This window comes from Cynara cardunculus, assembly GCF_001531365.2.
Source record: "Cynara cardunculus var. scolymus isolate 2C chromosome LG 1, CcrdV1, whole genome shotgun sequence".
NCBI lineage: Eukaryota > Viridiplantae > Streptophyta > Magnoliopsida > Asterales > Asteraceae > Cynara > Cynara cardunculus.
Genome location: NC_037528.1, coordinates 16,200,496 through 16,261,955, shown reverse-complemented (window position 1 = coordinate 16,261,955; position 61,460 = coordinate 16,200,496). Strand labels below are relative to the sequence as shown.

Genomic DNA, 61,460 nt, shown 5'->3' with positions numbered 1-61,460 from the left:
TAATAGTTAATATTTATTTATAATTAATATTAGTCAGGGTTAAAATTGGAAAAAGTGTCAAAAAGATTATCATAAGCTACTCCAAATAGCTTATCAATAAACTAGATTATAAGGTACCTTATTTGCATTCAAATGATTACTTAAAAAAATAAGTTAACTTATGTTTACCAATTTATGAACACTTCTCTTGTGTTCAGAAAAATTCATTTTGCCAATTTATCAACTCAACTACATATTAGAGGGGGCGGATAGATGGAGTATTATTTGATAAAGTTAAGGTTAGTCAATTACAAGTTTGGTTCCTATGGTATGTTAGAAGGTGATTTTGTAGAAGTGAATAAACATTATCAGCTGGTTTGTATTTGTATTTGTATTTGTATTTGTATTTGTAATCGTAATTATAATTGTAGTCATAATATTTTGAGTGATGTGTTTATGCATTAAGGGATGGGCAAAACAAACATAAACCATCCTAAACGGAAAGACGCATGTAAATTCAAAAAGTTGTTTCTAGAAAACCCACAAAAGTTGGTCCCTATGGTACGTTCCCACTCAGTTATTTTGCTCAACTTCAATTATTATACCGATGGTCACTGTCGCTTGTAATTTGTTTTGATTTTGGTACTTGTGATTCACGGTCGTTAGAAAAATGATACAAGTGAGGGCCTTTTTGGTGTTTTCCAATTTTATTTCATTGTTTTTGTTAAAAATAAAAGTACTATAAATATATATACATAGAGTTGAGTTCCAATAAAAAAAAATAAAGTTATGTCTGAGAAACATAAGAAGAGATCTTCATCCTTGAATCAATCCTAATCGAATGTCAACACTAATGTGGTGCACCGGATCAATTTGCTTCTAAGCAGAGTTCATAAGTGAACATGAGATTAAAAGTACTCAAGGGTTCAGATCTTTTACAACGCTTCTCATACGATCATTGGCCTATACACATATACATATGTACATACATACACACAATGGCGATAAGATCACCGGCCCTGTCTTTATGGAAGCACCACCAGTGCACAACGGTTCCCAAGTCCAACTCGCCACCATCCCCTTTGTCACCCTTTTCCGCTTGATTCGAATACACACACCAAAGATCTCTCAGTATCTTTTAGTAGAAACTTTGCTCCTTCTAAGATCTGTCTCGTAACTGAAACTATAGATTGATGCAGCGTTGGAGGTGAATGGCAGTGGTGTTGTGGTATTAGCAGAGCTACAGCCTACAAAGGAGTGAAGGGTTTTGAATGGTGCACGATGGAGGTCAAGGTGGAGTAGGCAGTGGTGGTGTTCCATGATTAGCGGTGGTGATGGTGGTTGCCACATTGGTTTTAGGTGGCGACCAAGATCCAAGATAGAGGAGGTTAGCAAACATGGAGGTGGTCCGTGAAAATAAGAGTGGTTGGAATGGGTTGGGGGCAATAATTAATGACAATTGCAACCAAAAAAAAAGTAAAAAAACAAACATACCCATAACTGAGTTGTTTAACGGAGTTAATTAAAGGGATCGGATCCAAAATGAGTTGCAACCACAATGTCTACCACTAAATTCATCAAATCCAATTTAGAGCTTGATGAAACCTGAAATGAATGAAGAAAAGAAGGTGAAGTATATAGTGGAGTTGATGGTAGATATGGTTTTCGGGTGGCCAGACAGCGGTAGGTTTTACGAGGACGATGAGAGTAAAAATACAACCAACATATCGGGATCTCTATGTAGACTTGAGATCATGTGAAACCAAGGGTTTTTCGTGAGACCCGTAAGACTAATTCTCAACCCTTGGATTAGATCTACAATCTGAACATTCATAATCATAAAATTGCCACGAGACTTCTCAATAATCACAAAATTACTACCGTGCAACTTTAGATCATTAGTTTATAAAGTTGATCAATTAACATAAATTGGTCTTATGGGTCTTACGAAAAACTTTTGTTCTCACGTAAATCCAACCCTTGTTATTTCTTTTGATTCTACGTTATGCAATAAAAAATTAAACCACATGGACAAAACATGTAATTCACTCTAGAAAAAGCCTCTATGAATAAAATACAAGGTATGAGTCTCATTTGAAGGCACGTAAGGATTCACATGAGCTGTGCAAGTCATGGTGGCAACTATTTAATTAAGTTTGAAAAGTCTTTAACTATTTCAGGAATCTATATATTCCCCTTGACGACGACCTTCACCTTCAGTTGAGAGATAGAAACAAATGGATGATCTGATGAGCAGGAGCTTCAGGAGATCAATCTCTTTCAACAGCAACAGATTCACCAGATCCAAGACCTCAGGCTTTGCATCGCCTTCCACTTCGACTTCCAGATTCATGGCTTACCAGAAGCTCTCTGATGATTCTCATGAATCTAGCAATAGTCATAGAAGAAATGGAGCCTGGGCCTTTGTAGCTCAAATCTTCTCCTTGAAGGAAGCTCGCAGTGATTCCTCCAACAGATCATCGGCAGAGAGGATGGCGGTACGGTCTTCATCATGGCGACCAGATCCAAATTGTCGATGGCCTGTTCAAGGATGGTGAATAAATATTTCGTAGGTGAAGACCGACTGAATCTGTGTAAGTTGTAGCTTCTACATTATTTTCATGATGTTTACTCAAGTGGATCATCTTATAAAAGTCTGAATCACGTAATTCTTTCCTTCGTTACTCTTTGCATATTTGTCATTTTAAAACCTGAATTATACAAACAATTATTATCTTCAAAATGTCCAAAACGAAGTCCTTTACACAAACCGAGCATGATTAAAAAACGCTCATATCCACCAAGTGCTCGTTGGATATTACTTACCTTACGAGTAATATTTCCAATCTATCAAAATAGATTGTTGGTAAACACTTATTGGACTCTTCTCACTCATGGGATAAAATTATCACCTTATCGGTACTTGTTATGCCTCTTACCAGATAAAAATTTTAATCATTGTCACGTTCATCCAATAAACACTTACCGTGTAAGCGTTTGATGAACGGCTCCTTGGTTTACCTTGAGAGTCCTTATTGTTACCCAATCAACAAAAGATAGTCTAAACCCAAAAAAGCCGTAACATCCAAAAACGCAACGTTCAAAAGTAACAAGGCTAATATTTACAAAAGAGCCTTTCACGAACCAATGCTTCTCTCAACCAATTAGAGCTTCACCGATAAAGGAACCTAGAAAGTAATTATAACAAGAAAGAGAGAGGGTTAGGCTTACGCCTAATGAGTCCAAATAAAAGAGTTTACGTAAACATAAAGAAACATACATAAAAATATACATGTAAATAGTTGACGTAACTTTAAACAGGAATAGAGACAGTAAGACCTGAATAACTCGAAATGGAATAATAAAACATCCGAAGATGACGGGGGAGACCCGATTTACCGTTGATTATGACAAACACAAAGTAAGTCATAGATCAACGTTATAGAGCATCACTCACAGGTTTAATATCATCGACATCAACCTAAACCAGTCATGTAGTCGGCCGTGATCTTAAGCTCTTTACCTCGGTAATTACACAATAATCACAATGYCTATTACCGAGTGAAAGTGAGAGGATGATTTRGTGATTACATAATAATCACAATGCCTATCACCAACTTACACTATCATTCCCACGAATAAAAATAAAACGATATACATGCACTATATAAATATAAATAATGACGTAGTATCGTACGATATTTATATATATAGAAAAATGAGTCATAAATAATATGAGGGAAAGTCAAGACATCCGAAGATGACGGAGCACGAAGTGAGTCATAATTCGACGTTAGAGAGCATCGCTTGTAAGTTCAATACCATTGGCCTCAACCTAGCCAGTCATATAGTCGGTCGTGATCTTAAGCTCTTTACCTCGAAAATTACATACTAATCACAATGTCTATTTTCAAGTGACAGCGTGAAGGTGGTTTGGAATTTACACAATAATCGCAATGCCTAACTTCACTTCACACCATCCTTCACGCAAGAAAACAAAGGAATGATCCTCCATGCCACTAGGCCTATTACATTCGAGTGGCACACTTGGAAAGGTACCATAAGCATAACATGGATGAGCGTGGAAACAAGTCGCAAATAGATAACACATGTCTAGCAAATAGCAAGTTAAGTAGCCCCAAAACTCACAGTGCTTTATGATACTCAAAAATCGAGCCAACCTAGGCTCTACGTCCATATACGTCTAAACATCGTCCAACGGTCACTCTGGAAGGACCAAGTGAGCTTATTTAACACTTGTAATATGTACCCAAAGTTTCATAAAGGTCCGACAACAAAAACTTAACCAAACTTAATTTAAACTCATTTTAGGCACTATAATTCACAGCTCAAAATTAGCTTTTTATCAGTTTTGAGACGCAAATATAACCAACCTAGAAGTCTTATTTCTAAAAAATGTCTAAAGGACAGGTTTAGATCTACATATGAGCTTTCTAAAATGTCCAGAATCGTAGCAATCCGAGCTACGACTAGGAAGTTATCGCACATTCAAAACAGCATCTCGGGTAGATTTGGTGCTGTCAAATTCACCAACTAAATAGGCTAAAATCCATATTTTGGATTCAATCTTTATTCCAACAATCAAAATATCATCTAACCATGTTTATATTATTGATTACAAGGTCAACACTCAAGAATTTCACCAAAATAGCCATTAATGAAGAAAATCAACGGAATGATCATTTCCCATGCAAAAGGAATCCTCAAGCCACTTAGTGAAAGATTTTTATAATTCAACGTCTAATAATGCTTAGAAAAATGGTTATTCTACCTAAAGTGATCAAAACCATCTACCCAATCCAATTTTCCTCATTAATGGGCTCATCCGAGTTCATCTCCTTCAACCAAAATATGATTCATCTAACATAGTTATTTTTATCTAAGCATTAAGACTTTAGGCATAAAACACAATATTAATATAAGTATAATGATTTTAACGGTAAAAGTGGACTCACAAAGAAGGGTTAGGGGCTGTCCAAAACTCGAACTAGGAGATGGGTCAAGACGGGACTAAACAATGCAGTGGCTCCTACTCCGAGCGGCAACAACCGGGGTGCACTTGAAAGAAAAGGGAAGGCGTGGACTCCCGGCTTGGTCACGGCAGTGCAGAACGAGACACGGTAACAGCCGTGTGCAGTCGGTGATGAAACAACCCCTGTGCAGTGCTCGGGAACAGCCTGTGCGCAGACTGTGAGGAAACAGCCCCTGTGCAGTGCTCGGGAACAGCCTGTGCGCGGTCTTGCCTGAAGACAGCAGCCGTGAAGACGCGAGAACAGTTGCGTGAAGGGTGCAGAAAACACGCAGCTCCAGCTGCTGATTTGGCGTGGCAGCGAAGTGTAAAAGTAAGACAGCAGCAACTGCTGTTTGCTGCTGCTGTTGGGAGTTTGAATGGGCACAGAAACCTGCTGGTTGAGCAATGGAGATAAAGGAACGAGGGATACGGTGGACACCTACTGCTTTGCTGCTACAGTGCGCTGCTTAGGCAGTCGAGAACGAAGGGAAACCGGCAGCGGCGCTGCTGTGTGCTGCTGGTTAACGGATGAAAGCACGCAGGTGGTACCTGCTGCTGCTGCTGTTTTGCGATGAATCGGAGGGCACCACAGTCCTTTCTTGCTGCTGCTGCTGTTGCTGGTCGAGGAAGACGCAGGCGCTTCCTTTCTTGCTGCTGCTGCTGTTGCTGGTCGAGGAAGATGCAGGCGCTTCCTTTCTTGCTGCTGCTGCTGCCGAACCGAGGCGTGACGAGAAGACGCAGCAGCTTGCTGCTTCTTCGTGGACCAGAATGAGTTTAACTTCCCCTCCTCCTTTCTTCTTTCTTTCCTTTTCTTTTTCCTAAGGTTGCTCCCCCCCTCCCCCACGGTGAAGCCCCCTCTTAACACTCTTCCCCATGGTTTTCACTCTTTACATGGAGGTTAAGGACCTAAATGGAAGACGAAAACTCACTAGGTAAGGGTTGAGATGGAAAAGGTGGGTCAAAAAGGAGAAAAAAATCCGGGTGTTACAGTCCTCCATTGACTTTCTAAAAGGAACTGCAACATTGAGAGAATAGTGCTCCTGTGGAATGTTCAATCAAATTTAGGATTGAAGATTTACATGGAGAATAGCCTTTTAGCTAAAAACAAAACAGCATGACTATCAAACAAGGTTATTTTCTTGAACGAACACCAAACAAGATTAATTCAACACACGGAATTGTAAAGTAGCACCACTTGAGAAAACGGAAGACTAAGCCCAACCACCATTCATCGTTACAGAACTTCATTGACTTTGAGAAGAACTTCATTTGACCCATATTAAAAGCTGCCACGATAAAGGTTTCAGGACATGTAGTAGGTCTGGGTGGGTTCGAACCACCAACCTCAGGAAGGAATATGATTTAACACAGCCTTCCTAAGCACTCTTACCATTTCTCGAGCTTACAGACCTTCTCATCGAGAATCAAATCTTACTTTTACCCATTTTTTATGGTAAAGACGTTGTTTTACAGTCTATCACTCGAGATTCAAAATGTGTACCTGTTAGTTGTTTAAAGAAAACATCTTACCCATCAATTGAAATTCTCACCAGAAAATAAACAATTTTTCAGTGGGTTACAATCTTTGCCTGCAAGAAAATGTTGGCAATTTAAACCTACTCAAAAAACAATAAAAGACCGTCTTAATGATGAGCACCCAAAATCCACTTCATGTAAATCATAGTATTTGTCAAAGAAAAAGAGATGTAACCAAAATAAAATCCAGCTAACATAATGAAAAACCAATAATCCAACACGCTATTTTTCATGAACAATAAAATAAGTCGTTCATATCTAATTAGCTACTCAAATTCGAGTCAATCTTAACCACACCAAAACTCTTTTAAATTAATGAGCCGAGCCTCCATAACACCAATATTAGACCCGTTTAAAAGATAGGTTAAAATTTTCAAGGCAAGCAATTAGAACATATTTTTTGAGTCAAACATGTCCAAATGTTCATAAATCACATAATCAAAACATAGAAACCATTAAAATCAAACCAACAAACAAGCTAATTGATCTCAAGTTCAAACCCAAGCTCAAACATTGAGAAAATATTCAAGCTCAAGCTCAATCTCTACTGTTAAAAATTCATTTGAGCTCGAGCCCTACCATGAAAAATTCATTTGAGCTTGAACTTGAAAACAAGAGTATATTGTTAAAAAAAGCACCAATAGAACTTTTTAAACCAAATAAGCAGCTAAGGGGACAAGAGGTCAGCCCAATGCAAAGGAAAAGCGAACAGAATCCCCTGCCCGCTCAGATACAATCATTGACATTAGTATTGCAAGCTAAACTGTTGAATACCAATACCATTGCAAGAACTTGGAGTAAGAGGTGATAGAATAACTCACTTCATACACAAAAAGGATGAGCCGTTGCAGAGTGCAAAATAAGATGTCAACCAGTAGAATGAATATTTCTAACCAGTCTTCAACAGCATGTTTGCATAATCCAACTGCAAAATGTTTTGATTCTTGCAGTCTTTATTTATCCAATAATACAATCAGTACAAAACTGCAATACATTTCGCATTTACCAAACTGCTATACATTTCCAAGTCTTAAAAAATATGAAACAAACGAAACAAGAATCATGAACAGAGTGCATGTTAGAAGACATGTAGGCTACAATGTCAAAGCATGTGGGCAAAAAACTAACAAATCCGGAGCAAACATAAAGAGGCAAGTCCTGCATACTATAACCCACAAGCTCACCTGTCATGGCAGTCAAGGAAGTTTTTAACAAATACAAAATTAGTAAGCAAATCAGCAAAATAACTAAGTCACAAACCAGACACGGCTAAGACCCAATTCCAGATCATGACAGGTCACAAAGGGAACACCATGCCAGAAAACCTTGAAAGAGATGAACTGCAGTCTCAGACCAAAGTGAAATCAAGTCTACAGCCAGAGCCTAGATGGGAAAATGACACCATCACTACCCGTCAGATATTCTCTCATTCTTTTGCTCTTGATGATATGCAATCCACTCTCTATAAAAGTCCTCCGTATCTTGAGCTTCAACCCAAAATGAATGGTAGCAGAAACCCAGTAGAAACCACAAGAAAATTCTGATTAAACAAACTACACAGTAACCTTGTTCCAAGAACCTAAAGACTTGACAGAAGTATACATGAACAATGGAGTTTAAGCTCTACCTGCTATGAAATAAACAATGATCTACAAGCTTCAAATCAATATATGACTCATTATAGAATAATAATGGAGATATGAGACGTTGACCAAAATTGAGACTTAGCATGCACAATATCTGATATAGCAGCAACACACCACACGTGTCTAACTATTAAGATTTCGATGTAATTCAAGCAAATTGCAATTTCACATGCTTTGTATATGCTATGAAATTAGGTTTCCTATTACAAATAACTTGCAGATTCTACCTCGAAAATAGTTTGCGTTACGTTTTTCAAACACAAATTTGGAACCCTTCTCAAATTGTTGCACCAGGTAGGATATCGGTGGGCATGCCTGATCTTCAGGCGAATTAGCAAAAGATACCATGATTGTAGCCTTTACATTGCATACTTTAAATCTGCTTGGAAAATAATGGGACATAAAAAAATAATGAAGCCAAATCATATCGATAAGCTATTTGGTTAATCAATTGAATTCTTCAATGGTTCGTAATGGAACTGAATTCTTCAATGATGATGTAATGGAACTGAATTCTTCAATGATGATGTAATGGAACTGAACTCTTCAATGTCTACACAGATGGGAGAATCAGCGTGATCTATTATAGTATAGTTTGATAGCGATATATTTTTACTATTCTCTCAATATTGATAACGATATGGAGAAATTTGGCTAAATATACCTTTTGCCGTCAGGTTACTTATTCCTTGCATATGCGGTCTGGATGTTGAAGCAGTTCCCACGATTTGTAAGCAACTTTGAACAACGATAAAAATAAACCGACCAACACACGATATGACAACCACACACACACACACACGAGCACGCAACACCAGGGGGAGAACCCGGCAAACCACCGTGCGAACTCCCCCCAAAAACAAAAATATTTCTTTTTTATTAGGATCTGGTGACCTGCCATGCGAGCGTACCCATCATGGCAAAGGCCAATTAACACATATATACGAGACCCGTCAGGGTAGCCTTACATCCAAGTACAAACCTGGTAGCAAACTTCAAACTTCAAATTTTCATCCTAGATCATATCACCAAGCTTCCACAACAAATCGATTTCATCTCTGACATCAACATCCATCAACAACACACGAACCTCATCAAAGGAAACAGACCCCCGAGCCCTACAAAGATAGGTCCTGTTGAGTAGCATAGCATGACAACAACCTTCAGCAGTCGAACGTTATGCCAAATAAAATTCTGCTAATAATGGTGTTACGAATCCTGCCATTCCTGCCAACATGGCTAGTACTGGAAAAGAAAATCATTACCTAAGATGACCAATAATATTAATATAGCAGATGCTTAAACAGGTTAATAATTAACCGACTCACCAACGGATCTGATAAGAAAAACTTATATACCATAACAATCCTAATGGATCGACGAATTATAACAGCAAAAATTGCATCAACAGAACAAATCAGAAAGACAACTTTACCATTTGTCTCGCTCAAGAAGCCAAGAATCGTAGATCTGATGCGTGAATCGGTAAATCCGCCTCTGACTGAATACGATCCATCCATGATTGGTAAATCAAGGAGAAAAATCAAATGCGTGCATCGATTATCTCGCCTTCGTTTATGTAATCCCTATCCTTCGAGAATCATAGCAAAAAGTGCATCGAAAATCTAGATCGCCAACCGATCTAACCCAATAACAAGTTGCAATGATCGAAGAAGATTGGCACAGAGAAGGATGGAGCGTGTGAATTCTCATTAGGGTTTCTTGGAGTGGTCGGAGGATAGGGATGAAAATCATTGGCGATTTCGGTATTTAAGAGGGAGGTAGAGACAAAATGGATGGCTGAGATTGCAGGATGCATTGATCGCAAGGTAGTTGAAATAGAGGCGGTTAGGTTGTGGGCCTTGACGATTTCCTATGAGCTGGCATCTATAGACATCAGCAAATAATAGTCATCCACGTGTTTCGACAGTTAATTGCTATTTGAATTTTGTGTAAATTACGTCGTAGTTCCCTATGAAACTATTCATAGCGTCATGTTTCCCTCTCTATGATGAACATTTATCAATTTATGATCAACATGATCAATAAGATATTCATATTCCTGATAAATATGTCTTGTTATGGATAGTCCTTAGATTCTTAATCAATTTTTTATTCCAAACAGCATTGACCCATATATGTAGGTAGGTAGGTAGGTATGTTTATATTGTACGGACTGTATGTATGTATGTAGGGAGATTTAGGAAAATCTCAAAAATAAAAAAAAATTAAGGAATATTCTGGTAACTGTTCATCTGGACGGCATACACATATGCATATTGCATTGAAGTTGTTTCTTGGATCTTGGTTTTTATGCATGTGAGCGTGTTATGCACATGTGTATACTAGTCAAATTGCTTAAAATTACCAGTTTGTGTACATACCTTCTAGGTAAATGGTTGTCAGGTTGTTCCTCAGTTTTTTATTTTTTTGCGGTTTTTCCCTGAACCTGACCTTGTGTGTGTATGTGTGTGAGTGTGTGTGTATATATATATATATATATATATATATGGGATCACATGAGACCAACTTGTTTTCATGAGACCCGTGAAACCATTTTTTTATACTTGAAACTTCACAGCAAAACGTTGTGAAGGTAATTTTCATAGTGTTTTTGCTCTGAAGATTTGTTTTTTTTTTTGCCTTCATAGTGTGAAGTATCAAGTACAAATAAAATGGTCATACCGGTCTTGCGAAAACAGTCTAGTCTCACATGAACCCAATCTTTTTATATATATATACACACAACTACATCTCCTTATCCCCTTAAAAACACAAATCACACACACCATATACATATACACACAGATCACTCATATACACACAACAGACGCAAAAACACTCACCTGCAACTCCTTATCCCCCCCCCCCCAAATCACCTGCATAGTGTGTGATTACTTTAACAAAGATGGTCGATCAAAAATGTTGTGTATTATACAATCAAAGAGATGTGTGTGTTGCTGCAACACATACACACTTTCGGGATATGATCAATGGGTAACCGGAAGGGTGTTCAAGATTGAGAGAGGAGATAAGAGAGAGGGGGTGGTCGAGATCGAGATAAGAGAGAACGAGAAGGATATCTTTTATGTGTGTGTTATATTGTATGTGTGTCTATGTATTTATGTTGTGCAGTGAAGCCAAAAATGGTGGCCGGTAGGGATGCTTGGGTATCATCGACGTTGGGGGGCCATCGATCATGGAGAGACGTTTTATGTATGTGTGTATGCATGTATATATAGGGAGAGGGGAGAGATAGAGGAGTTGCTTCCAAACCATGATTATCCATCATATTAGGAAACAATCCGAATATTTATGGATCAGATATCCATTAGGTTAGATAAACGGTTAAGATTGATTTGTATGATTTTAAGAATTCAGTGGTTTGTATTTGAAACCCCCTATATTAACATATTTATAATATTTTTAGTTTTTTAATTACAAAATCGAGATAACGACAAATTGATTAAGATTCCCCTTATTTAACGGATTGAAGTTTAACTTCGTTAAGGATAGGGACCATTAATAAAACAAAATGCAACCAAGGGGATGCTCAAGTCAATATACTTGTTTTAAAAAAGAGACCATAAACAAACTACCGGAAGTCTGGAACCTAGAGATGGCCAAAAACCGGTCTCGGGTCGGTCCCAATCGGTCCTCACCTTTCTCATAACCGGCCATAACCGGTCCCGGCGTAACCGGTCCCGATCTCGGTCCCGGTCGAAAATGATAGGACCGGTATAGGTACTTCATAACCGGTTATGGGCCGCCGGTCCCGGTCTCAACCGGTCCCAACCGGTCCTCGCATTAAAAAAATAAGATTTATTTTTTTAATGATATATATTTTTAATACATTATAAAATTTACAATTGGGTCACTCAAATACACTTTAAAAGTGCGTTTTAATATAATTAAAATTACGTTTTCTTATAAAAATACATTATAAAATTATTTAAAAATACATTTATTTATAAAATTATTTGAATTTTCGGGCCGGGCCGGGCCGGTCCATAGTCGGTCCCATAACCGGTTCCGGTCCCACAAAACTACCAAAAACCTCAACCGGTCCCGGTTTTCGGTCCCATAACCGGTCCCGGTTTTCGATCCCATAACCGGTCCTTACCGGTCCCGGTCCCGGGCCGGTCCTTTGTCGGTCCCGGTCCCGGTCCCGGTCCTCCGGCGGTCCCGGACCGGGCCGGGCCGATTTGGCCATCTCTACTGGAACCTAAGGTGTGATTTACTCTTTTAAATTTTTTTTTTAATCAAAAAGAGAATTATATAAATGAATACATGTTGATGAACCTGTCAAAAGACTCAAAACAAAGATAGAAATACATATAACACATGAATTTATACAAAACAAAACAAAATTTAAAATACAAACTTGATCCATTTTTATAAAACTATATAATGATCCGAACAATATTATATATCAAAGTTCAAACATAGTTGATATACAAAATGACTAAAAGAAGAAATATGATCGAAAACAATGATCAATCTCTTGACTAGCTTCTATAAAGGGAAGTCCAATTATGCAAACCTTGCACTTTACCTTTTTTTTAGCCTCTAAGCAATTATGTCCTGAAATGCATATTTTCTAAAACAAATGAGGGTTAGACACCATGGAGTCTAGTGAGGATTCCTGATAGTGAAATAATCCAGTAATATACAACCATTAATCAAGTATTCACAATGTAGGCTCGCAATACTACATACCTAAATACGACTATCTACAACGGTCGTTTTTATAAAAATACACACGCTGATAGGATCGCTATCAGTATCGGCAGTGGAACCACAATTGAACATATTCGTGGATTATAGTTTTCCCTCTTGCGCGTAAATCCCTTTATTCCAGTAATAGTCACCAAGTCACAGGTGTTAAGATCAAACAACATGTACCGAATGCTATAACCCAACAAGGTAACAACAATAAACTCAACACATACCAATAAGGTACAACATTAAAGTACAAATCAATTTGATAGATTATGCATTTCAGTTTAAAATGGGTATAAGAAAACTCACTTTGGTAAGAAATACGATGAATTAAATCTTAACTGATACGAGAGTTCAAAACTGAACAGGAATCTAAATAAAATAGGTAAAGGTTACAATCTAAGCAATTAAACCCACTCATTATCTTTAAATAAACTTATTAGACCCTAAATGATACTCCAAAAGACCCCGAAGGTCGAAATATATTAGGAGGTGACTTTTATATAGCCATATTTTCAAACTGGACCCTTAACTAAAGATAGATAACACATTAAACCCCTAGAAGTATACACTTAATAAAACTACTAGAAGGGTACTCACGGAATGCAGCGAGATACTTCTTGATTTTAATATTTTATTTTATTTTTTATCTCAATCGATGTTATAATATGTCTTGTGTGATTTTGAAAAAATGATCATGTTTTTATTTTTGAATAAAATATAAATTTGAAGATATCATAAAAATTTGACAAAATTATATCGATATTAGTATCAAATTAACTATTTAAAATTTCTCATTTTTTGTGTAATTTTTTAATTATAACTTAATTTAAGTTCAATAAAGAAGTAATTTATATTTGGTTTAGTAATATAATTTTCTTATAAGATAATACTTAATTATTTTGTTAGAATTCGATAATTATACTAATTATATTTTAGATTTTTTATATTTTAAAGTGAAATGTTTATCCTCTATTTGATTATGTTTATCCGCAGTTAGTTACACGAATTCAAACATGGAGCTTTAATAAGTTGTACTTATGCGTAATTTACTTGTAATCTTGAATTTTAAGTAATATACATCAATATAAAGTACTTCATTCATAAAAAATGGTTTTTAAAAGTTTTTGTCAAATGCTTTATAATATAGTATAGATATAACTATGATTATAACAAATATCATTGATGGATATATAAATTCAAACAAGCCCAAATAAAAAGATGTTCCAAAAATGAGTGAAACTTCAAATGAGCATCAATGTCTTTACATGCTCAAAAATGAGAAACGTTTCCAAACAAGTGACAACTTCCTCAAAACATTTTAAAAGATGAACGATGTCTCTAAATTATTGTCAGTGTATGTAAAACATTACATACACTCCAAACAAGTGTTGATTTCTTTGAAAATAACTCAAAATGAGAAACAACTAATGTATCCAAACAAGTGTTGATATAGTAAAAACAATAAGATATCTCCAGACGAATGTCAATGTTGTGGAAACGATCCAAAATATGAGGGAAAAAATCATATGAAGAGGCATGTTATGCCTCCAATTGTTCGAAAAAACCAATTCCAGTAGAATGTATTTAGCAAAAACTCATAACAGATCTACCGAAAACGAAAACGCCGCAAGAGTTTTACAATGTTGAAATGTCATACATACTCAACAGATGTTGATGGATCCACGAACGGTGACCCGAACAAGCTTTGTTTGTATTTGGTTGATCGAACTCGAATAAACAAATATTCATACCATCTTCAACCAAATACATTTGTTCAGTGCATACCGATCATAATAAAATTCAATCTCCTAGAAAAACAAGTGCCACACACCAATACCATTCTAGATCTCCATCCAAATGCTGTTTCTCAACAATTTAAACACATATAACAACAATCAGATTGACAGTCAAAGCACCCTAACCAATCATCTTTTGGTGATCCATAATCGGAGAATCAAGTGCTTCCTTCTGAGTTAGTAATCTTTAATCAAACTTTGTGTGTGTAACCAAATGGTAGCTGTAAGCAAGTATAAATTTAAATGATGTTTCAAATACATACAAAAAACAAATCAAAGCTCTAATACAACGTTTTTTTATACTACTCAAAATCATAGCTTTAATGGTATTTGTTAGAATCAGGTCACACGTTTCTAAACAAATAATTAAGCTTGAACAAACTTACTTTTAACAAATCCTTATAAGTGTTTATCTGTCAAGTTCGTAATATATTAAGCCTAAAACCCCTGTGTGTTTATATAATAAAACACAATGAATCACAACACAAATGGAATCACAAAACCAAAGATAATAGTCTTTTAAGGAAGATGTTATGTTTGTGTGAAGTCGAATTATTTTGTTTTTACTTTTTCAGCAATGTACTTTGGAGTTATTTTTTATTTGAGTATTATATTTTTCTAGTATAACGATGATAACTTATTATATATTAAACCAGTTAACCCTTATATTTTATCTGCTTTCATGGCTTAAATACTGTGATATGGATGTCAAATCATTCTGTTTATGTGACATAAATATATAAAACCTACTTCGAACAAAAATAATGGTCTTTTCACTTTCCCTCCCAACGATTTATATCCAAACCAGGGTATAGTTTTCATCATTCTCTTTAAAATAAAAAATAATAATTTTAATTCTTTTTCCATTTTTTTATTAAATTATATGTAAATTAAATATTTTAGAGTAACATGTAAACAAATATAATATATTATTTTGAAGATAAATATTGGGGTATTCTAACACCACCTCCTGCTACTTCTTTCCCCTACTCTTTCTATACCCCCACCTATATGAAACAATAAAATAATTAAAATTTATTTATTTTATTTTTCAATTTTAACCCTTTAATATTTTTAGTTTTAACCCTTCAACTGTTTAAATACTTTCCTATTATATCCTCTAGGTTTTTTTATCTATATTATAATTACATATATTAATTAACTGTTATTATTAATTAATTAAGTATTTTACATATTTTTTTAATAATTATATAAATTAATTAACTTTATATTATTATTAATTAATAAAGTATTAAAAATATGTAATTTTTAAATTATATATTTGTATATGAATTTTTTTCAATATTTATACTTTATATCTTTATAAAAATTTATTATATTTATTTACTTCTTTATTTTTATTTTATACCCTTGTGATATTTATATAATTACAGTTCCATAATTAAATAAAACGATGTTCAATATTGGGTTCATTTTGAAGTTATTGACGAGACGATTACGATGATGTAACTTATTAAAATAAAAACATATTTTTAACGGATTTTAGTTAAAATACGATTATAATAATATAATTAAATCAAATAATATTCATTATTGGGTTTATTTCGAAGAGATTGACGAGACGATTATAATGGTGTAATTTGTTAAAATAAAAAATGAGTATATAAGATGAACAAGATGAATAAAGGGTATGAAAATGCTTCATGAAAGATTAATTTAGTTGTTAGATCTAATTTTAGTTAATAAAAAATTATGTATTTTAATGTGATAATGGTGTAAAAATAAATGATAGATCATAAATTAAATAAATAGCTATAAAAATATAAATCGTAAATATTAAAAATATTTTTCCACGGTGTATATAATATATAATAATATAATTAACTCAAAAACTATTCAATATTGGACTCATTTCGAATGTATTAACGAGACGATTATAATGGTGTAACTTGTTAAAATAAAAATATATTTTTTAAACATGTTTTAGTTGATGTACGATTATGTATGTTAATTTAATAAAGGTGTAAAATGAAAAATTTAAAAGTAAAAGGTGTTAAATAAATTAATTAAATAATTATAAGGGTATGAAGTGTAATTTAAAATTATAATATTAAACAAATTGATTGAATGTGAGAGGGAGGGGTGTATAAGTGTAAGGGGGTGGGGATATCAACCTCCTAAATATTTTGGTTTGCAAAAAATTGTAACACTTCTTATTTTCTTGTACAAGAAATACATATTTTTAAACGCTTTTTAAATGTTAACGAGATATGTTGTACTCTCTTCACTAATAAATATTAATAAACAATTTAAAACTATTCTACTTAATTTTTATATATTAATTATAGGAATATGTCAAATCAAAAAAATTGGGTTAAATGTATGAAGTAACAACCTACTTTTATAAAAAAAAAATATTATAACACCATATTTTCATTTTTCATTATTACAACAATGCACATATAAATTATTTTATATTAGAATATTGTAATTTGAAATTTTTTACATATTATATCAATGGATAACTTGTTAGCTTTTAAACCGGTTAACCTATTTACTTTTTTTTTTGCTTGTTTGATTTCAATGAAGTAATGTGGATGACAATTATTTTGATGACATGACTAAGATAAGAAAATAAAAGAACTTACTTCAAATTATTTTTAATAATTTTCATTTTTGATTGTTTTAAAAAATATTTACTTCATTTTCTGAATTTTTCTTATTACATTACATACAAATTAGATATTCTAGAATAAAATATTTTTTAAATAAATGTAATATATCATTTTCAAGATAACTATTTTATTTGTAAAAAAATGTAACACTTCTTATTTTATTTTGTTCAAAAAAAATACATATTTTTTTAAGTTTTTTTCTGAAGATGTTAGCGAGATAAATTGTGATCTACATTTTTTGTAATATTGTTATATTAATGAATAATTAAAAAATCTAATTAATTTAATATGTTTATATATCAAGTAAATTTTTTTAACAAGTATGATATTTATTTATAAGATAATTTTTTTGTGGTAAAAAAGTAGCAATTCTTATTTTCTTTTTCCAAAAAATACATATTTCTTATAACTATTAACGAGATAAATTGTGTTTTACTAGTGTATTAATATTGGTATGTTTACGAATAATTTAGAAATTTTCTAATTCATTTAATATATTTATTAAATAGTATGTAAAATGTCTAAATTATAAAATATTAAAATAAAAATTACAATGTTATGATAAAAACTCTAGATGTTATAATAAAATATTATGAAAGTACAATGCTAATAAGAAATTGCACATCAACTATAGTACTAGTAGACAGTGGGATGACATGAAAATCTGGTATAATAGCGAAATTTAAATCAAAAGGTTACACAATGTTATAGGTAATTTTTTTAAAGTACAATATCATAATAAAAAATAATTTGAAAGAAAATTTGATGTAATAAAAAACTGAAAATATATTACTATAATAAAAAAATTAAGAAACTAGGTTGTTATTTTATATATTTTGTCAGAAAAATATAAATAAAAATAATATATTGTTTTCATAATTATTATGTTTGAAAAAATCAAAAGTGATATTTTACTACTTAGGAACTTTATTTCGACTCTTTGGAAGAAAAAAAATTTGAAAAATTTATTGTGAAATGTGATAAATTTTTGTGATGTTATATTAATTTAAAAATAAAAAGATAATTATTGTTATATAATAAATATTTTAAAGTACTACTACTAATAGTTTAGGGACTATTTGTGCAACTTACCCAAACACATACGAAACAATGCATTAACGTGAGTTCGTTATTACTTGCAGAGTCGATCGCAGCTCTTCGCAGGAAGAAACGGAGAGAAAAATGGGTACAAGAGAGAAAGATAGAGATCTTGAGCGTCTTATACCAGTTACCAGATCAGGGATCTCGGAGATAGATGGTGATTCCAACTCGTCGTCGCCGGCGGAATCCCCTCCGGGGGCTTCTTCCTCGTCCTCTCATCAATCTGGCAAGGAGGTCTCCAATTTTGTGCGTCTCTCTTTCTGTGGTTTGTTTTCCAATGTTTCTCTGTCATTCTTGTATATTCTCGTTCGAATTTACATTCATAATATGCAAATAGTTTGTTGTTTTCATGCATGATCCGATGAATACCAGCTAGGTTTTGTTATTCCTAATGTGGTTCATACAATTGTTACTGATTGTTAGTCGAACGTCTCTTTTTGACTCAATTGCATCGTTTTTCTTTGCAACAACATAATTCTAATTTTATGTTCAGATTGTAGTTTTATTCCTGTTTAATCATCCTCCGTAAAGGAACTGGTACCAACCAATTCGGTTTCCACGTGTGTATTCTAACTCTATTCTGTAAGTGTATTGATAGAACTTCATTTTTTATTATTTTCAACATAGAATCTTTGTGTCAAATGCCACTTTTCATTCCAAAACTAGAGGTACACTTAGTCTATGGAGGTTCAGCTTTCAGATTGATGTGGATTCTGCTTAATTTTGTGAAAGGTATGATTCATAAAATGCTGTACAAGTACAACAAAGGGAAAAAATTTAAGTGGTAATCAGCAGAATTGGTGGAAATTTGTTTCGAAATTACTAGGTTTGATACCAAATATCAATGTGTAGCGCTTTTAATGAGGTGTCATAATATACAGGAGGCCTTCTAAAAAATTGAGGTGCAAGGCAGGGGTTAGGATGGGTATCATATGTTACAGAAGGTAAATGTGCATCCTTGAGGAGTTCCCTGTTCATAGATAACATCTTCATATGAAAATTTTGAGTAGAGTATGGTGGTGTAGCATGAGACTAATCAAGTGGACTCTCTAAAGAAAATATATCCACTCATTAGAGTTATAGTCCTAGAGAAAGAGGATCAAACTTTGATGTCAATGTACTGCCTGTTTTTAGAAATCTGCAAAAGTGTCACATCTTAAGTAAATTTCGTAAATGAGCATTTCTCTTAATTAAAGACTTGGGAAGATGATATGTCTGCATATGATTGTATCTCATTCAGGTTCTTGATTAATTTTTTCGGTTGTCTCTGTTTAGTTGCTTCAACACATATTAATCTGGAAAAATACTGTAGTAATTTACTTGAATTCAATGGTGAAAACCAATAGAACGCACATATACTGGACTGGAACCCTGAAGAATGAAAATGTCCGTGTTCATCCCAAAATCTTCTTTTCTTCGTATATGAAACAACTGTATAGTAGAAAAACTTACCTTGCGCAGCACTAATACTATTTTTCTCTCCACTGGATCTTCCTACATACACAAGAGGGTGGTCTCTTTAAACTTGGAATACTTGTATAAGGTTGTCTGTCCTTACCATATTAGAATGAAATTCTTAATTGGACCATCCATACATGATCTACTAGACACTTGTCTAGCTCCACCGAAAATCGGGAACACAGTAATGTAATTATATGTGACTCATGATCTATGTTCTCCAAATAAGACATTTGTCACATGCATCATTTATACATTGTTTAGCTCTGCCCTGTCAAATTATCTTATGGGATTGCCATCGCATAGAAATATGATTATAGTTGATGATGAAATGGATGTAAAAGAATTGGAAGCTCAAAAAAGATCTAGCTACTAGTTTAAACGAAAGTAGTCTTTCTGTCCCTTCCGACACGTGCAAAAGTTAAGTTTGTTTAACTAGTATTAATTCTTGCTAAAAAAACAAATTAGTGGTGATAACTGCCATTGTGAGGCTCCCAACATTTATGTTTGCAAACAACCAGCTTTGGAACTATAAATTGAGTTGTATTGCAGTGGTGTAAGTTTAGTTATCTTTGACGTTAACATACTAGAGCTTATTAAGGTTTCATAACAAGAAAGGTTGAATAATTCGTCTTTCCATTGTGCAGGCAGTGGTCAAAGTTGTTCGCAGTTGGGCTTCAAAAAAGTTCATGACCGGATGGTTTGTTCTGATTTCCTTACCAATTTCGTAGTCCCTTAGTATTCTTCTTTTGCCAGTTTTCAGCCATCCATTGAAGATTTTAATAGAAAATTGAGAATTTTTGTGATATTCTTTCTGTGTAAGATCCCCATCCCCTCCTTTCTAAAAAAATATTCACATCAAATGGAAAAAGATGGACCACATGGTTTCAAAACTTCTAACTGGTCAACTGTCTGTGGCTGTCCTTTCTGATTCCTCTTCACCTCCTTGCTCTTTGTAGTGCTGTTTAGAATATATATAAAATGTTTTAGAATAAAGTTAACCACGCATAGAAGCAGTTTTTTTGCAATACTATCACATATATTCACTACCCAATTTTCCACTGAAAAGTTTATGGATTATGTCGACTGTGAATGCTTAGATTGCATTATATACATACATATGTAGATCATGGATCCTTTTATCTGTTAGATAAAGAAGCTAGAGTAAGCTGGGAGCATACCAACCTTATTTTACTTTTTCTTCGATTCAAATTAAAAAATGGAACATCCAAGGGTTCATAGGGAGTTACTTATAGAAGAATTTATGCCAACTTATAATTTAATACAGGAAGGAAGCGAAGTTCTTGTAAGAGAAATCCTTGGCTTTGAACTTGAAAACTCTGAGGTTCCTCTCCTTCCATGTTTTCCAACAAATGGCCACCAAAATGGCTCAAATAATTCTTTTTGCTCCTTTTTATTAGCATATGTGGTCTGTCTCTAAAAGTTGTTTATTTTGCAGTGTCATTTTATTTCCCATAGCCATCACATTTTATGTGACTTGGTGGTTCATTCATTTCGTGGATGGAATATTCTCCCCAATCTATTCTCTTATGGGAATTAATACATTTGGTTAGTGCATCGGCTTTAGATTAATTTGTATTGTGATGTTTAAATGCATTAGCATGTTTATTAACATTATAATAATTCATTGTTTAGTTTTGTGGAGAAACACGTTATTAATTCCAGTGTTGTTTAAACAATCTATTCACCTGTTAAACAGTGTTCAAATAGATTGAAACCCCTGCAAGACAGAAATTAGTGCTGCTATAAGGAGTGTAATAAGTAGAACATTCTTTGGTATTGTAGATCTGTGTTGGAAATCTTGAAAAAGCATCACAAAGTTATGGTGTATTATTCATGTTTTAACATTTTAAAAGTCTGGTATTCTTCATTTAGTCGCATGTATTATCATTATGTGGGTCCCAGCTATATGGTGTGTGAAGAAATGAACAAGGAGGTATGATCAAAAATGAAAATAGCAGCCCAAGTAGAGAAATGATAATGAAGAAGATTAGTATAAGTAAATGTTTTTACAAATGTTGGGATTTTGCAACAAGTCGAAATTTTTTGATCATTTGAACTCTCCTATCATAAGAATTAATGAGCATGTGGATTGTGAGTTAGACTAGTAGAAAATGCATGATTTTGTTTTTGGACTGGATCCATGGCAGGTCTTGGATTTGTGACCTCCATTGCTTTCATCTTTTTGGTGGGTGTGTTCATGTCCTCATGGCTGGGAACCTCTCTACTCAGCTTAGGGGAATTCATAATAAAGAAGATGCCTCTCATGAGCTACATTTACTCTGCCTCCAAACAAATCAGTGCAGCAATCTCACCAGGTATCAAAATTGAAATTCAATCCTCCATATATACATTATGCGTATACATACACACACACACACACATATATATATATAAGTAGAGTTGTTTGTTAAATTTGGCTGGTTGCTTCAGGTCAAGGTTCACATGCATTTAAAGAAGTGGCAATCATAAGGCACCCAAGTGTTGGAGAATACGCACTTGGATTCATAACATCAACTGTTATCCTGCGTAAGAATACAGGTGCTGAGGAGTTATGTTGCATTTATGTGCCAACCAACCACCTTTATCTAGGAGATATAGTCCTTGTCAATTCAAAAGATGTTATGAAGCCTAACATCTCAGTCCGAGAAGGCATAGGTAACAACTCTAAATCAAACCATATAAAATTGCATCTTTTCCATAGCACTGCAGTTTGCAACATGATCTTACTTAAAATCCAAATACCTCAACCAATGAGGAATTAGGAGACTTGCAAGAATGTTTCTTAGGTAAGGGGTTGTTTACTGGTCTGGGCAGCTTATTCGTTCAGCCATACAGGAGTGTTTCTTTACTGCTTAATCGTTAAGCTATTAAGCCAAAAATTCCTGTATGGAATAAGTCAGGACCCTAACGTAGGATATGTTAAGCCACTTTAAACAAATTAATACCAGAAATGCCCCATGAATAATACCTTCTCTCTTTGCCTCTCTCAAAACCTATGGATCTTCCAGCTTTGAGACAAACAAATTTATTTAGACAAAAAACTTAACATATACAGGACTTAATGGGAAAAAAAGAAACAGCCCCTTAGTCTTCAATTGTTGATAAAGGGAAGTGGTGTATACATTTTATAGCTAGCATTGATGTAAACGAAAATCCAATTGAACTCCGATTGACATTGATTTTTATGACAGAGATTGTGATATCAGGAGGCATGTCGATACCTAACATCTTAACTACAATGGATTCCCAATCGATTTTAGCTCCAAGATCTGGGAAGTATGTTGTCCCACAAGTATAATACAACATGTATACTTTTTCAATCTTATTCACGCTCTTGAAAATACAAAGAACAATGGATGGAGCTACTTAGTTTAGCTTAGCTTTGACACAAGCTTGTGCATGTATTATGGTTGGTTGTAACTTGTAATTGATGACAACATTGTATTATTTGTATGTAATTCACCAAAGAAAAAGCAATAAGTTAAATAAATAAGAATGCTTTTTATAAATAATATGTTAAAAACAATATAATAGTAAAAATAAATCTCTTATATACAAGGAATTAGCATTAGTGTAACATTCATACTAGCCATAACAAATATTGTCCATGTTATTCATATCCGGACTGAGTGATGACCAAAAACCAGTCCAGGGTCAAACCTGACTCATATTGGTCCTGGTCTAAGATTTTCATTTTGTAATCAGTACTAGTCCTGACGAAAAAAAATACCCGGCCTATTCACCATGTACAAACCCGGTCTCTAGAACCAGTTACAAGCCAGGTCCAATTTGTCACAATTCTTTTTCCAAATATCAATTTTAAACGTATAAAAAATCTTGTTTGAAGATTTTCTTTTTAGACAATATCTTATTGAAATACACTTTAAAATCTCTAAGTAGTCATTCAAATATACTTCTAAAATCTTTTCTAAATCTTTTTTTATACAAAATTATTATAGATGTTTTTAAAATTACAACTTTTGAGATTTAGTACCAGAACACTTTGATAAAATTTCAAAGAACACTTGAAAAACTTGTATAATATATAAAAACTTAATTTTTTAAAAATAATCAGACCTATGTATAACAGGTCTTAATCACGTAAGTGGTCTTAGGCCAGGGAAGGCCCGGCCTTGAAGTTCGTAATAACATAACCAATCCCACACCATCGGTCCAAACTGGTCCTCACCAATCACCGTCCCAATCAGTTCCAATTCCGGTACTAATCCACTCCTGGGCCAGGCTCATTTTGACCATCTCTACAAGTCGGGCACGGTTATAAAACAGGTCTGACAAAGAAAATATCCAATTAGATGACTTTTGTTTCTCTCCAATCGACAAGAAATCTCACATTTAGAATTAAAAAATGATGTCAAGAGTAAAGGAGAGAGAAAGCTCCATAACGCTCCCTTCTGCCCATTCTCTGTTGCCAAATGGTCAGTTACATGAAGGAACCTACTTACAAGTTACAAAACTATTCAGAAGGTCAATATCCTATTTCTAGATCCAAAATCCCATCTCTCACCACAAAAAGACAAGACATACTTCATATATGGCAGGCAAATAAAAGAGAAACAAAAAGGGCAGAATGGGAAAGAAGGTTTTTAATTGTTGACAGTTGAAAGCATCCCTCCAGTAGCTGTAGGTAACACAACCTCCCAGCCAGGGCCTTTAAGTGGAATTGTACTGATCACAAAGTCTGGCTTCCCATCTGCTTCTTTTGCAGGGCCAGCAGCAATTAGATCGCTTCGATCCAACACTCTCTCAAGATCATCGTCACTGATATCCGTCTGTATCATTTTGTCTTCAGGATTCTCCGAGTCTCGTAAAAGAGCCAACATGTCCTCTTCCTAGAATTATATCAAATCAAGCCACCGAAAAGCTTTTATAATTTAAGAAAATTAATGCCAGAAAAGATATAAAAAGCCTACTTCCAGGACTTCCGTGCCGGTTGTCTTTTCCTGTTGAAATTGACCTTTACCGATCACTACATGCTCGAGCTTCAACTTGCTGAAAGCTCTTTTCAGAATTCGACCCTAACAAGTTATTCAACGTCAATTGCATTAAAGCAAGATCCAAGAAGGTAGATAAAGAAACCTATGAAATACCTACCTCGACAGACTGGGCAGTTGCAAGCCTGTACACATGAACAGGCTTTGTCTGCCCGATTCTATGACATCTGTCCATTGCCTGTAAATCCATTTGAGGATTCTGGAAAGGAAATGCAATAAAATTGTTAAAATGTTAAATGCCATCAGGATGAAAACATTTATAAGAACCAAGGAAACCTTAAATCTGAATGTTTTACCCAGTCGCTGTCGTATAATATGCAGGTATCAGCTGCAGTAAGATTGATTCCTAGCCCACCAGCCCTTGTGCTCAGAAGGAATATTCTATAATTGCTGTTCATATCATTGAACTCCTGGATCTGTTGTTATTGCACAAGATTATCATATACTGGTACGCCAAATCAGCTGGCACTAACCACCAAAATATATTAATATGACAGCAGTTATCTGGAACAAACTGAAGCAAGAAATGAAAACAATTCTGAAAAGCATGTCAGCACCGGGTTCTGAACTCTATGCTAGATTTTGGCTTCTAAGTTGACATGGATTTTTTTTGAATAAGATGGTCTAATTTGAATATACAAATCATTGCAACACTCAATTGAGAAAATTTTATTTATGTATTATTATTGTTACGTCATGTACTCCTTTTCTCTAACTCTTTGGTTTAGGTTCCAAACTTCGATGGCATTCAACCATTGGTGGCTGCACCTTGCAGATAGCTTGCAATTAGTTCAGGGATTATGGGAAAAAGTTCTACCTCCGTTCCAAAATATAAGAGCACTTTCATTCTTAATTCTTATAGCTTGAAACCGGACATTGCAAACACGAGTACAGTGGGAACCACACAGAATTGGAGACCCTATATTCTTAAATGAATGTGGCAACAATCAACATAAATGTGCACCCCTGCATTCCAAAAAAATATAGGTACCACTCACTTTTCGGTGGTCAAATAAACCATCTTCCAAATTTCAATATGTTTGCCAGGGAAAGACACTTTGCCAAAGGATTACTATGAAGCTATTGCATACACTGCTTACATATATCTATATTGTTTATAAAACTATTTTTGTTTCAAAAGATTTAAGCAGATGGTACATGTTAGAATACTAGTATGCTACCACAACCACAAGCACGCTTGAGGGAAAGAAAAGGTTCAAGTTCAACACTTTATGTTGTGTAGTCAAGAACATGATACACAATGCAATTAGCTGTTTTAGAATTTATCATAGTTTCCCTATGTCTTGCTTCGTTAAATGTAGAACATGATTTCTTCATAAAGTATATAACCCTAAAAGTTTGGGGGTGCTTGGAGTGAGAACGGGTATGGTAATTTTGATAAAGAGAAAATGAGAATGTTGGGGAATGCAAAAGAGTCCCCTCCCCCAACTTACTAGGGTTACTCTGCCAATATGCCACATATGTAGAGCATGTGCACCTTAAAAAGATGCCTAGGAAACAATGCTACAGTATATTACTGTGTGTTGAATACGGAATGTATGGTATTTTAAAAGTTGCACTAAACATAATTCTACAGTGGTTTTAATTAAATTTAATGAAGTCAGACTAAAAATGGAAACAGTATGGAAATTTACTAGGTAATAATCTTGTACTTCAAAATAGTTACTACATATGCAAGAACAACCAATGTGGAAACCTATATATGATTGTCAAAGTAAATCGCTAAATCTCCATCGCATGTATAAGAACAGCTATATTTTCGTTTACGGACGATTGGACACATCCAAAATTTTCAATATAAATCAGTTTGTTATATGATGAATCCATTGAAATCTGATTAACAAGAATCAGACTACAGGGTTCAAGAACTAGTATATGAAAACTGGATGAACCACATAAAGAAAGGTCTATGAGCTTATAGCTATACTTACTTGTCTTCTTCTCTCCTCCAATTTCACATTGCCATCAATTCTACATACTTCCATACCCTTCTCACTGAAGTAGTAATGCATGATATCCAAAATTTTAGTCCACTGAGAGAAAATTAGAACCTGCACCAAAATTAAGCATGAGTAGGAAGATTGAAAAGAACAACAAAGATGGTAAACCAAAATCGCAAATACTTTTGTGTCTTTTAGAAGATGGAATATTTCAAGTCTGATAATTACTATTCAACATCAGTAAGACACTTGTCTGAGACATTAAAGATACAAACATACATAATAGATTTTCTAGTCACATACATGTGTATATATCTTTTTCATCTCTTTGAGAAATGACATTCAACACCTAAAATTGTCAGGGTCACTAACACTATACAAATATAACATTTATATGCCGCATACCTTGTGCTTGCGAGCAAATAGCTTTTGCAGCAATCTTTCCAGCAACTGAAATTTTCCACACTGTTCTACTATCTGTTCTACAGGTGGATAAAAACCTGTCCCAAAAAATTAGGCAAATGAATTGCTTTAAGATTCCCAAGTAGGCATTAGTATATAATCACGGGTGAGAAATGACACATACAGGAACCCTCAAAAGCTGCCTCTAAGAGGTCAGGATGGTTGCAATTTTTCCGGAGCTGAATCATCAAATTGTTAAGCTGCCCTTTCACACCACGACCTGCAAATTTTCACAGGAACCGTTAAGCACTAAAAATGGGAAGCTGGTTTTGACCATGTGAAACCAAGTGATACTCTCACCATGATTACACCTGTGTTTCCCACACATCACAATCCAGATAATATTTTGGATGAATTTATGCCAGCTACTCATTAGATTGTACAATACCTCAATTATGTTATCTCATCTCAAACTTCCAAATGTTCCCTCTCCTAAGTCTCAAGCAGTTCAGTGTTCTACAATATCATAGTCTCTTCACATTCTGTATTCATTATAATACAGCCAAGTGTATACTTACATATTCTATTTTAGTTCCATCATTTCAAATTCTTTTTGTTGGTTGGGTGCTGTATTTTTAAATTTATCAAAGCAAAATGTGAATTACCTGTGTCCACTTTCTCACGTAGATACGCTTCCAGCGACTTGTTGACTAGATGATCCTGGAAGTTTCTTTGATGTTCAGTAAGGGTAGCATACAAGATAATTTCTTTCTTGCGAGGAAGCATATGCTCGACATCCTCTTTCATTCTTCTTAGCAGGAAAGGACGCAATATAGCATGCAATTTTGCCACCACCTGCAATTGTATCTCCACCTCATAAATTTAGAAGGAAAGAAGAAACAACAGTGGTAAATGCTGTTTCTAAATGTGTACATACATGTGCTTTTTTCCCTTCTGCGCCTTCCTCATTGTTGGACTTTCCAGAGAGATCAAACCTAAATTTTGATTATATCAGTAAGTACAGGCAAAAAACAGCATGATTGCATTTGCAGCAGTTATTAGGTCTTTACATATAAGAATATAAGATCGAGTTGTTATTTGAATTACCCCAACAAAGATACAACTTGAGATTTATATTAATCAATATCATATTAACAAGGAAAAACAACAGGAGAAAGAAGCCATGCATAAACTAAATATGCATTTACCATGACTCAAATTCCTCATGGGATGAGAAAATATCAGGCAAGATGAAATTCAGCAATGACCAAAGTTCTGCTAGATTGTTCTGAAGAGGTGTACCAGTCAACAAAAGCTTGTTTTCAACATGCAGCCATTTTAACTCTCTCAATAATTTGCATTGAGAATTTTTCAATCTGTGACCCTGCAAGTAATGAAAATTAATAATAGGGGGTGATGTATCAGCATGGGAGACTATGGCAAAATTAAGTTTCTGCATACGCTTTTAAGTGGTAAAGAATAAGAGGCATAACACAATCTAAAAGAACCAGTTAGTTATAAGCACCTCATCAACCACGAGATATTTCCAATTGTAATGCCTCAAGTGTTTCTTAGCATCGTTCATTGCTATTTCATATGAGGTAATTACAATGGGAAATTTTGGGCCTACTGATTTTGGCATACTCTTTCTCCTTATTCCATCCCTCTCCGTCCTATTCCCATGATAGATAATTGCATTCACAGAGGGCACAAACCTTCACAAACAGGAAAAGATGAGTTGAAAAGTTATTTGGCAAGAAAAAAAAACAAATAAATAGCAACTGGCTAGACCAAGAGAGATGATACCTTGATATCTCATTTGCCCAATTTGACAGAGTAGATAAAGGAGCAATAACCAAGTATGGGCCATCCAAGCCCTTCCCTTTTAGATGTGCAAGAAAACCAATAGTTTGGATTGTCTTGCCAAGCCCCATCTGGTCTGCAAGAATACCATTAAGGCCATTTTGCCATAATGAGATTAACCATTTGACACCTTTAATTTGATAAGGTTTCAATTTTCCACCAGTCAACAAGGGAACAAGCTCAGCCTGCTCTTTTTCAGCTTTCTCTTCCTTGCTAAGATTAATATCTTTAGAGGGAGTGCCTTCTTCAGACCGTGTAAGCATGGCTGCCACAGCTTTCTTGGCCTTCCCCTAAAAACATAAAGCAATATTCTCATGCCTTTAGTAAAAGATCTTTCATGTTCACTATGAAAAGGATGGGGACTACTAATAAGATGCAGATCTACAATATGGAAATGTAGAAAGAGAGAAGGCCACAAAGAAGTAGCTATATATGAGAAGATCTGTGACCATACAGCAAAAATCGTGTGTTTTATACTCAACTAGTTGCTCAGATTGGAGTAAAGAAAATGTAAATGCTATTTTAATTTAAACAGGCATGCTTATCACAGAGAATCTCATCCCAAAAGGCCAAAACCAAACAGAGGCATATTGTTGGTGACGACCCCTGTTTCAAACAGAGCATCAGCTGCCATTTGAAATTACTTCCCACACCCTTCTTCACCTACTAAAACAGAAAAAGCAGTTTGCTAAGCAAAAAAGAAAGTGCAGCTTGGAAAAGAACCATTATATAGCATGGTGTCATTTTAGTTGTTCTAGAAAAATTCATAACCAGATTTGCCAAAACAAGTCACGAGTTCATCTGTAACTCAAGTTCAATTGAAATCACTAGTCAACATCAAGAAAATTAATGTAAGTTCAAGAACCACACAAACATGGGTCAAAAAGACCCTCTTGCTTCGGTCTTCTAACTTTTAACTGAGTAACAAGTAAATAGTAGATTAGGAAATAACTTATGCCGGTTTCAAATTAATCATCAAACTATCATAACAATGTGTGCTATTATGCTACAAAAAACCTGCTCCCTTGCAACCAACTTAATCGATTCAATATATTTGAGACATAACATCACATGTTACAGACCTAGAGATATGCCCCATAAATCTCAATGAAAAAATAAAAGCATATGCCTTGAACCTATTGAAACGCATCATTTCACGTCCAAAAGGTAATTGACAGACATCATATTAGTAACGATGAAGGTTGAAGTGCCATGTCTCACTAACATACAAAAATGGGTTAACATGTAATATAAAATGCAAATTATTAAGATAAGTCATTACTCTGTTGTAATTTGAGGCAGCTTTTCTTTTTGAACCACGAACTCTCTTCTTCTCCTCCTTAACTTCAACAACATCTTCGGTCAACCCATTCTACAATAACTCAGAAAATGTCACCAACAGATAATTTATGAACAAAAGGCAGAAGATGAAAGGAGACATAAGAGGATACCTTTGTTATGTCATCCATTTTCTCCAACAAGAACTCAGAATAAAGCTGAGTCTGAGTAAGAAGCTCGTCCAGCTTAGTGAATTGTGTTTCACTCAAGGGGGGCGCTTCTTTTTCCATATTTTCTTCTTCAAGATGCCGTTGCTTTTCAAGCTTATCTTCCTCCTCTGCCATTGCAGTTGATATGAGAGAAGCGTCCCCATTTTTTGCCTCAAGAAACAGTTCCTCGTCCACCTTCACACCAACTTTCTCCTTGCAGATGTCCTTCAAAATAAGTCGGGAATTGCCAGTAAGAAAATACCTAAAGAACTACACCTTTTAAACAGAATGTTTAGGCAGGAACTCCAACAGCAGAACAGATGGCAACAATCTATCCATATGGTTACACCTATTGCATTACTACCAGACAGCACAAATACTCGCATCGCAGTATCTTGTTCCTCTTTCACAAAAACATCCAAGGATCTTATAACTAAAGTGAGGATCGAGAAACTAGTGAAGGTAACATAAATAACATACACGCACGCACGAACAAAAATTTCATTTTAAGCATATACAAAGTAAAGTAAATAAGGCACAAACGGAAAGTGCAAAAAAGTATAAGATAATAACACACCTCGTCCTCAAGCACCGACGTCGGAGAATCTGCTTGTGGTTCTTCCACGACTTCATTTTTAGGCACCATCTCTCGGACAAAACCCTAAAAAACAAAAAGTAAGTTTTCAAGACAGAAAAAAAAGAAAAATTATATAAAAACAAATCAGAACTTAAATCACAAACACAATGTATTGAAAGTCTTAAGAACAAAAACTGTAAAATCAAAAGTTGAACAATCGCATTTTTTAAGCATGTTAGGGAGTCAAATTTCAGCAAATATAAGCGAATTCCAGCATGAATCAGATAAATAAGTAGAAGTATTGCAGATTAGTGAGCGAAACCTACTTGAATATCTGCAGGAAGCTTGAAGGAGAAGGAGAAGGAGGATGGAAGGTCCGATATCAATGGAGATTGGAGAGTGGCAGAGAGAGGGGGGGGGGTTATTTAATGGGCTGGTCTAATCGAGGAGTGGGCGGGAAAGTGTGAAGTTGCTTTTATGCCCAGGAAAGAGGACACAATTACGAGTGGAGCCATTTTCAAATTCATTCCATGAATCGAGGAAAACAATTTATGCCCATAAAACAAATTCAACCTCCATTCCAATCCTGGTGGGTGCGGTTTTAATATCATTATTATAGTAAACATTTGAGTATTCTTTTTGTTTATATAAATTAAAAAATAAGGTCATAAAAAGAATTATTATTGGGAAATGTTTTTATAGTTTCATTTTTATATCAGATATAGTCTTTTCTCTAAGTTTTTCAGTTAAGGGGCTGTTTGTTTGGCTCTTAATGGTGACATTAAGAGCCAACCTCTTAATCGGTAAGAGGTTAGAAGTGTTTGGCAAAAAAAATCAAGCATTTTAATGGTTACATAACCCTCTTAACCATTTTGTGTCCAAACCTTCACTAAACCATTCAGATTTATTTTTTCCAAGTTTGCCCCCTCTATACAGCCTCCCCTTCACATCGCCTCCCACCCCCCACGATCGTTGGTCTCCGTCTTCCCCCTCCCCGATCATCGCTCTTCCGGTCGCCGTCTCCGGTCGTCCAGCAGCTCGTATTTCCTCGCTTCCTACCGTAGGCTTGATCTTATTTGCAACTAATTGATGTTCTGGACTTTTGGTTGATCATGATTTACCTAATTCACAGCCTTGACTGGGATTTGATAGGACAATTGTAACAAGATTATGGATTATTGATGATTTAACTAGGGTTTATAGCTTAGTGATATATGTGGATTGTGGTGATTATGGTGATGATGTAATAGGTTCATCATGGGTATTAGAGGGCTTTTCTGTAGGTGTGGTAGTTGTTCTTGGTGGGTTTAAGGATGTAAGGCCTAAGGCAAAGTCTAATTCATGGATTGAGACAGTGGGTGGTAAAGGGGTTGTGATCTCAACAGGGTTAGGTTCAAAAGTAGTGGTTTCCATGGGTTCAGGGACTGGGTTAGTAGTTTTAGGTTTTGGTTCAGTGTTTGTGGTTTCAACGGGTTTGATAATGATTAGGTTAACAGGAGGAGTTTCCAGTGGTTCTGGGGAAGGATTAACAGGCTCATCAAAGGTTGGCTTTGTAGCAGTTTGTTCAACAGAGGTTGGTTTAACAAGTGTGGTTTCAAAGTGTCTATGGCTAACAGGGAGCTTGGTGAACTTACGAGCTATGGCTATCTTGTGACATTCTATTACCTCATCTATGGTCCCTTGATTCTTGTTTTGATCTTTACCTATTTGATTTGCAAGGAATATGAGTGTTTGATACATTTGTATTTGATTAATATGAAAACTTGTTTTGAACAAGTATTCTTATGTTTGTTTGGATTAATATGAAATATGTAGTTACATTTACAAAGTAATTGTTTTATTCAGATATTTGCCAAACATCTATATTTCATTCAGTACTAAATCATACAGAGGGTTAAAATGGTAATTTGTTATCATTCAGATAACATTTACCAAACAACCATATTTCATTCAGCACTTAACCATTCTGCACAAAATCATTCAGCAATTGTCAAACAGCCCCTAAGTTTTCTTTAATAAACATGCATTTTTGTCTATTCCACCATCCTCTTTCCTTAACTTTTATTTTCAATAGCATATTTGTTCCCTCAAACTATTTTTTATTTTGTAACATACTTGGTCCCTCAAATTAATTTACATTATTATAACAAATTTTGGTCTCTCAAACTATTTTTTATTTTTATTATAGATTTGGTCTTTTCCTGATTTTTCATTTTTTAGGATTTGGTCGGTCTATTTAACCAATAAAATTTGGTGACACAAACATATACTTTTTAGATATAATTGGCAAAGTAACTAAATAAAATTTGAAATTAGATTTGGCATGAAATCCTTTAACTCAAATAAAATGTAATTTTGATGAATTTTTTGTTTTAATTGGTCGAAAACTAAAAAGGGTTTTAAAACTAAATATCCAACAATATATCTATATCTATACTATATTATAAATCATTTGACAAAAACTCTTAAAAATCATTTTTTATGCATGAAATACTGTATATTCATGCATATTACTTAAAATTCAAGATTATAAGTAAATTATGCACAAGTACAACTTATCAAAGTTTATTTGAATCCGTGTAACTACTTGCGGATAAACATAATCAAATAAATGATAAACATCTCATTTTAAAATACAAAAAATCTAAAATATAATTATGATAATTATCGAGTTCTAACAAAATACTTAATTATTATATTTATAAAAAACTATATTATTAAACCAAAAAAATAAATTAAAGAAATACACAAAAAAAAAAATCAATTTGGTACTAATATCAATATTTTTTTCAATTTTTTATAACATCGACAAAGACAACAAAAAATAAATGGAACATTAAAATCGAGATGTATTAGGTTGCATTATGCGAGTACCCTTTTAGTTATATAATAAAATATACAAATATTAAATTTAAGCATTTTATTAAAACTAAGTAATATACAAAAATAGTATTGTAGTTAAATTAGGTACGAAAATATAAATTTAACTAATTTATTTAAACTAACCAATATACACTATAAATAGTTATAAAATATATAAAAGTATTATAATTAACACTAATCGGTTTAAGAGTTAATTAGTTTTATTGTTATATGAATCATATGATAGCGATGTAATTTAACACATCATAATAACACTAATAATCTTCAACCGGTTAGTGCTACATTATAACATTTTTATATATTTATTAGTTTATTAATCATAAACATTTTTAATATATATAATTGTTAAAGCTATATTTTTATATCTTGTGTAACTCTAATATATATATTTTGAATATTAATTAGTTTTATTAAAGTACTTAGACTTATATTTTTATGTCTTATTATTTAATATATTATCGGGTATTTAATTTTAAAGTTTTTTTTTTTAATTTTCAACTAATTAGAAATTATTTATCAAAATTAAGTTTTATTTGAGCTAAATGATTTCATAAAAAATTATGTTTCTAAAAAAGATGAAATAATTCATGACAAAATCTAAGTTCAAACTTTTTATTTAATTGTTTTGTTGATTATGTTTAGAAAAAATATATGTTTGTGCCCATCAGATCATCGGATTTATCAGTTATTAAGTGTGGGGTTGATTTTAAATAATGGTCGTAACTTACAGGGTTTATTTTGTGAATATGCTTAAATATTTTTAAAACATTCCATCGCCTCGTGATTTATTATGCATATTATGAGATATTAGTTTTATCTCATCGGGATGATAATCCTAAGTAAAAAAGAAAAGAAAGAAAGAAGTTGGTAATCTGGCGTGTGTGTGTGTGTGTATTTTGAGTTTGAGAAAAACAGAACCGAGAAGAGGAAGCAAATATAAGCAGTTTTTTTTGTGATTCTTGTTCTAGTTATTTGTTGTTGTTCATCTTCATCTCTATGAATCTTAAAGCGAGTTTATTTTACAAACCTTCATCTTACAATGTTGAATTGGAACCGTGGGGTTCTTTATGTGGGGGAGTTATAAAAAACTGTTTTTATGCTATGTTTGGTATAGTATGGCATTTTTATATGATTATATCATATGATTGAAACAATTGTGACATATCAATGAAAGATGTATTTTGGGATAAATGTGACATAATCAGAAGATTTGTATTTTGGAATAAGGGTGACATATCAAATAGAGGTGTCTACCAGGATAAATGTGGCATAATCAACAGAATGTAAAAGCTGAATTTTTTATCAAGTTGTTAATTATTATCGCATCTTTATGATGCGATTACTTGAGTTATTGCATCTCATTGATGCGATGAATGATTTTTTATCGCATCCTTGTGATGCGAGGAGTATGTTTGTCGCATATTTGTTATGCAACAAGGTTGACTTATTGCATCATATTGAAGCGACAAGTTGGGTTTATTGCACCTATATTATGTGATGAGGTGGGGTCTTCGCACCGTTATGTTGTTAGGAAACGAGGTTGTCTCACCCATGTGATGGGATGAGTTTTATCATAATGCGATAAGTGAACTGCTTGGCTATTTGATACGATAAATGGACAACGTTTCATGATTTTGATGCGACAAAAGAGATTTGTTTTATTAAAATGTTGTTTATTTGCCATTGATATAAATATGAGTTTATAAAAGTGCTTGGGTGATTATTTACCATGTAATAGCAAACAAATGGATTTTTCACTAGACCTCAAGGGTTAACCCTCATTTGCATTTCAAAATGTACATTACAGGTTGGGCACAACCGGATGATAAGGGGAAAGGAGAATTGTGAATTTAAAAAAAAAAATGCTTGCATGAGATGTTGGGTTAATGTGTTATCTTTTGTATTTGAATATTTGTAATGCATTCAAGTTATATGTAGGGAATTTGTGGCAAAATTTTGGTAGCTACTTTTTGTAATGTAGCAATGTGTAGATTTTGGAACTGAATGTGTGAAGTTGTATTTATTGATATATGAAAATATATGTTTATATGCAAATGTGATTTTAGCGTGTTAGACCAAATTTTATTGGGTAAATGAAGGAACCAAATCCTAAAGATGAAGGTTGAAGGAGGGACAAAATCTGTTATAAAAATAAGAAATAGTAACCAAGTTTGTTATAATAATGTAAATTAGTTTGAGGGACCAAGTATATTATAAAATGAAAATTAATTTGAGTGACCAAATATATTATTGGAAATTAAATTGAGGAAAGAGGATGTAAATAGACAAAACTATCTCTTATTAACAGAAATAATCATATCCATTATAAAAATAAAATTATAAGGACATATTTCGTTAATAATTTTTTTAAGAACCTTACTCGTAAATTTATGTACACCACAAAGACCAAATTTATATTTAACTCTAAACATTTTATTAAGAATATGTTATCATCTATTATTCATATATTTTTATACTATTTCATAATATATATTTTGAATTTATTTATTTGTTTATTATATGTACACACACCTTGTTATTTGACAAATAATTCATTTTATACCAAAAATTATTGTTTTTAAACTCACCATTTTTTCTAATTCGACAAATGTATATATACTTAAATTAATGTCATGTAAGTCTAGCTTTAATCAAAACAAAAACCCTAATTATAAAAAATTAATGTAGCAATAATAATAATATTTGTTGGATAGACACTTATCTATACTGTATCATAAAGTATTTGATAAAAACTCTTAAAAACCATTATTTATGCATGAAGTACTGTGTATTAATACATATTACTTAAAATTTAATATTACAAGTAAATTGTGCGTAAGTACAACTTATTAATGTTTCATTTTTTAATTCGTATAACTAACTGCATACAAACATAATCAAATATAAGACACACATATCATTTTAAATATAAAAAATCTAAAAGATAATTAGGATAATCATTGAATTCTAATAAAATACTTAATTATTATCTTAAAAAAAATTATATTATTAAACAAAAAATAAATTAATTCGTTATTAAACTAATAGGACACTTAATTATTATATTTATAAAAAATTATATTATTAAATCTAAAATAAATTGATTCATTATTAGACCTAAATCAAAATATAATAAAAATTTTGAATCAAAAAATTTACACAAAAAACGAGAATTTTTAAATAGTTAATTTGATACTAAAATCGATATTTAAAAAAAAATTACAATATCTTTAAATATATATTTTATTCAAAAATAAAAACACTATAATTTTTTCAAAACCATATAAAACTGTATTATATCAATAGACAAAAAATAAAAAGAAACAATAAAATCAAAATGTATCTCACTGCATTGTACAAGTACCCTTCTAATCTTAATTAAAAATCATTGCAAAATTTACCAACCAAGACATTAACCTCCCACCTATATTCATTTTAAAACAATTTTACCATTGTTTTACACCTTTCTTCTGTTTTATTAAACCAAAACAGTGACATATTTAATTAATATGGTGGCACCTTTGAGAGTCGTAATTTTTTTCCACTATATTAAAACAATAAAGTGGTGGCACATGTCACTGTATGCCTTTTAAAAGGTTCGTCCTTTTTGTAAATACATCGTTAATTGCCTTGTCTTTTGTAAGATATTATTTTGCTTAATTAATGTGAACGAGGCGTTTTATTCGAACATTGTAAATGATGAAATATAAGGTACTCAAAGACGATAATTATAATCACATGATGATTTTCTAAACATGTTATGTATGTAATTCCTTGAACATTATTAAGGTATAAGGATAATTTTGTATTTTTAATTGTATTGGATAGTATAAATAAGTGTATAATATAATCCTTTCAGTAAAATAGTAGACTCATAGTTTCTTATTTACCCAACCCACATTTGTTGCTATGCGCTGGTACCATTGAACAAAAATTACACCATATACTTACTTATACTACCAAATACAAATTAAAATTACCATATTATCCTTACACTCTAATAAGACATGTACAAAGTGCACCACATACTCATTTCACCTTAAGGAAACACTTGTACTCTTGTCTAAAATACCCCTTTGGTCATGCCATTTAGGCAATTTTGGAGGATTAAATAGGCATAAGACATATATATATATATATATATATATATATGTGTGTGTGTGTGTATGTATGTATATGGCAATAATAGCACAAACAAAAAGTCATAGGGATCAATATACAAGTTGCTATATTTTTATTAGTATATGCAATGTTTGGTATATGATGAAATGAGAGTGAATGTGATGTGATTCATTTCAATTGGTTAATTTTCATTTCATTGTGTTTACTCTCCATCCCTTCACAAGATGTAATAGAAAAGCTACAACATAGTAGTGATGGTCAAAAACCGGTCCCGACGTAACTGGTTCCGGTCGAATAGATGAAGACCGATCAGACTAATTTATAACCGGTTATGGCCGTCGGTCCCGGCCCCATCCTTAATTTTTTTTAAATATTTTTTAATGATATATATTTTTAATACATTATTAAATTTGTCGTATGGATCACTCAAATACACTTTAAAAATACGTTTTATTACGAGAACTGTGAACATTTTTTTGCATTTTTTGCGAATTGAGAACTTGGTATGTAAATCTCTCAATTTTTTTACATATTTATAGTGTTTAGAGACAAAAAAAAAGGGCTAGTTAACGGCTATATTTTTTTTAAAAAGTCAATTTTTAATATTTCGGACCGGTTCGGGTCGGTCCATAACCGGTCTGGCCCCACAAATCCGACAAAAACCATAACCGGATGTAACCGGCAGTCCCATAACCGGTCCCCAGTCGGGCCGAGGCCGGTCCCGGTTCTGGTCGTTCGGCGGTCTCGAGCCGGGCCGGGCCATCACTACAAGATAGGTAAGTCATACATTGTTGTTCAAAAGTGACTTGTTGGTTAATAAATGGGCTTCAGCCCCGTTGGGATTCTAAGGTAACTCATTCAGAAATGGGCCGGTCTTGATAGCCCTGGGAAGCCCAAATCGTCGGTCTAACAATTTTTCGGCCACCGAGTTACCGAAAGATTCAACTCGGTTATCGCACAACAAGTTCCACAAACCCTTGTTCCTCCGTTAGGTAGCCGCTACTGAGAAATCGATCTCCCCCTCCACTATCTATCACCAAATCGTTTTGATTCATCAATCCATACATCCTTTTCTTTAATATCACAGTGAAATCTTAAAAATCTGTGATTCGATCTTGGAGAACATGGGGGATTACAATGATGCGTTCATGCGCAACAACAACGCTGCAGTTCAGGCTCGTACCAAGCAGCAGAACCGTGCTAATCTCATGCAAATGAAGCTGGTATCGATTTATCTTTAAACCCCTAATTTCGATTCTGTTTTAGTTAGGTTTTTGTTAATTGCTATACCGCAAATTGCGTTTTTGTTTGATGCGGCTAAAGTTGAAATACAGGTGCTTCTAATTGTATCTTCTACAGTGGATATGGAAACTGCTAGTGGTTAACATTATAGTTCTTAGTTTTTAGCCGGTGATTGTAGTTGTGGATCCGATTGAAAATTAGGTTTCAGTGATGTTGGACTTGGCTATTCAGCCTTTATTTTATAAAGGGACTTGGCTACTAAATTGAGATGACGTGAGATTAAGTAAACAAGGATGTGGTGTGATGAAGCTGTAGTTGAACTTGATCTATGATCCTGTTCGTTCTACTGGCATTAGCTTGCACTCCCCAACCTTAAGGTTGATTGTATTGGGTTCGTTTCATAGGGTCAAAGACCACTTTTTGACTGGAGACGCTTCATAGATGTAGAATTTGAACTCAGTTCATATCCGTGAATGCTTGATTTTAATTTCGGATGCTTCACATATTGCAGATTGGACAGAGTCATCCAACAGGATTAACTAACAATCTGTTAAAACTTTTTGAGCCACGGCCTCCTCTTGAGTATAAACCGCCACCTGAGAAGAGAAAATGTCCACCATACACAGGTATTTCATATATGTTCTTCAATTGAACTCATATGTTATTGATACATTGCAGGTTCACAGATCTAATTGGTTTGTTTCTGTTATCATTTGAAAGGCATGGCGCAGTTTGTTAGCCAGTTTGCTGAGTCAACTGACCCTGAATATGCTCCACCTGTACAAAAAGGCGAAACTCCTGTAAGTTGTTGCATTTGGAAAACTGTATATATATAGATCATTAAGCCGTATGTTATTCTTTTAGTTGTATGCTTTTTGTATTAAAATGAAACAGAAGTAATGGCTTCATGTTTAACATCATAATATGAGGTTGTCAATATAAAACTACTTTTTTTGCTAATAAGCTGTCTATGTATTTATTATGGCTGCGTATGAAGTAGTACATGGTTAGTACTCGCACAAGCTATTGGAAACCTGCTAGTCAACTAATTCTCTCTTATCATATTATTTGATTAAGTTTGCTTCTGTTACTTTACTTGATGTTAACCATTCTCACATAAACGAATCAACTGCTCTTGCAGCAAAGGAGTTTATGAATATGTATTATAATCATCTTCATAGTCAAATTTTAGAAACAGAAGAAAAAAGAAAATGAATCAATCTTTCATGATATCTTTTTATTACTCTTTATGTTTTTTGCCACTTTTGATTGGATAAAGCCATTAAAAGGTAAATACTTAAATTCTGAAAAGCTTCCTTTTCAATCTGTAGCAAGGTGCAGCATTTGTTTCAAATGGATGTCTTACATTTTGCGTTTAGATAGATATTTTTTCACCATGGCTGATGTTTCTAGAATTTGATTTGCCATTTGTGGGCTTTTGCTTGGTTTTTATCAGTTTTATGTTTTCTTGGTGATCCTTGTTGCGATTCAGGGCCAAAGGAAGGCTAGGATTCATCAGTTACGGCTTGAAGAGGGTGCAAAAAAGGCTGCGGAGGAGCTCGAAAAATGTAAGAACTCTCCACTTTCTTTCCCTTTTTCTTTTCTGTATTTATAGATTCTTGGATGTATTGATGACTGGAATTAGTAGTGGCTTATGCATTATGTCCATGCAGATGATCCAAACAGTGATCCAAATGTATCTGGAGATCCGTACAAGACGTTGTTTGTAGCTAGGCTTGTGAGTGATACTTCTTTTGCATTGATGGATTTCAGACTTGCTGTCTTTTAGTTGACTTATTTAATTAACTTGATGTTCTTTTACTTCCAGAATTATGAGACAACTGAGAGCAGAATTAAAAGGGAGTTTGAGGCATATGGGCCCATCAAACGGGTAGGTCTTGTAGAGTCCCTGAAAAGGGGCTCAAGGTTATAGCCTTTTGTTCGGTAAGAGGTTTTGTTTTGTGGTATGCGGACAACATCTTCATCCTGTTGTCTGCCAAAATCTTTCAGAAACGAAAATTTTCCAAAATTTTTCAATTTGGGAAATATTGCTGTTGAGCCAATGTTTCCTGTAAAAATAATAATTCTCCGGCAACTATTTTTGACAGATGTTATCATATTTTAGTAACTGAATTATCTGGAAAAATGGTATATATATAAATAAACCGTTGAAATGTTTAGTTAGAGATTTTTCGTGGGTTAAGCTATATGTGAATTATGAAGTTCAGTTGGAGCATTTACATAAAAACAATAATGATGATAAATGATGACATAAATTTGATCTCTCACTTCATCACCCTTAATATATGGATGCAAACTTGCAATGCTATGTGCAATGCACCTTTAAGATGTTGGTTGCCATTAATGATTTCTGAAATGATGAACTTGAGTTTTAAGTGTGCGTTTCCATTCTCAATGTGATTATGCTTAAGTGGTTAGCACAACTTGTAAATTGTGATGCTAGTATAAGATCTACTCGACAATATGGCAAGTTTGAGAAAATTGTATGCCTTTTCTTGCTCTGGAATCTGGATAGTATTTGATGGAGTTTCAGTGAAATCGGTAATTGTTCCTCAGGTATTATTGCCTACCCACCCTACTAGCCTATTAGTTTGTTTCCCCTCTTTTGTATCTCTGATTAAATCAAGATTTTCAAGAATCCGGGATTTTGGGTATTCTAGTAGCTTATAGCCACCATTCAGCTAGTAAGGTTCAAGGTAGAAGCATCATCATGGTAAGGGGAGCACAGTTTTTATTCATAAAAGGTACTTTATGTTCCTCGGTTTCTAGCGTAGGAACCAATCCTATTCCAACAAGGTCGCCGTATCCTACTTGAGCAGATCAATGATGCATATGCCTTTTGGTCATTATTTTCGGCAACACATGGAGACTGTCAACTTTTGACTGCACTGGGTAAAATATATTGGGAGTGCATCTCTTCCCTTCTTTTCTAAGTTCAGTATTTGCATTTCTTGCTACTGAAATTTTGCTTTTGCGTTTAAAGGCTATCAAAAACGTTTCAGAAGTTGAGAAGATTTCCTGGTATTTTATATAATATCATTTATAGTAATTTCTTATTTAAATAGTCCCTGGTAAGGGGAGGGTAGTATGTTCAAGACTGGTAAATTGGCCACGGTTATGTGCAACTCTAGCAGTGGTGGTGATGATGCATCTTGCCTGGGGAGCGTATGAATTAAAGGTGAGCACGGCTATTGAGGCTTAGTGCCTGTCTGCCGTGCATTAGGATTTTATGATTGCTAACCTTTCAATGACACTGCACTTGCTAGATTGGAGCATCATATTTTAGTTATACTCTGTTTAAAAGAATGCGATTTTTTATGCCTTTGGAGTTTTTCTCTAACTCTTTAAGAATTTCAGGTTCGCTTGATTGCTGATAAAGAGACAAACAAACCAAGAGGATATGCTTTCATAGAATACATGCATACACGTGATATGAAAGGTTTTCTATTTTTTTTTAATTTCCTGTTTCAGTTCTTATGTCATTGCTATTTGCATATCTGATGGATGATTTGTATGATCTATAGCTGCATATAAACAAGCCGATGGAAGGAAGCTTGATAACAGAAGAGTACTTGTGGATGTTGAACGTGGTAGAACAGTTCCTAACTGGCGACCGCGGAGACTTGGTGGTGGACTTGGAACAACCAGGGTTGGAGGTGAAGAGGTTAACCAGCGGTACTCTGGGAGGTAGGAAGTCTTATTCTATGTATTGCGTGCATATTTACATATAGTAGAATAGTTCGACTGAAGCCTGTCAATATATTTCATGATACAAGTAAGCACAAAAATCAAAGGAGACTTGGAGCTACAGAAGACTACATAACGTCTTTAAATCAGAATTGTTTTCTAACCAAATTTTAAATTTAAAACGGAAGAGTAAAAAGATAATGAATGTTCATTTTTCTTATTCAATGTTTCCACAGTCTGCACAACTGGTCAAACTGTGGCAAGTGACAACATAAAATAAGATTAGTGCAAGGTCTGGATTTGGTGATGTTATTACTCCTAGACGTGTAAATAGGATTTGGTTAAGCCAAATTTATTAAAATATGTACATGTGAAATAATTCAAATTCACATGTGTAACCTGCTTTGAAAAATAGAAGTTTGTACATCTAATTTAAAAATTGAAAAAAAATCTGCAAGCCTACATATAACAGAGATTAAATGGAAAAAAAGGCAAATAAAGATGATGAAATGTTCGAAGTTCGATCATTATTTCCGAGCTGTATTGGGACATGTCTGGACTTATTATGTTGGATTTGCTACAAGCTGAAAGTCCCCTTTTCTTATCAAGTTGTCAATAGACCACATTAAAGGTACTCTTTAGTTCGAGAATTGAGAAAAGTCTTTCATAGTTTACTCTTTCCACCCCCTTAAGATGCATATGGTCCTCAAAAGGTTGCAAAACGTGTGTCAACTGTTTCTGGGAATATGATGGTTTGCTGTACATTTGCATTTATCGTTCTAGCTTGTTATGGTATTCAATGTACTCATCAACGTGATTATCTATGTTGGTCAGAGAACAACAGCAATCAGGGGGTCCACCTCGATCTGTAGAGCCAAAAGTACACGAAGACCGAGACAGGTAATAGTCTATATAAATTGTTCCATATTTGTACATAACTCTATGATTATTGTATGATTTCCATCATAAGATCGCATGCTCAAATTGTTGATTATTGCAATTCAGGGACAGGGAGAAATCTCGTGACAGGGTAAAGGAGAGGGAACCGGAGAAGTCTCGTGAGCGGTCTCATGATAGGCCAAGGGATCGGGAACACAGGGATGAAAGGCACCATCGGGACCGTGACCGAAAATCAGACAGGGGGGATAGGGAGAGAGACCGTAGCGGGCGTGACCGTGATCGACACCGTGACCGGGATAGGGGTCGTGATCGTAGTGGACGTGACCGTGGTGATCGTCATCGTGAGAAGGATAGGGACAAAGATAGGGAGTACGAGGTGGGTGATGTTGAACCTATTATGGATCGTGGGCGTTCTCGCGATAAGGAGTATGAATATGAGAGACACGAGAGAGACAAACATGGAGAGAGGCAAAAGAACTACGAGCAAGGGGACCCGGAGGAATGGTATGAGCAACCGGAACATGGGAATAGTAAGCGTGGTGTTGATCCAGAACGTGATTTGGCAGGCTACGATTACTATGATCGTCAGGATGATCAAGAGCGCTATGAACATCCAGAGCGTGATCATGATCGTTATGATCAGATGGAGGAAGATACCTATGAAGCAGCAAAGCCTGAGGCACGTGATAAGGATCGTGAGCGTGAGTATAGACGATCTGACAGGTCCCTTTCTCGTGAGTATGAGTACTGAAAATGATAATCTGCACGTTGGTTTTTGTTGTGTGTTCTGGATTTTTTGTTCTTTAGACTGAAGCAAATGGATTTGATGCTGATGGGTTTGTTTTTCAAATGGATTGTAAGTTGTAATATGCAGTGGACTTGTTCGACTTATTAGAGATTGCTTGGCATTTGTTTTTCTTTGGGTTAACTGCAATTACTGTAGATGCAAAATGGATTGTTGTTGGGGTTTTTCGGTTGGTTTTTTTATTATTAACCTTTGTATGGAATATGGATTAAGCTGTCTAAAGAGTTTGTTTTTACCTAAAAAGCATTTAATACCCTTTTATGTCTGAATCGATCAGACCTTAGGGTATTAAGTGTGTTTGTTTTTTTTTCCTAATTAAGAGCTTAAAAGCTCTGATTATGTCTGAATTATTTAGAGGTAACATTTTCACTTAAAACCTCTTAATTGCTTTTAGAGCTTCCAATGCTTGCAAAGAAAGCCTAGATGTCAATGATTCAGATTTCAGATTTCAGACGTAAAAACAAACAGTCTGACTGATTCAGATTTCAGACTTCAGCACCACCTCTTAAAATTCAGAAGTGAATTCAGACTTAAGCACCTCTTAAAAAACAAACGCCACCTTAGACTCTGGATGAAACTAAATTGTCGGTACTGAGCAAAAGGTATTCAGTTTGAATGACAAATGACTACATATCTAATTAATAACTATATCCATTTAATCTAAACCAATTAATTTCCTACATACAATCAAAGCCTTCAATGGATTCCTAAGCTTCAACAACAAATATCTTGTAAATATAGGATCATCAAGAAGTTGTTTCATTATCGAGGTATACTTATGAACTGTATTAGCTATGATCGACGAGGTTTTTTGATTCAGGGAAGGGATGAATGGTCGTGATTTTTTTGCTTGAAGGAAGGGATCGATCGTCATGATTTCTTTGATTCAAGGAATGGTTCGATCGAGTTGGGTGTTTTAGCATTTCAGGGCGTGTTTTTATTCTATGATTACAAGGATATGGGTGGAAAAGAGAGGGCTTAATGGATACGACTCCCATGGCTTAGATTATTTACTAAAATTATTTAAAATATTGCTTAATAATATAAACCAAAAACTTCAAATTTAATATCGAATGTACTAATTTTAGATGGATTACATATTTGTGTTATACCAAAACTTTATACAACACACGGCAGTTAAAAAATCGTTACGTCAAGGATAATTTGTCTTTTTACTTTTTTATTTTAATATTAAATCTATTTGACTTTTGACTTTTTTGTGTTTTCTTATAACATATATATAACACACGGACAACATATACATAAATCAAGGTTTAAATAGGTGTAATGGCTCGTGTGACGGTGAGTTTAACCCCTCAAGTCTTGCACGTCATAGTAAAGATGTGACGTTTTTCAAGGCATGATATAAGATGACAAATTTGTATGTCATATATGTGTATGTATATATTATCTAATCAGATAATGTATTTTAAACAAAATGTACATTCATATTAGAATAAGATAAAACATATAAATTATTATTATAAAAATAAGTTTTTGATTAAATATTTAAAATAAAACTTAGAAAGATAATTTTACAACTTAATTTTAACCGCGAGTCCGTAACGTTTTATGAATTTGTGAAACTGTGTTTGATGTGATTAATTAGATCCATAAAAATGTAAAATCTATAGAAAAAAAACCACGTATTGCTATAATGTGTATGGCGGCGCACTATGGCGTGAGCCACGTCTTACAGAAACGCTATGAAAATGAAAACGACCAAATCATATGTGATTTTACACTAACGTCCAACGCAAAATTGTGTGGGCAACGTAGCCCGCAACCTCATGGCTGAAGTCGTGTGAATTACATATGATTCGACCGTTCTCTTATTCTATTATTGGGTCACTGTTTTTATATAAACAGGTCTCTCACTCCCTCGCTGTATATTACTTCTTTTTGTCAAAATAAAGAATGACTGTGCATGTGTTAATGTGAACAGACAACATGCATGAGAAATATACTAAGTGACTTGATTTCCTCGGAGGAATAATCTCCCAACTACAAATGGTACATTCTTTAATGTCAATTTTGAAAAATCAACTCGTACGTAGCTATCACTAACCCCTTTCCTTGCCCTTAATTAACGACTCTCCTAAAAACATAAGTTTTACAGTGTTTATCTCGGGGCTCCAGAACTTCCCGTCCCGAACTTCATCATGTCATCGTTGTAGGTCATTGCGTCGTAATCTCTTAACTCATTGCTGCTGTCCAAAATGGAGCCTCGGCTTGTAGCCTTCTTGTCCAGGCTATCTAACGATGCAACCCCTTCCAACACACGCACAATCTGGCTCATTTATGTGAAAAAAATACCGCATTAACATCACACCCATGAAATTTTAGGTAAAAGAAGTTGGAGTTGCACAATGGAAATATGTGGAACCCCATTGAATTACTCTCCAAAAGAGTCCATTGAGAACAGAGGGGTTTCCAACATATATTACGGAGAAATGATTGAAGTTAAGCCGACGTAGTACTAACACCCCCCTCAAATACAGGCTAGACGGGCACAAATTGTCTCAGAATGTCGAACGGGGATAGACGAGTATAGATTGCCCCAGTTTTTATCCTATAGTGATAGAACTTGGCTCTAATACCATGTGAAGATAAAAGGAAGCTCATTAGATGACTCTAAAAAAACCTTAGCAGAGAATTAGGATTCCAACATATATTGAAAAGAAACGGTCCAAGCCTAGCTGACGTGGGAATCTAAGAGCTAGACTGACTATTTATTCTCAATAATGTTTGAACCCCTTTTTCTCTTTGAGGGCTCTTTGAGAGAGTAAACTGATGGGGTTCCACATATCTCTATACACGTCTGTATACACAAGATACATTAACTCGCCTGGCTCATCTTGGGACGCCTCTTAGCAGAATGACGGACACCAGCAGCAGCACAAGAAGCCATTCGTGCCATCTCGTCGTTATCATAGTTACCTTCCAAGTGTGGGTCCACGAGCTTGCTGTAGTCTCCATCTTTCTTCGCATTGGCGATCAGTGGCTTCGCCTGTATTTTAATTTCAGAGTTAATAACCAAACAAATCATCAACACTTCTATATAAAATCACAAGATTATAGAAGTTGAAATTAAGGAGCTACGAACCCAATCTACCAAACTGTCATCCATGTCGTCACTTGAGGGATCAACGGGCTTCCTTCCTGTCAATATCTCCAACAACATGACCCCAAATGAGAAAACATCAGACTTCTCCGTTAGCTTCCCACTCGAAGCATACTCTGGAGCTAAGTACCTATTATCGATTCAATAGACTGAAGAAAATTATTCGCAACAACTAAAACATCCCGTAAAAGTCATCATTTTGAGATAAAGTTACCCGAAGGTCCCCATCACGCGAGTTGAGACATGAGTGTCATTTGCAGAAGTTAGTTTAGCCAATCCAAAATCAGCAACCTGGGTCCATTACATTCGTGAAATGCCAATGAACTCTTAAACAATCGGGTGTTAATATTTCTGTAAACTCACCTTTGCTTCATAATTATGGTCAAGGAGAATGTTGGCAGATTTGATGTCCCTATGGATGATTGAAGGATGACCTGCAGGTTCCCAATAAATGTTTAGTGTATTAAAAGATAGAACAAGAGAGAGAGAGAGAGAATCATTTGTGTCGTACAATCTTCATGGAGATAAGCAAGTCCTTTGGCAGATCCAAGTGCAATATGCACTCTAGTTCGCCAATCCATGACAGGACCCTTTCCTACAAATAAAAGTTGGATTCATGATGCATTCGGACCATGCACGAAAAATTCCTACAAAAAACATGGAACTTTTTCTTGTGTAACTTGTAAATATTTTGGTTTAGTCAAAGAGTGTATTACCGAGTTAAGATAAGTAAAGAAGGATATCAAGAAAACGCACCGTGAAGATGGAACTCCAAGGTCTTATTAGGAACATACTCATAGACAAGCATTCTTTGTTCGTCACTAATACAATATCCGACAAGTGAAACAAGATAGCGATGGTGGACCCTACTAATGATCTCAACCTCTGCCTGAAACTCTCGCTCACCTTGTCCACTGCCTGCTTTTAAGCTCTTTACAGCGACCTCCTTCCCATTAGGCAACACCCCTTTGTTCACATACCCGAAACCCCCTTGTCCCAAAAGATTGAATTGGGAAAACCCTCCAGTGGCAGCGGCTAATTCATCATATGAGAATTGGCTCTTGCTGAATGCTAGAGGCATGTTCGGGGATACCACTGACAATTTAGACCCTCGGAATTCATTACCAGTGTTCATTGTTGGTGGCTGTCCCCAAGTGCCGCCACCAGTGCCGAATTTGACCACATGGTCCGCTTTACCATTGTAGTATGGTCCACCTCCACCTACTCCTGGGGGTTCTTCAGGAAGATAGTAAGGTTTCTTCTTTTTCCTGTTGCATAGAACACAAACAATGACGATAGCAAGAAACAGCAAAATGGCGGCAGCTGCCGCTATTCCACCAATGATTGTTAGACTACTGTTTGTAGTAGAATTTGATATCGAGTAGGAGTCGGTGAATGATTTAGAGGGTGATTTTCGGCTTGAAGGATTGTTTAACTTGCTGGAAGGACTTGAAGGTGATTTGTTAGAAGCATTGCCACGTGTTGGACGAACCTTAGGAGGGCTGGGGGTAGATGATGTTTCTGATGGAGGTGAATATCCTCTACTGTTTTTAGGTGATAATGAATCAGAAGGGGAAGGTGGTGGCCGTGATTTAGGAGAAGGCGGTCGAGTAGTAGGTGGTGGTGAGGAGGAGCTCGAACGTGGAGATTGCGGCGAGGTCTTTTTTGGGGTCGGAGCAGTCTTTGGGGCCGGAGAAGTCTTTGGGGCCGGAGCCATATGTCAAGATAAACTTTTTTCCGGCCCTCAGAATTAGAAGCACTACACCGGAAAACTCAAACCTTCACCTGTAACCGCTGATCACAACAGTTTGCCATCCCTGTAACGAATTTAGCAACAAATATATAGTTTCTTGATTTTTTTTCTTCACGCGAATCTAGAGGTACATACCAGAATCAAAATTTCATACAACCTTAGCAATTTATGAACCATGTACCCTTTATACTGACATAAAAAGAATTTGAAGACAACCCACATTTTGAATCTAAATTTCTTTGGGAATGAAGATTGAAGCAGAGAAAAATGAATCTTAAAACAGAGGATAATTGTGTTTATTATCATAATTAAAATCCAAATTCCAAATTGTTAATATGAAATTAATCAATTGTAAATTAAACAAACAGAAATATTCAAAATCATGCACCATTCATAACATTCATGCAAAAATTTGAGATCAAACATTGGAGAAAACTATTATTTCTCAAGATAACCCATGTTTTAAGTTATCTGTTCTTTTAACAAGAAGATCTATCTATGAAGAACCTAAGATTTCTTCCAAATCGAATATGTCTATTTGCTAATGATTCGACATAATTTCAGGATCCCAAATCTTTAAAGAGAGAGAAAGAGAGATGTTTTACCTGAATGAAGATAGATAGGACTCAACAAAGGAAGGAGAGAGAGAGAGAGAGAGCTTTGCGATTCTTCCATTCAGAAAAGCCACTCGTTTCTTTCCCCCCTCTAACCTCCTACAAAGATGGAGGCTTCTTTCCCCTAGTCAATAAGTGGCAGCTTATAGTCGGAAAATCACCTGACAATTGTCATTTTTTAATCTAATAACAAAAGTCAAAATACCATTAGACGTTAGTATGTTACAGCTACTCAAGAGAAAAAGGCTTCTACAGAAACGCAAAACAAAATCTGCCCAGATGAATCAAAGGCTTGTTGATTTTTGGACAAAGGTAAGAATTCCATATATGATCATGATCCCGTTTTGAGTCTCTCTTTGACAAGTGTCGGCGTGTTTGTGTGTGCAAATAAAACAGTCTGCTTCATCAAAGAACAAGTAACCATGTCACAAAACAAGATTAGATTATCTTTAAGCTTATATGATTCACCAGAAATAACATATGTACATAACACACGTCTTAGAGGCAAAACAGTCCTCTAATTAGTGAGAAAAAACACCAATAATAGATAGCTAGGTGGCTAGAGAAACTAGACTGTTAACATAAGGAAACAACTTTGAGATATTAGAGTTCTGGAGGAACTTTGGTCCTTCAACCTTTTGATCTTTCACATGATAAACATACAGACAATTTGGTCCTCCAAACTTCTTCATGATGACAGCTATAACATCGTCACAAGAATTAGCCAAAACCCTGCAATCGACTAACTCACCATCTTCAAGGCCATAAGAAGAAATAGCAAAAGTCATGGTGTTTTTCAATGACATAATACTACCGCCATAAACATCCAATATGCACGTTCTCATGGGATGATGATAACGAGCCTTGACATAGCTTAACTCTCCATGGACCTTTGACAACGCACCACCTTCACCATAAGGGAGAGATTGAACCCCGTAGATCTCATTCTTGATATCAAAGGCCAACAACTCTCCACCTGTGGTTTCCCAGTAAACAACTCCATTCACAAAAACTCCATCACTTTTTATATCGGATTCATCCAAATCCACACATATCATATCAGATATCCTCCAAGAATTTGTCTTTGAATCATATATGTCAAAATACACAATGGGTCCCTTCATGAGATCAGGAAGAGAGAATGGACATACCACTTGATAACATGGCTCAAAGTTGAGAGAAGAAGGTTCAAAGACAAGCACATATTTTGGTTCTCTTCCGTGGTAGTAGCTAGAAGAGGGAAGTCTGATCCAATCTTCATTGGCAGGGTTACAAACATAATACTCATTTTCTTCATCAAAAGCTCGACAAAAGAGCAATCCGTTGCACGAGCTTCTGATGAAAACATTCTGTGGAAGAAAACGCAGAGAAGGGTAGGGAACTCCATAAGCAAATATGTCGAGTGAAATGAAACGAATAGCTCCATCTGTATCCTCGAAAAAACCAGACATTTTTCTAAAATATTGACTCTGCACGTGTGCAAAGAATGGGCTGGATATCCACTGATCCCATTCTTTAGAGACAAGTCGAGATCTGGCTAAAGATTTGGCAGGAAGGTAACGAAGGATGTGGTTCTTTGCCACCTCTTTTATGTCATCCTTTAACTTGAAGTGAGCAGGAAAACGGGAATCGAACACATCAAAATTTGAGTTCTGATAAGCCATGGTCATAAAATTGCGAACTCTACCCTGTAATTTGAAAGCAAGGAAGCTATATGAGAAACTAGAACAACATTAACAAGCTGATAACATATAAGCTTTGCCGTTAGAAGCACAATCATACAAACGAAGCTTTCCAATTTTGGATGACATTTAGTCAAACTTTTGTTACAGTTTCCTAAGTTTATTAGGGCAATGTTTTTCATCTTAACATTTTGCTTTCAAAGTCAAGAGACTGGAATGTAAAAAACTCATGGGTCAAGTAAAAAAGGCATACAAAAATATAAGAGAAAGAACAAGCATAAGACAACACTCTTTAACCCAGGAAACACATGCAGATAAAATGTCTATAGCATCTAAGATAATGATCATTTAAGGAATTCGCTTAAAAATATAAAATCTTTCAATCCCAAAAGTCCCAACACACTTGATATCGATTATGTTAGGATATCTATGCCAATTCAACAAAAGAAATTATCAAGTTAAAAGACAAGAAAAGCACGAGATAGGTGTTACCATATCAACAGCATCAGGAAAATCCATCCCTGAAAACTCTTTTTCTTCTTCTTCTTCTTCTTCCATAGGATCAGATGCATCTTCGAATCCCCCGTCCCCCTTTGCTGATTCAAATAAAAAAGATCTTACGTCTTCATAAGGCTTGTCCTCAGAAACAGTTATGCTGTTAGAAGCCTCTCCTTTGGTTAGAACAAGTATTTCAGACATTTCAGAAGAAAGAAAGTCGTAAGAACCATCTGATAGATCCTGCAACGAAATAAAGATATAGGTGTCATTAGTTTATACCATTTTCTTTTCTTCCTTATTTTGTAAGTTTCTGATCCATCGACTATACAAGACCTTAATTACATCTTCATTCTCCTCAAATCATACAAACACAACCCACTGTTAATTAGCCTAACCGAATAAGAACAATAAAAACCATAAATCCAATCACTAACATAAAAAGAATGAAACCACGTCAACAGAATAGTACCATGTTGCTAGAAACATCAGATTTCATGTTCAGATGTACCATATCACCATCATCATCATCGAAGTTGATTAATTCAAAAGATCCATCATCACTATGAACTTCCTCTTTGCACTCCATCAAGTAGAAATTGGCCACTCAGCTGCACAATCGGTAGGGCAAAAGTATAAGAAGCTAATTGAAAATTGATCTGACAGCAGGCTGTAAATTACACATCCAAATTCACACAAAAACGTATACAACCGTAAAAAAGGGAACAGAAAAGTCAAGATGAAAACTGAATAAGAAATCGAACACCACTAAATCATCAAATACTGTGGAGTAGTAGATATCCTGAATGAATATTATATTCATCACACATGAATACTTTTAAAGTCAAGTCAAAACAATTGGGGTCTATTCTTTTTCAGAGAACTGAAAACATATTCTACTTCAGCACAAAAACAAAAAAGCAATAAATCAAGGAGAAGATCAAAACATGAGATCTAATTCATCATCAAAAACAAATCAGAGAAAATTTCGTACGGTTATTCAAACAATCGGAAAAAAAAAGTTGAAGAAAACAGATTGATCATGCATGAATGTTGTTGGAAGAACCTACCAGAGATGCTTGCGAGAAAGTAACCGATGAAGTGCAAAATAAAAGAGTAAAGGTAAGGTTTATACGATGTTTTCGTGTTTGTGTGTGTGAAGAATTTGCTTAGTACCTTCCGCAACTTTTCGTTGCATGTAACGAAGAAAAGAAGTTGATCCGATAGCACTGGTAATGAAGTCAAGGTCAACTGTCAAATTACTTTTTAAATATGTGTAGTGAGGGCGACTTTTAAGTATATCTATACTACCTTATTAATTATTAATTGTACTTAACGATTTATAACATAGATTTAATAAAAGTTTTAAAAACAACCTTAAATGAATAAGGTATTGTTTTTTTATGCATGAAATCTTAAAAGTCTTAATTATAAGTTATTTATACATATGATATAACTCAATAATGTTTCACCTTTTACAACTCATTCTCTTAAGTTTATTTTCCCTATATTTAGTTTTAGTTCCCAATAGACATTCAAAATTTAATAGCATCCTTAATAGGAGGTGTTGAATGTTTGGAAAACATGTTATCTTTAAAATCTATATTACATCAAATCGTTTTAATAATGTATTATATTTAATTATTATTATTATTTAATATACATATATATTAATTAAGTTATATTATATAAAAATTATATGTATATATATATATATATATATATATATATTAGTATTAAAGTCTTATTGTAGTTATCTTTAAAAACTTAAAATAGTTTAATCCAAAAGTTAATTTTTATGATTAATTAGTTATTTTAATTGATGAGATATTTATAAAAACCATTTGTATTAAATTTAAATAAGGAAAAAGTTTAGAAAATTAAAGAAATTGTTCCATTTTGAATTATTAAGTTCTTGATTTTTTTTTGATTTAATAAGTTGTTGAACTCTTTTTATATTGAATGATTAAGTCGTTGCATTTTTTTTAATAATTAAAAGATTGAGTTTTTTAGAAAACTGGTTACTTAAATTATTTTAACCTTTTTAAAATTGTATAAAAAAAGTTATTTTTTACAAAATGACTTGAAAAATGTAATCACTTTTACAAAATATAGTATTTCAAATTTTTTGGGTTATTTTAATATTTTTAAAATGATGTAATTAAAAGATTGTGAAGAACATAAAATAAAAGCGTTAATATCATGCAACTCAACAAGTCATAATTAATTTCAAAAAAATAATTTATCCTTACATATATTTTTTAATAAATAAATCATCGAACTTTTAAAAATTGGTTACTTAGATCATTTCAACCGAAAAATGCTATATATCATGGTTTAATTGTCTTACATATCAAGTAAGTGGAAAACGATTTTTAAGTCACGATTTTTCCGTTTTAGTTCTATCCAGATAGTTGTTAAATAAATGTTTTTATAATACGTAAAGATATGATTATATATATATATATATATATATATATATATACACATCAATACTCTTAGGTCTTCATTTAATATATATATATATATATATATATACACACACATATAGATATATAGATATAGAAAGATACGATGAATACTCAAAGCTTATCAAGCCACCTCATTATATGTACATCTTATATGTGCTTGAGTATCACACTAAGGTCGTTTGCATGGTCGATCAGAGATGTAACACAATGGTATCACAATGCATCTTATATGTGCTTGAGTATCACACTATGTCTTTTGTTTAACAAAGTTAATATTTTTAGGTATCATAGTGCTATCACCGGAGGCCAGAGGCCGGGGGACGAAGAGAGAATAGAGAAGATAAAATACCTAAAATGTTATTGCATTAAAATTTTAATTCAAAATTATAAATTTCATAATTTATTTATTGATTTGTGGTTGAAATTGGATCTTACGGTTACCACAAACTAATTAGTTCTCTCTTAAATGACCCCCCCCACACATATATATATATATATATACATATATATATATATACATATATATATATATAAACGATCAAATGCAAACCATTCGTATTTGTATAAACAGTGCAAATCACCCTCATCCGTCGATTTTATTGTTTAATCTTATGAATTTTTTCATGAAATTGTTTCATATAATACTTTTTTTGATGAAGTTGTTTCATATATGATTATGAAATTTTAGTGCAACTGTTTCATGTATTTATTTAAAATTAAGATAATGAAAATAATAATATCCATGATTAACACCATTTACAATAAAAATTATTAATCAACATCTCATAATTACAAAAAAATAAATAATATAAAAAATTATAATTGTTTAAATGAGGTTTATACAAATAACATGGTTTGCAAAGTAAACTTACTTGTCTCTATATATACAGGGCCGTTCCTAAGCTTTTTGATGCCCTGTGCGAAAATAAAAAAAAATGCCCCTAAGCCTATTTTTTTAAAGTCAATGAAACAACGAAACATACAAATTGTTAAAGAGTTTAGAACCTATTCAAACTAAATGTGTCCTCCTCATGTTGATTTTTATTAATTATAATAAAAAAAATACAATGGGGGGGAATAAAAACCAAAACCCCGAATACAAAACATAGAATGATAAAAGGATAAATCCTATATTAAGATTGTACTTCCTTCTTTTTCAGTTTTCCCTTTTTCAAATTGAAATTAACAAAATAGAAACTTTATTTCAATATATGGGACTAAAAGACAAGGAAAACTATAATTAGTTTTTAACTAAAATAGTAAATTACATTCAAATTACTATTATAGTAAGCAAAAAGTAAAACTCAAAAGTTACAGGTCTAACAACTAAAGGCTAAGGGCCTATTTGTTAGCAGCTTAATAAGCTTAATGGAACCAACAACTTATTCGGTCAACTATGCGTGACTGTTTCGTAGTGGCTTAATGATATAGAAAGTGACTTATCCAGTAAGCTTCTAAAGAGAACTTTATATAGAAAGTCAGGTTTTCTTTCCAAACATGTCCCTTTCAACTAAAGAAAACGCTCCTTACATCTGCAAAAAAACTCTATCAAACAAAAACTTTTCCAACTTATACAAACAACTTTATCCATATAGAACTTAATAAAAAAACCAATCAAACGGCCCCTAAATCTAATGCAGTAATGTCAAACTTCAATGTAAACAAAAGTCAAAAGAACAATAATAAATTGTAAAATTCATAATCTATGTTATTGTGCATTGCAAAGAACAAGTACCCAATAATTAAGACAATATCACAATATGTTGTTAATGTTGTGGAGTGTGCTCTAGCTATGTTGATACAATGATGAGCTCATGTGCATTGAAAATTTCAATTATCAGATATTTCAATATGCAAGAGGAAGACTCATTATTAAAATGACAAAAGCCCTTTCGCCTTAGCCTATAGGTCAGTAACCCACACGACCACATGACCCAACTTTATAATAATCAGTTAGAAATTTAGATTTTCTTTTTTGCAAAAAGATATAAAGATTCATAAATCATAATATGACTCACACAACAACTTGATAAGTTCAATCAACGGTAGAAATCAGTCACTCGAGATTTCCATCGTTGATTTCTTGAATCTAATTTCATGACCATTAATCGGCTGGAAAGAGAACTCCATACCTTGCAAATCGAAATAGTCGAACTTTGAAGAACAATAGAAATTTGATTGAGTTGTTGGAATGATGGCGTTAACCGGTTCACAATGTGCATTCAGTATTCATCACTACTGGGCCTTGAGCCTGTTTTTATAGTTAAAGCTCGGTTGTCCAATTCACAAATTATTAAACTCAAAACTAGTAATAGATGATAACTTGATGCCCCTTTAGACTTTGATGCCCTGTGCGGCCGCACGGGCTGCACGTGGCCAGGACCGGCCCTGTAATATATATGGTTTGAAATGTGGTACTTTTAACTGGACATTGAGTCTAATCCAATAATTCAATAAAAAAAATATTGTTTTTACTTAGATTGACAATTAAAATCTGTTTTGTTTTTATTTCATTATAAAAAGAAACTTAGAGTAGAATATAAAGAGTTCCTGAGGTTCATGAAACATCTATCTCTCATCTTTGATTTTTTTAAATAATAAGGATCGTCATTAAGGTTTCATTTTAATTATGGTTTTCGTCTCTCACGTAATTAAATATATCATAAAATTTATTTTAAAATCAATTTTTACAATAGATATGAGACTTAGAGAATAGGAAGTGTTTGAGATTGTTTATTTGAAACAACTTATATTTTTTTACAAAAACACTTATCAACTTATTAGAAGTCATAAGTGTTTAACTTATTCAAAAACTTTTTATTACCGGTTTGACACCGGTATAAATTGTTTATTCAAACACTCAAAAGTAATTATCATCGATGCCACACCGGAATAAATCAATAAATATTTTTTTACAAACAATCTCAAACACCACCTTAATATAAATATTCTAAAACCTATTGTTGAACATCATGTGAAAAGACGAAGTCAATTCTATAGACAAATGCTTTTTGAATAGCATCTCCAAATCGACACTTTTTCGTTGCTGATTATGCCATTAACTACTATAAAGTAAAATTAATATTTTTAAAAGCTGTGACTTGGTGCCTAAGGTAGATATGAGAATAATTGAGAACCATCTGATTGATTTAGTTAAGTTGAATAGACGTTTGAGGTCCAAATTTTGAAAGATTTATATATATTTTTGCTATATTATAAAATAGAGAAAATAAGAGATAAAAAGGTGTAAAATTTTAAATTTTGATAAATATTTAAATGGGAAATTTTTTAAAAATTACACCAAAATGAAACCAACTTTCACCTGATTCATATTTTGGGGAACCAACTTTTAGAATCATTATTTAAGGGTCTTTATCAAACTTTTTGTTTATTTAAGGGTCTGGTTGATCTGTTGAACAAGTAACAAGTAATTCAAGGGTCTTTATCAAACTTTTGGTTGAATTTGCCAAATTTGATTTAAATTTTAATATTGACATAGATTGGTTAGATATAAAAATCTTAAATGTGATATTTAATATTTATTTTTTATTGCATCAATTAATTTTTTTCTATTAAATTGATTTTTTTTATTGCATTAGTAAAAAATAATTTTATCATGGTAATTTAGATATTTTTCGAAAAAATCTTCAATTTGATATCTGAATAAAAAAAACGAGATTTGAAATGAAAAATAGATTTTATTGCATTAACTTTTGAAAAAAAAAAACGAATTTTAGTTATTTTTGTATAATTATTTTACAAGTTGGTTCCCCAAAATAGGAATAAGGTGCAAGTTGGTTCCTCAAAATGACGATTTTGAAAGTTGGTTCCCTAAAATGACGATTTTAAAAGTTGGTTCCCCAAAATAAGAATCAAGTGAAAGTTGGTTCTCCAAAATGACGATTTTGAAAGTTGGTTCCCCAATATAGGAATCAAATGAAAATTGGTTTCATTTTGGTGCAATTTTCTCTATTTAAAACTCAAATTTTGAGAGAGAAAACTATTTTATTAACTATACCGAATATTTTAATAATATGATTAATGTTTGAATTGTTAAAATAGAATATGTGCTTTTTAAAGATTTTAACGGTATATGCTCTATTTTAGGAAAATTACATGTTCTCTACTTCCACGAGATTATAACCCCTACAAATTCGAGGGTCAAGCATCTCAACTCGACATCACCTCTGAATAAGGCCAACGACCACGATTTATTCATGGGTTTTGCTTCTGCTACAGTTTTATCACCACGTGATCACTTTAGTCCTCTTGTTGGTTCAATCCACGGCTCACCAAAACAATGGGTACAATAGAGGATTGTTGAAGGGGCCGTTTATTCCAACGCTTACTCGGTAAGCATTTATATGTAAAAATCAACACTCTTAATTTATTTTACCAGCTAAGATCGCAGTTCACCAAAACGGTATCGTATGCAATAAGTTATTCGGTAAGCGCTTACCGGGTAAGAGTCGTCACCTTCAATTACCGGGTAAGACTTCTTCCTCATCATTGCTTTTACCGGATAAGATTTTTGACCCTTGCTATGTTATCCGATAAGGTGTATAACTCTGTAAATGTTTATCTGGTAAGAGTTTAGTAAATAACCCATAAGTTACGTTGGGAATCTACAAGTTCGGTTGCTTCTATTTCTAGCGTACAAATATAAGATTGGGTTAAGGAGACAAATTCTCGATGTATCTTAAAAAAATTCAACAATAACCTAGTTCTACTCTTAGGCTTCTTTTTGTTTCTGGTGTCATGATTTAGGTTAAATAAATTAATTACCTTGTTCGGTAAGCTTTTAATCCTCTTATATTTCTTATATATCCTGACAATGTAGGTTACACTGTTCTTTATGGAACTAATAGTGATGATTAAAAATAAAATAAAAATGTACCAAATAAACATGTTTTCGAAAATTGTTAAAAGTTCATATAGTGAGATTTGGGGTAAAACCCGAGTCTTTGCTATTGCATTTATCACCTCTGTTTTCTATTAACCGACTTTGATTTACATATATGGCAAACTTGTAGACAACACAAAATATAACATCAATAACAAATGCAAATGTTCAGGTGAACAATTTCACGGTATAAAAACCGAAGTTAGCATCACTTTTCAAATAACAGAAATTGATGAAAGAACGATAATCGAAGGACGACAATGGAATCAAAATCATGATTTGAACTAATCAAGTACCTTAATCTAAATCAAACACTTAAACTATTATTAAATCTCAAATTCTAAAACAAATCAAAACCGCAATTTAAATCACAAACTACGAACATATGTAAATCTACTATTGTCAGATATGGGACAAACGACAATGGTGCTTGTTACTGCCCACTAATTGACCTAGTAGACGATGAACAATGGTGGTGCGGTGGTGCTCCATGGGGGAGATCTTGTTGGGGAAGAGATATGGTGGCGATCAGTGTTGCTAACAATGCAACAATGTTAATGGTGGTGGTGTACTGGCGATCATATGAATGGACACAATATCTCTCAGTTAACGATACTTTAATTAATAGTGTTAGTCAACGGACCACTTGTAAATCAAAATGCATAATCTATCGGTTATTCTTGTACTTTTTGCAACAAGACCTTTTCAAAAATTTGAACATACCACAAGGGCCATATAGTTCACTCTAAATAATCTATTTGGAACAAAAGAATAAACTAATAATTCTGAAAAGGAGGTATGCGATTAGGTATTTGATAGAGTGGGTTATCGCGTGTAATAGCACTAAATAAAAATTGGGTCTTATTTAAAAATAAGAAAATTGCATGCGGGGGAAGTGAGGCCTCGGGACCAAATAATTTATTTTTCATATTCAAATGACAATCATATTAAAAGCTGCTACTTTATTAATTTTCAAATGTAGGTCGCGTGACCATAACAAACACTTGTAATTGTCTTTTGAATATGAAAAACAAATAACTGCTAATAAAAACGGTGCATTCCTTTCATTTTATTGATTTGTTGTATTTTGCTACTGATATTATATTGATACATCAAGGAAAAAAATGACATTTTCTTTCGTTTTATACGTGTAATGCATTCGTTCAAGAAGTATGTTTAGGGACTTAGGGGCTGTTTGGTAGTTGCTGAATGATTTAGTGCAGAATAGTTAACTGGTCAGAATGATTAAGAGGGCCAGAATGGTTAAGTGCTGAATGAAATTATGTTGTTTGGTAACTGTTCTCTGAATGACAGTAAATTACCATTTTAACCCTCAGTGCCTAAACCCATGAAATTTCACCATTTTAAACCCCCCCCTAAATCTTGGTTTCATCTCTCAATTTCTGTTCTTTTTGATCTGGGGTGATGTTGATTAGTGGGTGCTTGTTGTAAACCTTTCCTTTTTCCATTTTCTCACTTGATTTGTGTGAAATATATCCATCAAACTACATAAAATAACAGCT

At 33.8% G+C, this 61,460-nt stretch overlaps 5 protein-coding genes and 1 long non-coding RNA gene across 10 annotated transcripts; 2 read left to right on the top strand and 4 right to left on the bottom strand.

Moving 5' to 3' along the window:
- Positions 1–8,340: 8,340 nt before the first annotated feature.
- Positions 8,341–9,956, bottom strand: LOC112519775. Of its 2 annotated transcripts, XR_003069947.1 has the most exons (3): positions 9,629–9,955; positions 8,858–9,438; positions 8,341–8,746 (listed from the first exon to the last, which is right to left on the bottom strand). It is a non-coding gene; the product is annotated as an uncharacterized LOC112519775 (long non-coding RNA). The 2 variants fall into 2 exon arrangements; XR_003069946.1 differs by having other exon boundaries at positions 8,858–9,956.
- Positions 9,957–18,532: 8,576 nt separating this feature from the next.
- Positions 18,533–23,277, top strand: LOC112525738 (protein LIKE COV 3-like). Of its 2 annotated transcripts, none has more exons than XM_025135989.1 (6): positions 18,533–18,685; positions 20,557–20,609; positions 21,369–21,478; positions 22,081–22,248; positions 22,364–22,588; positions 23,125–23,277. In XM_025135989.1, the coding sequence occupies exons 1-6, from the start codon at positions 18,533–18,535 to the stop codon at positions 23,229–23,231; spliced, it is 816 nt and encodes a 271-aa protein (XP_024991757.1). In that variant the 3' UTR covers positions 23,232–23,277. The 2 variants fall into 2 exon arrangements, with proteins under 2 accessions (XP_024991757.1, XP_024991748.1); XM_025135980.1 differs by having other exon boundaries at positions 18,533–18,713; positions 20,570–20,609.
- A 1,001-nt stretch (positions 23,278–24,278) lies between these two features.
- Positions 24,279–31,645, bottom strand: LOC112525728 (ATP-dependent DNA helicase DDM1). The gene is made up of 16 exons (XM_025135968.1): positions 31,562–31,645; positions 31,236–31,319; positions 30,623–30,883; positions 30,454–30,543; positions 29,115–29,461; positions 28,834–29,023; positions 28,517–28,692; positions 28,246–28,303; positions 27,974–28,163; positions 27,493–27,588; positions 27,312–27,406; positions 26,898–27,017; positions 25,242–25,361; positions 25,046–25,144; positions 24,865–24,969; positions 24,279–24,783 (listed from the first exon to the last, which is right to left on the bottom strand). The coding sequence occupies exons 2-16, from the start codon at positions 31,302–31,304 to the stop codon at positions 24,538–24,540; spliced, it is 2,262 nt and encodes a 753-aa protein (XP_024991736.1). The 5' UTR covers positions 31,305–31,319; positions 31,562–31,645; the 3' UTR covers positions 24,279–24,537.
- A 7,555-nt stretch (positions 31,646–39,200) lies between these two features.
- On the top strand, positions 39,201–45,018 carry LOC112521870 (U1 small nuclear ribonucleoprotein 70 kDa). The gene is made up of 10 exons (XM_025130867.1): positions 39,201–39,463; positions 39,994–40,108; positions 40,203–40,282; positions 40,975–41,050; positions 41,156–41,220; positions 41,311–41,373; positions 42,861–42,942; positions 43,028–43,190; positions 44,025–44,090; positions 44,196–45,018. Exons 1-10 carry the CDS (start codon positions 39,365–39,367, stop codon positions 44,839–44,841), a joined length of 1,455 nt encoding a protein of 484 aa, XP_024986635.1. The 5' UTR covers positions 39,201–39,364; the 3' UTR covers positions 44,842–45,018.
- Positions 45,019–46,859: 1,841 nt separating this feature from the next.
- LOC112518111 (proline-rich receptor-like protein kinase PERK4) lies at positions 46,860–49,736 on the bottom strand. The gene is made up of 7 exons (XM_025125727.1): positions 48,776–49,736; positions 48,531–48,614; positions 48,383–48,453; positions 48,234–48,310; positions 48,002–48,149; positions 47,744–47,905; positions 46,860–47,185 (listed from the first exon to the last, which is right to left on the bottom strand). The coding sequence occupies exons 1-7, from the start codon at positions 49,734–49,736 to the stop codon at positions 47,018–47,020; spliced, it is 1,671 nt and encodes a 556-aa protein (XP_024981495.1). The 3' UTR covers positions 46,860–47,017.
- Positions 49,737–50,809: 1,073 nt separating this feature from the next.
- Positions 50,810–53,763, bottom strand: LOC112510048. 3 transcript variants are annotated; one of them, XM_025115322.1, is made up of 4 exons: positions 53,740–53,763; positions 53,036–53,174; positions 52,561–52,806; positions 50,810–52,074 (listed from the first exon to the last, which is right to left on the bottom strand). In XM_025115322.1, the coding sequence occupies exons 2-4, from the start codon at positions 53,150–53,152 to the stop codon at positions 50,938–50,940; spliced, it is 1,500 nt and encodes a 499-aa protein (XP_024971090.1). In that variant the 5' UTR covers positions 53,153–53,174; positions 53,740–53,763; the 3' UTR covers positions 50,810–50,937. The 3 variants fall into 3 exon arrangements, with proteins under 3 accessions (XP_024971090.1, XP_024971081.1, XP_024971099.1); XM_025115313.1 differs by having other exon boundaries at positions 53,634–53,757; XM_025115331.1 differs by lacking the exon at positions 53,740–53,763 and adding an exon at positions 53,276–53,294.
- Positions 53,764–61,460: the final 7,697 nt, after the last annotated feature.

What these genes read in the sequence shown, in the direction of transcription:
- LOC112510048 (XM_025115322.1), bottom strand. Translation starts at nt 53,152, where the DNA reads ATGGAGTGCAAAGAGGAAGTTCATAGTGATGATGGATCTTTTGAATTA. An exon ending in CTGATGTTTCTAGCAACATG is followed by an intron (nt 52,807 to 53,035) that starts GTACTATTCTGT and finishes ATTTCGTTGCAG; the next exon opens with GATCTATCAGATGGTTCTTA. An exon ending in TTCCTGATGCTGTTGATATG is followed by an intron (nt 52,075 to 52,560) that starts GTAACACCTATC and finishes TTCAAATTACAG; the next exon opens with GGTAGAGTTCGCAATTTTAT.
- LOC112521870 (XM_025130867.1), top strand. Translation starts at nt 39,365, where the DNA reads ATGGGGGATTACAATGATGCGTTCATGCGCAACAACAACGCTGCAGTT. An exon ending in AAAATGTCCACCATACACAG is followed by an intron (nt 40,109 to 40,202) that starts GTATTTCATATA and finishes ATCATTTGAAAG; the next exon opens with GCATGGCGCAGTTTGTTAGC. An exon ending in CGTTGTTTGTAGCTAGGCTT is followed by an intron (nt 41,221 to 41,310) that starts GTGAGTGATACT and finishes TTTTACTTCCAG; the next exon opens with AATTATGAGACAACTGAGAG.
- LOC112518111 (XM_025125727.1), bottom strand. Translation starts at nt 49,736, where the DNA reads ATGGCTCCGGCCCCAAAGACTTCTCCGGCCCCAAAGACTGCTCCGACC. An exon ending in ACCATAATTATGAAGCAAAG is followed by an intron (nt 48,311 to 48,382) that starts GTGAGTTTACAG and finishes TAATGGACCCAG; the next exon opens with GTTGCTGATTTTGGATTGGC. An exon ending in GGCGTCCCAAGATGAGCCAG is followed by an intron (nt 47,186 to 47,743) that starts GCGAGTTAATGT and finishes TAAATGAGCCAG; the next exon opens with ATTGTGCGTGTGTTGGAAGG.
- LOC112525728 (XM_025135968.1), bottom strand. Translation starts at nt 31,304, where the DNA reads ATGGTGCCTAAAAATGAAGTCGTGGAAGAACCACAAGCAGATTCTCCG. An exon ending in TATTTGCTCGCAAGCACAAG is followed by an intron (nt 27,018 to 27,311) that starts GTATGCGGCATA and finishes ATTTTGGTGCAG; the next exon opens with GTTCTAATTTTCTCTCAGTG. An exon ending in CAACTGCCCAGTCTGTCGAG is followed by an intron (nt 24,970 to 25,045) that starts GTAGGTATTTCA and finishes ATAACTTGTTAG; the next exon opens with GGTCGAATTCTGAAAAGAGC.
- LOC112525738 (XM_025135980.1), top strand. Translation starts at nt 18,533, where the DNA reads ATGGGTACAAGAGAGAAAGATAGAGATCTTGAGCGTCTTATACCAGTT. An exon ending in TTTTGTGCGTCTCTCTTTCT is followed by an intron (nt 18,714 to 20,569) that starts GTGGTTTGTTTT and finishes CAGTGGTCAAAG; the next exon opens with TTGTTCGCAGTTGGGCTTCA. An exon ending in CTCAGTCCGAGAAGGCATAG is followed by an intron (nt 22,589 to 23,124) that starts GTAACAACTCTA and finishes TTTTTATGACAG; the next exon opens with AGATTGTGATATCAGGAGGC.